Source organism: Furipterus horrens, unplaced genomic scaffold (genome assembly GCF_987537825.1).
Source record: "Furipterus horrens unplaced genomic scaffold, mFurHor1.1.pri manual_scaffold_11, whole genome shotgun sequence".
Classification (NCBI taxonomy): Eukaryota; Metazoa; Chordata; class Mammalia; order Chiroptera; family Furipteridae; genus Furipterus; species Furipterus horrens.
Window position 1 is genome coordinate 78814058 of NW_028327181.1, and position 55726 is coordinate 78869783.

General features: G+C 49.5%; 1 protein-coding gene across 1 annotated transcript; it reads right to left on the reverse strand.

Moving 5' to 3' along the window:
* Positions 1 to 40060: 40060 nt before the first annotated feature.
* CCR7 (C-C motif chemokine receptor 7) lies at positions 40061 to 52075 on the reverse strand. The gene is made up of 3 exons (XM_090292405.1): positions 51988 to 52075; positions 45367 to 45416; positions 40061 to 42480 (listed from the first exon to the last, which is right to left on the reverse strand). Exons 1-3 carry the CDS (start codon positions 51995 to 51997, stop codon positions 41401 to 41403), a joined length of 1140 nt encoding a protein of 379 aa, XP_090148531.1. The 5' UTR covers positions 51998 to 52075; the 3' UTR covers positions 40061 to 41400.
* Positions 52076 to 55726: the final 3651 nt, after the last annotated feature.

A 55726-nucleotide genomic window follows, 5' to 3' on the forward strand; every position in this document is an offset into this window, starting at 1 on the left:
TCAAAATTGACTTTCAAATTCCCATCTTTTCTCATGTCAGTCAGTTGTTCTTGCAAAGAAATTGGAATATGTTGTATTTTAATGCTTTTAGCAAATGAATTTTAATCCCATTCAAACCCTTCATTTGGAAGATTTAAAAGCAAGTTAAAAAACTCCTCTTTGTTTTCTGTGCATTTTGTTTTTTGAAGGGTAGATAGAAAAGATCTTGAGAATACACAAGATTTTGACCAACAAAATCATATAATAATGTGAACACTTCCAAACTTTATTTCTAAACCATACTATGTCTTTGAAAAAAGGTATTTCCTCAACAGCTGTTTAAACTTCACCTTTACCCTGATGAACACAGATGTCATTTTTGGAATGACATCTACTGTAGCTGTCAACAGACAGCCCTGTTTTCCCTTTATGGAATGTCAGGTGAAATCATGTCTTAGGATTCTTTGCAGAAATCTTTTTAGCTCACGTGTCCTTTTTAAAGACAGGTGAATTTAATTTGAATCAGATATTACAACCTGCCAATTCCACTGAATTTGGCGTACATAAACGGCATTACGTCACATGTTGAAAATTGAACGATAGAGTGAGGAGGCCGCCCTCAAGGCCTCTGCCTGACTGAGCGCCCACACCTCTGTCCAGACATTGATGAATGTGGGGAACAGGATCAGCCAAAAACCGTCTGGGTGCCCAGGTCAACCTGGATGTTCAGTATCGGTAGAGCTGAATTTCTTTACTTTTAGACAGAAATACATGCAAACGCATCCATTGAATTATAAAATTTCCTTTCCACGTGCCAGTGGGGCCATTCTGTGTTATCTTGGGGTATGTGCCCTTCACTTTGGAGGTCCACTCTCACTGGACCAATGGGCAGCTGAGGCTCAGTGAGGGAGGGGGTGTTGCTTAAGGGCCCATCGCAAGTGATGATAGAGCCGGACTGAAACTCAGGTCCTTGCCCTCCGGCGCCCTCTCCTGACCCTGACAGAGGCATGTGGAGGCGATGCAGGCTGGTCAGTGCAGCAGCCCTGTCCTGCTGCACAGAGTTCTGTGGTTCTAGAAACACCTGTTCTGTTGGGGCCCAGGGTGGGAACCTCAACATCTTTTCTATTCTGTGAACTCCGGAGAAGCAGGTCCACACCTAGAACAGGTGTGAACCTGCTTCTTATTAGAGCATCCTTTTCCTTTCCCATCCCTTCCTTCCTTATGACAGACAATTTGGATCACTCTGATCAGGGGTGAGTTGTGTGTTCTCTCTGGACAAAATAATTTGCCTTTGGTTTTGGGACATAGTTTGCTGATTTGTATACCTTAGAGTTAAATCTGAGAAGAACATCAGCCACCTGAATCCACAGACAGACAGGCTGGGGCTTGGCACGGCCACCCTCAGACTTCCCTGCTTGGGCTTCTCACTTTTCCTGGGGGAGGGGAGACCAGTGCCTGTACCCTACCCCTGACCAGGAGCAGCAATGGCCCAAGCTGCTGGGCCATCTGCCCAGGACCTGGCCTGGAGAAGGGGGTCTCTGGACAGCTTTGGGGGGAGGAGGGTACTGTGTGTGATCCTACATAGCCGTAGGCTCAAGGTGAGCTCGTTGGATGTGCAAGGCCTCTTGCTGAGTCCAGCAGGTAAGAGCACACTATGTGTCCTCACACCTTCCTGGCCACCCACCTGCATGCACACCCTTGTTGTCACATCCTGAGCATAGCTGTGATGTCACTGACTGCACCTGCAGCCCTTTGCACACAGCTGGCCTGGGGCCACATGGTCAAAGGGTGTGGCACCCATGGCAGTGCCCGTGCTATCTGTTTCCCAGATTCAAACCCCTTTTCCTTCTGGGCATGTAGTGAGACTACATTTCCCAGCATCCCTGTAGTTAGATGGGGCCATGGACTGAGTTCTGGACAGTGCAATGTGGCCAAAGAGGTACAAACCATGCCATGTCCTAGTCTGACCCCTGAAAAACCACCTTGGCTCACTCTCCTCTCTTGTCCAATGGCCTGACGTGAAGGACCGAGGGGAGGATGCCAAGGCCCTCCCTGCAGTGGGGTGGGTGGAGCCTGGGTCCCTGCCCATGGCCATTGCATCTGTGTGAGAAAGAAGTCTTTATATGCTAAGCCACTAAAATGTTGGAGTGGCTCAGCAGTGGCAGCCTGATTAATACAGTGGTTGACCCCAGATGAGAGGTTGCAGGGCTGGAATTCTTTAAGATTTTGTGAGGCATCATAGCGTAGGAGTTAAAAGTTTAGACTCTGGAGTTGGACTGCCAGTTGCCCCATTGATGGGGAAATTGGTTAATGGATTTGCCTGGTTTGAATATTTGATATAAATGGAATCATACAATATGTGGCCTTTTGTGACTGGCTTCTTTCACTTGGCATAGTAATTTCAAGGTTCATCCATGTTTGGTGCGTCAGTGCTTTTTAATGGTTGAGTAATATTCCATTGGATGAAGACATCACATATGTAGAGCCCTTTCTCAAGGCTCTAAAATGGATTGGGCTGGGAACTGGGGAAGTCATCTGGTGGCTCTCTTTCTGTCTCTGGGGTCTGTCACTCTAGAATACGTTGCTAGGGCTTGGAGACCCAGGGAGACAGCCAGTCTCACCACATCCCCTTGTCTTTGCAACCCAATCCTGAAATCCCACCCAGCGGTGGGAGCAGCACCCCACACAGCTGGTGTGGACCTGTCCCGGGAGGATGCTCCCATTTTGGGGTTCCCAGTTGCAAAAACACTGGAGCCCTTCTCTGTTGACAGTTCTGAGGTCACGCAGGGTGGGGAGGCTGCTGGGGGTGGGGAAACGGGTGCATGACCTTAGAACCTGGGATTGCTCACCCACTGAGCCTGGTTGGCGGTGGGAGTCCAGTCTGGCACCAGCGAGTCGGCCCTGTGCCCAGAGAGATGCTGAGACCTTCACTTGCGGAGCCTGTTTTCCAGAGAAATTTAATTCCACATTATTTGTTCTCTGCTTCACAGACGCCTCAGCTGAGGAAACCACGGGAATCTCATTTGAAGAAGAATTTGGCCTTGGGAGCCCCCTCCCCATTAGCTGGGGGGAGGGTGCCAAGATTTCAGTGGCCGCCACCACACCAGCAATCCCTAAACCACAGGAATGCAGTGGGGTCACCTGGGGACACAGGAGGGTGGCTGGACAGTGAGTGGGCAGTGAGCCCATGGGCCTGTGTCACGTGGGGGTCTGCTGTTTTGTGACAGGAACACTGAACTCGGAGCCCTCAGACCTCAGCGGGAGTCCAGACTCTGCCACTCTGGCCTGCGATCTTGGTGTTCACGTCTGTGGCTAACCATGCTCACCTGGCCACTCCGGCCCTCAGCCAGACTCAGGCAAGGAGCTGAGCTTGGCAGTGAGGGAAGCCACATATGGGGGTGGGGAGGGAGGCCAGGACTGGACTAGGTGAGTGAGGGCAGAAATTTCTAGTCTCCAGGCTCTGCAGGCTGAGCTGGAGAGGCACCCAGTGCTCACAGGTGCCTTCTAGCACCAGGGAAAGGGAACCACATAACAAGGCATCAGTCATGGTAAAGACTGTGCAGGCGCTTCACATGCTCATTGCACTTCTTCCTGCAGCTGCTTATGGTGTGGCTGCCACTATTCTCTTACAGATGAGGAAACTGAGGAAGGTAAAGGGACTCACCTGGCATAACCAGGTACCAAGGGCAGAGGCTGGGCACAGGGCAGCCACTGTGTTCTTTTCACACCATGCCACTGGTCCCTGACTTGGCCCTCAGGCTTGTTTCTTGGTGGGATTATGGTTGAAATCATAGAGTCAAGTGTTTTAGTGCTGGAATGGACTTGGTGCATGTTGCCATTTTACAAATGGGGAACTTGAGGCCCAGAGAAAGGAAGCCACTTATCCTGAGTCACGCGGGCAGACAGCAGATCTATCTCCTGATGCTCACTGGCCATTTGGTTCACATGGGTGTCCCTGAAGCCAAGGCTGTCTGTAGCGTTCAATGGGACAGAAATTCCTTGCTCTGCCAGATTTAAAACCTGTCTGTTGCCCTAATCCTGCCTCTGGCCCTGAGAGAGTGTGATGACTGAATGTACACTGTCCCTACTACTGTGACAACAACTCCAGGTCCTGCTGACACAGTTCAGGAGCATCAGACTGGTGGATACAGGGCTACTCCATGCTGTCTTCATCTTAACAGGTATGTGTCACCTGTGTTGACATGAGGCTGGGAAAGAGTCCAGGTGCCCATCTTGGCTCAGCCACTGTCCAGCATGTCACTGGTGAAGCCACCTGAGCCCATTACTTACTGAGGATTTTCTGGGAACAGTCTTTGTGCTAGGTGCTGGGGAAACAAAGATGAAATTATGTCCCTGACTTGAAGAAGTTCACAGACTAGTTGGGGAGGCAGATCTTCAGCTCAACAATGACTATTTCACGGAGTCCTTGCTCTACAGGAGGATGTGTAAGGAACAGTGGAAGTGTGGAGGAACTCAAGGTGGGCTTTCCAGAGGAGGCAGGGCTGAGCTGAGACTAGAAGGATTATTGGCCAGGTGAACAAAGCAGCAGTTATTGAGTTTCCAAAGTGAGTTCAGCAAGTACAAAGGAAACCAGGAATAACTTAGAATAGTTGGAGCATATGAGGTGGGGTGGTGGTAATGATGGCATGGGGAAAGTAAGTGGGCTAGAGGGTGATACCCCATGTGAAAGCCTTTATACCATGCAGAGGTGTGTGGACTTTATCCTCGGGGGTGGCATGCAGGATTTTGATCATAGGACTGACACAACCAGATCTGTATTTTGGAAGGTTCACCTGGGTTGCATCAGGGACAGCCTGATTGGGGTGGGGAGGGCAGCCAGGGAGCCAGTGTAGTGACCTGGCTGCGAGGGGCTGAGGCACCTGAGGTGGGCAGTGATGGAGAGGATAGAAGAGTGGCAGGACTGGTGGACTGTGATAGATGGGTTCTGAGTACTGGGGGGAAGGGAGTTGGTTTCTGGCTCACGTGATTGGCTAATTGTGGCGCCATTCAACCCAAATGTAAACTGGATTTGTAGACTTGCTGGTGGGGGTTGGATTCATATGAATTAAGCTGAGGGCCTGATGATTTGAGGTGCTCTTGGGACATCCAAAGGGAGACATGTGGGTATGCTTGGTTGATATAAGGATTTGGAGACCCAAAGCAAAATTAGGACTGAAGTTAGAGATTTTGGGTTAATACCCGAAATCAAAAGCAGATGAGTTAAGGGACTACAGAATGCACTGGAAGTGGTGTGGGATGATTTTGGCCGAAAGGGTCCGTGCCCTGTCCATATCCCCTTGGCACTACCACCTTGCAACACTGCCAGATGACTTTCTGTGTAGCAGCAGTGTGCCATAAAATGAGTCACACAATTTTTTTGGTTTCCCAGTGCATATAAAAGCTACGTTGACACTACACTGTAGTCTATCAAGTGTGCAATAGCATTGTGTCTAAAAAATATACATACCTTAACTTAAAAATACTTAATGCTAACTGTCGTCTGAGCCAGCAAGTCATACACTTTTTGCTGGTGGAGGGTTTTGCCTTCAAGTTGTAAAAAAACCACAGTATCTGGGAAGTGCAATAACCAACGTATGCCTGTATACAACTGAAACAGTGCTTATTCTTACTCGGTGGCGGGCACTGGTACTTTCCATTCTGTTCCATCTCGCCTCATTTCATCCCATGGTGTATTTCACTTTTTAGAAAGCTGGCTGTGACTCACTAGACAGATGGTAGTCTTGAAGTTTGAGAACTGGTCTGGACACCCAGTTGGATGCCTTTAAACTCAAGAGAGTACGGGCTGGATCTACGTTTCTCACCATTGTATCCCTGGGCATAGCTGCACGGAAAAGTGCTCCATCGATATTTGTTGAATGACCATATGATAACATACAAATATGTGAATGAATGTACCCTGGCTGGTTTGGCTCAGTGGATTGAGCGTCGGCCTGCGAGCTCAGTGTCGCTGGTTCGATCTTCCAGTCAGGGCACATCAGAGAAGGAAAACTCTGATTCCAAAAAACCTCCGCTGCCTTGCGGCATACCCCTTCAGGGGGAAGGCTAAGGGAGTAAACCCCGACAGAAAATCCGGAGCCGGAGTCCCTAAGGCGGTTTGACGTTGTAGTCAACACCGGCAACTCCTGCGGCGTACCTGAAGCCAAGCTGTATTGACTCCGTCTTTCCCTTGGATCCTTCAGCTGCGAAGAGAGGGGGGGTCTGCTGCATGGGCAACAGCAGACCCTCCATATCACCCTGCCCAGGCTCTGTAGCTTCATCGCAAGATGTCGATTCAACACGGGAGGAGACAGATACCGTGTCACTCCCAAGTCGGACTGCACAGCCATTCTCGGCGGTGCAGATAGACTCTTAAGAAGCTACACCATCGTCTCTCGAGACGGACGGCTGCCGACAATGTGAATGAATGGCCTACCTCACTCAGACAGGAAAGTGTGGCTTTGATCAGATTCTTCTGGATTCTTTTGTTACTGAAAAAAGCCAGCCCACTTCCTGTGACTTTGATCTTAGCCTGCATTCTAAACTGCCCTGCCTCAGCCAACCGCTCCCCACCACTCATTTCCTGCTCTTTGGCCACCTTATCTCTCTCTCTCTAAATACTCCCCAGTTTTCTCTGTTAGGGTGAGTATGCACACCTCTGAGTTCTTCCTCAATACACATTTTGGCATAAGGTGGAGCTGACCTCTTGGGTCAAGTACTCCCCAAATCTCAGCGCCCTAGGGTACAGGGCATTCTGGGGTCAGGTATGACCCTCCGGGAGGGCTGAACATTGGTCCACATCCTGCCCATGGTCTTTGGGGGCAGGAGGGGGATGGGTATGGGGGTGGATGATGAACTAATCATGCAAGGTACAATTATAAACCATGAAATATGCTACAAAGGAAAAGTTGAGGTTGCCCTGAGATTGTGTAATGGGGAACCTGCCCCTGGAGGATCATGGAGGGCTACCCCAAGAAAGAGACAATCTGAGACCTGAAGACAATTGGAGTTAAGAGGCAAAGAAGGTAAAAGAGGAAGAGCTGACAGGTGGTGAGAGCAGCAATTGCTAAGGTCCTGAGGTAAGAAGAGCAATAGTGGTCCACTTGAGCCAAAGAAAACTAAGTGCATCTGGGGCCCAAAGAATGAGGGGCTTACAATGACCGAGGCTGGAGAGGTGGTCAGCAGCCAGCCCTTGTGGGCCAGGTTAGAGACTGTATTTATCCCAAGAGCAGTGGGAAGCAGTGTTGGAAGAATTGTGATGAGATTGTTTAGGACGCTCCTTTGGCTGTAGCATGGCTGAAGGATGGGAGTGGTGGTCCAGTGAGGAAGCTGGGACACCTCCCATTCAGGCTGTGACAGCTCTGAGAGGGAGCCCCTTTGGGTGGTGGTGGTGGAGTTGCAAGCATATGATCCTTTAAGAAATACTGTACTTCGTAGATCATTTGTTCATTCAATGCTTTTATTTATTAAAAACATATTTTTAAATATGCTTTATTGATTATGCTGTTACAGTCATCCCAATTTCTTTTCCCTTTGTTCCCCTCCGTCCAGTAACCCCCTTCCCTCCAGTTGTCTCCCTCCTTAGTCCATGCCCCTTGGTTGTGCATATAGTTCTTCTCAACGTCTTCCTGTCTACTCCACTCTCTCCTACTATGCTTCTTAATTCCTGTACCATCTCCCTCCCTTCCCCTCCTTCACCCTCCCCGCTGACCTCTCCCCAAAATGTTCCGCATACCTGTAATTCTTTTCCCACTTTCTCATTGCCTACTTAGTTTGTCTTTGTTTCGGTTCCCTAGCTTCTGTTGTTGGTTGCTGTGATGCAGTTTTCATTTTAATGTTCATAGTTTTGATCCTCTTTCTCCTAAACAAGTCCCTTTAACATTTCATATAACAGTGGTTTGGATCTGATGAACTCCTTCAGTTTTACTTTGTCCTGGAAGCACTTTCTCTGCCCTTCTATTCTGAATGACAGCTTCACTGGATAGAGTAATCATGGTTGTAGGTTTTTGTTTTTCATTACTTTGAATATTTTTTGCCAGTCCCTTCTTGCCTGCAGAGTTTCTTTTGAGAAATTAGCTGATAGTCTTATGGGGACCCCTTTGTATGTAATTCTCTTCTCTCTTGCTGCTTTTAAGATTCTCTCTTTATCCTTAATTTTTGACATTTTTATTGTAATGCGTCTTGGTGTGGTTCTCCCTGGGTCCAGTTTTCTTGGAACTCTCTGTGCTTCCTGGACCTGTTAGTCTATTTCCTTCCCCAAGTTAGGGAAGTTCTGCTTCATTATCTTTTCACATAATTTTTCAATTTCTAGTTCTTCTTCTTCACCTCTGGCAAACCTGTGATTCGGAGGTTGGCCCGCTTATAGCTGTCCCAGAGGTTTCTGAGCCTCTCCTCATTTCCCTCACTTTCTGTTTCTTCTTTCTGCACTGGTTGACTGCTTGTTCCTTTTCTATGTTCTGATTTGTTGATTTAATCCCTGGTTTTCTTTTCCTTACCACTAGTTTCGTATGTGTTTTTGTTCATTTCAGCAGGACTGGCCTTCATTCCTTCCCTGTCTTGTTTAAGATCTGCTGTTAGGTCTGTAAGCATTTGTATAACCAAAGCTCTGAACTGTGCTTCAGAAAGATTTCCTATCTGCTGCATTGTTAGATTAGATATTTGCTGTCTGGTCAGCTGTGTCATTGGGATCTCTATCATGATCTGTGCCATCCTGACAGTTTTGTGTTTACCTTTGCTTCCTGGGTGGGGCTGTCACACCCCCTACACTATAGGGGGCAGAGCCCCATGCAGTCGTCACAACCGGGCGACCCTTCTCACCACACTATGGTGTTTTGTGTTGGGGCGGGGGGTCCAAGATGGATTCCTGCTGTTCACTCTCTGCCGAGAGACTGGGCACCTCCTCCTCCTCCATCCCTACCCCCTCCAGGCCTCACAGTTCAAGGCAATGGGGGGCTGCCTTCCCCAGCGTTGGAATCGCAAGCTGATGGGTCTGGTCTGCAGCCGGGGGTGCTCCCCAGCTGCTTCTTGCTTCCCCTTAAATACGGGTGTCTGTGCTTACCGCTGTCCCACTGCCATCGCCGCTGCCGCCGCCAGCACAGCTTGACCTCTCCACCTCGGCTTCACCCCTCCTACCTGTCTGGACGAGCACCACTTCTTTATAACTTCCTACGTTGGACTTCCATTTATTTTCTGGAACTTCTGGTTATTTCTGGTTTTGCAGTAATTGTAGTCCTTCTTAGTTGTGGAGGGAGATGGAGCGTGTCAGTCTAGGCCTCCATCTTGGCCAGACGTCTCTCTGTTTTAAAAAATATTTTATTTATTTGTTTTTAGAGAGAGGGGAAGGAAGGGAGAGAGGGAGAGAAACATTGATGTGTGAGATACAACGATCTCATACGCCCCCAACTGGGGACCTGGCCCACAACCCAGGTATGTGCCCTGACCTGGAATGGAACCTGCAACCCTTCTATACACAAGCCTGCATTCAGTCCTCAGAGCCACACTAACCAGGGCTCATTCAATGCTTTTAAACAATTACTAAGGAGTCTGCTCTGCACTAATTGCCCTGGGGAGCCAGAGTCAGGCTGGGCTCTGCTTTCAGGCAGTTCACAATCTTGTCAGGAGGAAAAACTAGGGGCAGATCAGTGCAAAGTGCTCTGGGAGATTCAGAGGGCACACACCCCAAAGCACATGCCCAGAGGGAGCGTGGGCACCTGTAGTGGATGCTGTCTTGCAAATGCTGTTTGAGCTCCGTGAGAAGCAAGGGTTCTGGAAGGGGAGTTTATTCAGGTCTCCTCCCCCACCCCTCCATCATCTACAGCAGTGGTTCCCAACCTTTTTGGCACCAGGGACTGGTTTTGACGGAAGATGACAAATGCCAGGATGGTGTGTGCGTGCACCAGGAGTCACTCACCGCTGTGGATGGGAGGGGCAGGGGAGGGGAGACAGGAGGCGGACATTAGATGAGCTCTGCTGTGGACTGGTTCCTAGCAGGCCGTGGATTGGACTGGCACCTGTATGCCAGTCTTCCCTGTGCCCCCAGAGCTGGCTGTCTTCCTTTCCAAAGGCTCTTTTCCTGGGAGTAGTGCAGCCTTAGGGTGTGAGAGGGCACCTGGATCTTCTCAGTGCCTCAAGGCCAAGTGGGAGGGCAGATGTCGAGCCCCAGGGTTTCCACTTTCCTCTTCCTGCCTCTGAGTCACTTTCCTTGGAAGCGCGGTCCTCTGTGATCCTGCTTACTCAGGGAGTTTCCACCTGCACACTCAGCCCTGCCCTTCTCTGGGGAGAGAGTCCAGGAGGAGCCCTAAGCTGTCTCAGTGAGCAAGCCTTGTCCCCCCATCCTCCAGCATGGAGGGCCCGGGTTGCTCCCTTGGAGTGGGAGCTCCCTGGTGGCGGGGGTATTTCTTTGCCTCGGAACTGGGGCTTTGGCATGGCCTTGAGGAGTGCTCCCTCCCAGATGCCTTGTTGACAGTAACCTCCCAGCCACCCCCATGTTCCTCAAAAGGCTCTGAGGGACCCTCCCAATGTATGGGATGGCACATGGTGGGGCAGGTTTGTGGGGCTGTGGCTCCTGCCTCCCCATGTGTCCGGGTGCTGAGGACTGTCTGTGGTTCTAGGAGGGCCACCATCTGTGGGGAGTGTTCGCAGGCTTCAAGGTGCTTTCCCATAAAGCAGCAGGGTTGCTCTGGCTGGGAACACAGTCAGGATTTACGGGGCTGCTGGGGACACACGGAGTTCAGGCTTCTGATCTCAGGGCTGGTTTTCCCGTCCTCCCTGCGGTGCTGACCACGTGCTCCCTCCTCTGCCTCCTGCCTGGCTTCACACACCAGGCACTTGCACAGGAGGGGAAGGGCTGCCTCCTGGGACGTCAGAGGGAGAAGAGACACTCTGCTGGCCAGCCCTGGGGGCTCTGGGAAGCCCCACTGTTGCTCCAGTTCATCCAACCCAGGCTCCTGCGTTGCTGTCTGGGAAGGATTCTCTACAATGTGAGCTGTGAACTGAAACAGGCTCCAATCTGTGCTCTGGTCTTACTACCTTTGGACTTTCCCTCCCAAACTCCCTGAGATCATGGGGAGGCATGCTCGGGAGAATAAGATATCTGCTCCCTCCAGCCTTGCTCTGCCCCAGCTCTCTTTGTCTTTGGATGGAGTACAGTCGTCCCTCTATATCGCGGTTCACTTATCACGGCCTCACTGTATCGCGGGATTTTTTCAAATATTTTATTTAATTATTTATCATGGATTTTTTGCTGTATTGGAGGATTTTGTGGTACTGTATACGTATGTTGTTAAAGTTACGTAGGTTTAAGAGTGTAGAATATGTTTAAGAACATAACTAGTGTTTATAAAAGTGTGGGAAAGGTTAGTAAGGGAGTGGGAAAAGTTTATAAGTGTGTGGGAAGAGTTTAAAAAGCCTTAAAATATATATCCGTCGTCGGCAGTCGTCCATCTCGAGAGACGATGGTGTAGCTTCTTAAGAGTCTATCTGCACAGCCGAGAATGGCTGTGCAGTCCGACTCGGGAGTGACACGGTATCTGTCTCCTCCCGTGTTGAATTGACATCTTGCGATGATGCTGGAGTGTCCTCTCCAGTGGAGCTGAAGCTACAGAGCCTGGGCAGTGTGATATGGAGCGTCTGCTGTTGCCCATGCAGCAGACCCCCCCTCTCTTCGCAGCTGAAGGGTCCAAGGGAAAGACGGAGTCAATACAGCTTGGCTTCAGGTGCGCCGCAGGAGTTGCCGGTGTTGACTACAACGTCAAACCGCCTTAGGGACTCCGGCTCCGGATTTTCTGTCGGGGTTTACTCCCTTAGCCTTCCCCCTGAAGGGGTATGCCGCAAGGCAGCGGAGGTTTTTTGGAATCAGAGTTTTCCTTCTCTGAAAAATATATATAAATACTAAAATAAATGTAAGGTTCCTACTTTGTGGATTTTCACCTATCGCGGGGTGGAGGGATCTAGAATGTAATACCCGCAATAAGTGAGGGAATTCTATATCATGAAACTGTCAGACTTTAAAGAAGGCAGTTGGGTTTTAACAGCTATGCAGAGGTGGTGAATAGGAAAGGCAGTAATTGCCAACAAGCATTGAATGTGGAATCTTCTGCAACTGGTGGAACTGGGAGACAGCCCCACAGGCTCCAATGTGCCAGTAAAGCAAAAAGACCATGTGGGACCCAAAACTGTAGGAGGGGCTGTGAGAAGACCAGAGGGCATGGGCACAGCCTTTGTCTTTGAAGGTCTCAGAAGTACCCCATGTCAACTCCCTTCTAGAAGGACTGAACCAACTGGACATATCAATGAGGGGAAGAGAGAGAGGAGGTTCAGATAATGAGGGCAGTGTCCAGTGAAGGTGGCCACAAAGAGAAGCTTATGGGACCAACACCAAGGGAACCTGGGAGCAGTGAAGGTGAGAAAACAACCCCACTCCCCACCTGGAAACCCTCTCCTACATCCCAGCTTAAACACACTCAATGGAAAAAGATTGCAAGCAAATCTCATACAAAGGTATTCCTAAGCAAAAGGTAGGATGCCAGGCTCTTTCTTCAAGTAGAAGTTTGTCAATAAGTGTAGACTAATGAAACAGATAAGTCAAAGCTAATCCAGTTGAAGGGAGTGGGCAGTGAGAAAAGAGATAAGCACCCCAACAGTTCAGCCCCTCCATCCTCCTGCACCTGCCTCCCCCGCCATTCTATACAGTGTGCTATGTTCTTACTTCCTCCTGGGCAGTGAGGGAAGGTCGTCCTGGTTTTGGTTGGTGGCCTGGTAGGAAGAATTCCCTGATGGACTTCTGCCAGTCTGCTGTCATTGCCTGGATCCCTCCATTCACTGAGTTCCCTTTCTTTTAAAAAATATGTTGTTAATTTATTTTTAGGGAGGAGTATGGGAGAGAGAAAGAGAGGGAGAGAAACATTGAATGGCTGCCTCTCAAATACACCCTGACCAGGGACCAAAACCACAACCCAGGCATGTGCCCTGACCAGGAATCGAACCGGTGACCTTTCACTTTGTGGTACAACGACCAACCAATTGAGTTACATGGTCAGGGTGACTGCCCTTTCTTGCCAAATCCCAAGCAAAGAGCCAGCAGGACAAGTTCTGCTGGGTCTACTCCAAGGAGCCCAGGTCCATAATTGCTTGGTGGCCCTAGGAAGAAAAGAGAGAAATGACAAAGCCCTGTATGAGGTGTCATTTTTGGGTGGCTTGGGGGACATGGAAATGAGATATAGCACTGTTTCCTCCTCTCAAGAAGCCTGGGCTGGCTGTCGGGGAGTCAGAAGGTCCAGGTGGAAATTGGCCCTGACTTCTCTAGGGTGGTGCCACTTCTCTGGGCCTCAGTTTTCTCCCTTGGAAAGCGGGATAACACTTTCTGCCCCACCAGCCTTAAAGTCAGAACCTTCGTGTTCTGTGACCTGAGTAAATGACACTGTCAATCTGGCCCCTAGGAGTCCTCTGGCCCACTCTGACCCTTGCTGGGGGTCCCTGGGTGTCTTCCTCACTGTTGGGGGCATTTTCATATCTTTTCTGAGCCTCTTCAGAGTGAGTGGCTCCCCATGGAATGTCCTTCCACACTGTGAGCTGTAGGAAGTGGGCCAAGGCTGAGAGGAACTCCCTGTGGTCGCCTCACCTATGTCCCTGACACCTACAGACACAACAATAATGTCCTGAGATATTGAAGAATTCACCACACCCTGAAAATGTTTTCCACAGAGCATTCCCTCAAAGCCCTGAGTCACCCAGCTCCTTCACTCTGGGCAACCTGCTAACTGGTTATATATAATCAATGATCATATCTCTCCATGACAGAAGTCAGAGTCATGGGTTCAAGTCCCTCTTTTATCACAGATAGCATGTCCTTGGTCATGTGTTACTTGCTAAACTCTGTTTTGTTGTCTATGGAATAAGGATAATAGCATCAAACTTATCAAGCGGCTCTGAGGCTTAAGTGAGAATATGTGTATGAAAGAATGGGAATTATTTGTGTGTGAGAGTTCCTCCCCAGTTGTTCCCTCCTCCCTACCTTTTGGAGCAAATTCAGGCTTGGCTCACTCAGTTTCCCTGCCTCCCTCAGCCTCTAAGGAAGGTGCTGATTGTCAGAATAATCCTTAGGCGAATGGGATGCAGAGTTGGGAGGAAAGAGAAGCAAAGGGATCAGGGACGAGACTAAAAGAGGAGGGAGGTGTGAAAGCGGCTGCCACATGTGAGCAAGGGTAGTGGGTGAGAGAAAGGAGATTTAAGGAACATCACTGTAACCCACGAATCCTTTTCTTAGGGTTGAGAAACTCAGGTAAATGGAGTTGTTTTGAAACGATTATTTATTGGTCGCCATCTTTGATGATGACACAGCTTTGAGACTGGACCACTGGGTGATGACCTTGTCAGTGATACAAAGGTCAGATACTTAGCACACAGTAGGGACACAGTGGGCACCATGACTGGTGCTGAGTCTGCTCAGTTATGGATGGTATTTTGTGCCTCTCTCCCACAGCAGACTTGGCTGTGACCACATCAGCCTGATAGCTATGGGAGGGCTGGGACTATACTTTGTCTCCCGTTAGACTGGGGGCTCCTTGAGGACAGACACTTTGCATTCTTTATTAGACCAGTGACTCCCAGTGTGGGTGGTGTTCTTCCACCCCAGTCCCCAGGACAGGGTCCTGCTCACAGATTGTGTCGTAGCTCTATTTTACCCAACTAATGGCCTGACTCTGCCTGGGTGGGAGGTGAAGGGGGAGGGAGGAAGAGGGGAGAGCTCAGTGCCCAAGATGTTTTCTTCTGCCATGTGCTGCCCAAGAAGGCAAAGAGAAGAGTAACAGAGAAAGCATCCTGCCCCAGCCCAGCCCCTGAGCTAAACATTCATTCTTAAGAATGAAGAATCTTCTCCCCACCTAGTGGGTTCCCATAAATCCAGGTGAGCTCTGTCTGATCCTCCTGACTCTGTCTCTTGGGGTGGGGCAGAGGCCCAGCCAAACCAAGTTTCTGTCTCGTGGAGTTGAACGTGTTTACTTGCATTTAGTAAAGGTTGGGGGGCGGAGATCATTATGACAACAGCTCAGAAAGTCCTGCAAGGAAAGAAGAAGGTGTTTGTATTGTGGGCAAGTTAGAATCTGTCTGTTTGGGTCATGGCTTGGTTTTTGTATCTCAGCCTGGCAGTTAGTTCAGGCTCTCCATAATCCAATTTAGTTTGTTGCAATTTAATTAGATTCCATCATTTCTTGAGTGCCTACTATGTACCGGCTACCATACTGGGTGCCAGAGGGCAACTAAGAAACAAGATCAGGATGCTGCCTTTAAGTAATTCTTCTCCGCCAGAGGGACCAAGGTGTGCACAACTCTCTGTTACAGAGAGATTGGAGCTACCACAGAGGGGAAAGCAGGTGCTGGGGAGACACAGAAGACAGAACAATGGGAAGGCCTGATTTCAACTTGAAGGCTGAGCAGGCACTCACGGAATGGCAAAGGGGTGAGGTGGAAATAGCATGAGCAAAGTGGGGCATGATGAGTAAGTAGTTCAGTATGAACCAGGGAGGAGGAATAGTAATTAGCATTTACTGAGCACCCATGGACCAGCAAGTTCTGTGCTAGGTGTTATGCCTGCGTATTATCTCATTTAATCCTCCCAGGACTCTAAGGGGATAGGTACTGGTAAAGGAACTAACACTTGGAGAGAACAGATGGATCTGAACCAGGGTCTGAATCAGGTTTGTCTGACTCCAAATTCCATGCTCTTTTTTACTAGGCCAGTTTTTCCTGAACATAGTCTATGAAAGTTTTAGGATTCTGAGAAGGTACTTTAGGGACATGTCTGATTTTAGCTTCGTATTTAAAATATATTTTAATCAACACACACTCAAATGTGTTATGTAACAAAAAATGTTTTCCTTCCATCTCTGTGCATATTTTTGAATTTCTTGTAAGTGTGTCATTGATTAAAAAGCACAGCCTGCTCAGGTCTGTCCATGTAAAATTGTGAAATTGCACACACTCCCATGCCTACCAGCCTCTATTACAAGGCAGGTGGGGTTTCCAGTCCATTATGGCTGACTCAATGCACATGGGCTTATCTCTTTTTTTTTCTCCAGAAATGTCTTAGGGATAAATAATAAACATATAAATCTTTCCAAAGAAAAGAGTTGAGGAAAGGGCGTCTGTGGACAAGAGAAATCTTAAGTTCCTGGAGGTGTGGCTTTGGAAGGAGTGGTGACCGAGGAAGCAGGACAGACGAAGATGCACCATGGGATGCATGTGGAAGGGTCTGCAGCCACGGAGGGAGCTGGTCTGCTCACAGAAGCTTGGGACTTGGATATGTTGGGTGCACTGGAAGGTGGGAAGGGAATATGTGGCTGAAAAAGGGGGCTTAGTTGAAAGTCTATAAATGGAATAATCAAGTTTTCTGACCCTTGTATACAGAATCCTCAGATATGACCCTTGATTTCCCCTTCCCCCTAAAATGGAGAGTCTTTAAAGAAATTAAACTGTCTAAGCAAGACAAGGAAATCTGGGTTTTAAGGTGGTATCCTGGAATATAAACCACATTACGGGCTGACATTCAGAAGTCCCAAAGCATAAAGAGCAGCTCACTCTGAAACAAACAAAGCCTGCCATTCATCTCTTATCTATGTACACAAAGCTTCCAGGAAATTTCTACTGCTTTATTCTTAACTATGAATGGGTAACCATAAGGGAGAAGTTATTTAAGGAAACCTGAAATATAAAATAGAAAGAATTAACTGAAAATAAGACCTCTGAGGAAACAGAAACAATTTATAGGTGAAAAGAGAACTTAAGAGAATTCAAGAAGACACCGTATCTATAAAACATGAGTAGTGCAATGAAAAAAGAAACAATTAGAGAGCAGAAAAGTCTCTAGACATAAAAATATAACTACAATTCAGTGGAAATGTTGAAAGTTAAAGCAATCCTTCAAAAATAAAGCAAAAAAAGGGAAAGAAACAGAATTTTATTAGAAAGAAAAGGTAAAAGACAAAAAATAAAACTCTGCAGGAGGTCCATGTTTGATTAATAAGCATTTTAGGGAAAAGAGAGAAACAGGGGAGAGAATTTCCAAATAAAAAATTGAACAGAACTTCCCAGACCAAGAAGACTCAAGTCTTCAGACTAACAGAGCTCATCAAGCCCCCAACATAAAGAAAACACAAAATTGTGAAATTTCAGAATACCCAGGAAAATGAGAAGACATCTCTTCAATGTTTCCAGAGAGAGAAAAAAGTCACCTATAACTGGAAAAAACCAGATTTCTCACCAACAGTGTTGGACTCAAAAAGACAATGGAAAAACGTCTTCAAAATTCTGATGGGAATTGACTTTTAACTTAGAATTCAATACCCAGCTAAACTGTCTATAAGGATCAGGCCAGACCAAAGACATTTGTAGATACATAAAGACTAAGAAAGTTTACTTCTCACACTGTTTCTTGGGAAGTTATTTGAAGATGTGCTGCATAAAACAAGGAAGAAACCAGGAAAGAGGAAAACGTGGGATTTTTTCAGCTTGGTATGCAGTTTTATTAATCAATTCGTGTATTTAGTATGTGTTTTTTCTTTGTTAGGTTTAGATTTCAGGGAAATGAAGTAAGTTTTCTACCTTTTTATTATCTGAAAGTGTTTGCACATAGAATAATCTCTTTCCTCAATGTTCACCAAAAAGGGGGGAAAAAACAAATCAAACAAACCAACTCATTTAGATTTTTTAAAAAAACAAAACAATTACTTGACAATATTTTCTGTGTTTTCTTTCATCATTGTTTTGTCACCTTTGTGGCAGGCCATTCTGCTATCCAACATTCATTCTTAGTCTTCCTTGATTTGAAATAATTCAATTTGCCAAATTCGAAATTAAATTTCATAGGCCCTCTTGCAGAGTCTGGGCAAGCGACACAGGTCTGGCCAATGAGAAAACACACGTGTACTAAATAGTTTCCAGAAAAGAGACGTAGCTGTCTCTTTGCCCTTCTCCCTTCCTCCTGCCCAGAATGTAGATAGGATGCCTAGAAGTGGAGAAAAAATTCCTTTGAGCATGAGGACAATAGCTACTTGCTAAAGATGGTGCAGCAGAAACACAGAAGGAGCTTTGGTCCTGAAAAGCATTACAGAGCTTCAAATCAACCCAGAACTGCTTCCCTCTGCATTTCCTGTTGCATAAGAAAAATATCTCCCTTACTAGTGTTAATTTACCAGTTATTCTGTTTTCTGCTTTTCTCCCCCCCCCACCCCCACCCCAGCAAATTCACCTTCAATTGACACAACCTTTAACCTCAGAGCTGCTGCCTGGACCACAGAGGCTTTTAGAGTCCATGCAAAGGTATTGAGTAAATTAAAGGCTGTCATTAAGCTCTAGAAGTCCTCTCCCCATTCTTATATCCTCTTAAAAGCACTGGGAAGAAACACATGGATTTTCTTGGCATCCCCTTCCTGGTTCCTCACTGTGAGTGGAGGAGAGACCTCTTGGGGTGTTAGGAAAAGGTATCAAATGTGCGTTGCTCAGCCCGTTCCTGGCTGTCTCTCTGGGACTGACCTAACCACAAGCAGCGAGCATGTGCTCCTCTGCTCCTGCCTCCTTTAGGCAACGAGCACCAGGGCAGGCCCGGCCCCTGCTTTGGAGGACTTCAATAGTCCAGCTGCTCTGCTGTGTTGTGAGTGGGTGGGTAAGGTCAAATCAAGGGAGAAGGAAAAGGAAGCCCGTTTGGGCCTTGGGTCTAAGCCACATCCTCCCATCCATCTGGACCAGTAAATAAAGCTGACATTTTAATCCCTTCTTGTCTCCTGTGACTATTTCTCAATTGGATCAGAACTTGCAGAAGCCAGAGGTGTGATTAACTAGCACCCGCAAACCCCAACATCTGCTGAATACTTAGCCTTAATGGGAAAAGCCACAGTTAGATGAAAACAGCGATTTAAAATTTGATAATTATTAGACAGTACTTCTCTATACCTAACTGATTATATAAAATGTGTATCAGGTTATTTTTTTTCTAGATAAGAGCCTGGATTGAGAGTTATAATGTAACAGAACCCACGGGCTGCTCTGATTGAAACACAACCCACGGGCTGTTCAGTTATTAGAGGCCTGATTGCCCACTGCCAGAAGCATAACTCTCAATATCAGAGTTTGGTGAAAAGAAAAAGAATTGTTTATTTAATGGTTATATAGATGTAGATTATTTGCAGATATCTGTCATTAAGTCTTATTTTCTTTAAAACACCCACAAACAAATAGTTCTGCCTCCCTCTACCAAACCAGGCTGGTTTTAGAAAAGTCAGAGATACAGTTTCCTACTTCCCAGACACAGTTTAGCTTTACCAGCAGCTCCCAATCATTCGAGCCTGACTGGGGAGGTTTCGCCTGTGTCGCAGTGCCCTCCGGCTCTTCATGCAGAACCACGTGGAGTTCTCAGCCTCCTTGTAAACCGCATGGAGTTCTCCCTTTGCTTTCCAAGCCACATGGTGTTCTCTCCCTAAAATGTCTGCCGCTTATTTTTAAATCCCTGACTGCGTCTTGTGACGCAGTGGGCCTGGTAACCAGTTCTGACCATTCACAGAACCTTGTGCAGGCTCTGTGTGCTCTCTCTGCACCATTGCATGGTTAAAACCCCTCCCATCTTCTTGGGGCCTTGGAAGAACCAAAGCTATTTGTGGAACAGAGATGCTAGCCACTAGCCACAGGCATGTGAAGGCATCTTAAAAGCTGTTTCCTTTCCCCATCCCCCAAACCACAGGTTCTGGGGATTTTTGGAGAGACCCCCCACTCTGTAACAATAAGGCTCTTCTAGACTTCACTACTACTAACTTGCTCTGTGGTTTGACTTTTCAGGACTTCAATTTTATCAGTTATAAAATGAGTGGGTTAGATTAGATGATTAATAGGGGCTATCCCAAGCTTTGATGTTCCTTTTTAAAAACAATTGTTTATTGATTTTAGAGAGAAGAAGAGAGAGAGAGAGAGAGGAAGAGAGAATCATTGATTTGTTGTTCCACTTACTTATGCATTCATTGGTTGATTCTTGTATGTGCCCTGACTGGGGATCAAACCGGCAACCTTGGCATAGTGGGACAGTGCTCTAACCAGCTGAGCTATCTGGCCAGGGCTGATATTCTATCAACCATTCAACACACCTTTACTGTATACCTAGTACTGGTTAAGTGCTGTGCTGGAGGCTGGTTATATAATGTTGTACAAAACAAATATGACTCCACCATCTTGGAATTCAGAGTCTAGTGGGAGAGACAGCCATCAAATAAACACACAAACAAGCCTCTAATTACATTTCACTCTTCCATTCAATAAAAGTTTAATAAATGAGCGATTGGGTTGTGTATAGCATTCCTACTAGTTCTCACTTACCCACAATGAGGGAAAGCTTTGCTGGTTGGTTGGTCCAACAGCCACGCATGGTGGTGCCACTGTGCGCTCAGAGAGACATCACAAAGAAACTGCCAAAGGGCTGGCCTTTCAGACTGAATACAGGTTAAACATTTTTTAAAGTTACAAATTAATAACGTGCTTGCTGTGAAAATTCAAGGAGTAGAGAGAAAAATAAATTTAAAAGAAAATATCTTTCCTTTTCTTCCTCCAAGCTCACTTGGAAATAGAAACAATGGTTAGATGCCTGTTGTTTTAACAAGCTGCACACTTAATTGTAGGCTCTAGGAGGGCAGAGATGGGACCTGCCTGATTCACTGCTGCATTCCCGGTGGGAGCTCAGTAAATATTTATTGGCTCAATAGATAAATAAGTAATAATCACACATAAAAGCTCATATGTATGTTCTTTTAAGATCATAAAGGAGATCATGTTTTTTCTTGTACCTTGCTTTTTTTAACTTAAAAGTCCATCATGGACATCCTTCCATGTATCCATGTCTAATTCATCCATTCTGTTTGTTATGGGTTGAATTGTGTCCCTCCAAAAGATATGTTGAAGTCCTAATCCTTGGTACCTGTAAATGTGACCTTATTTGGAAATAGGAACTTCGCAGATGTAATTGAATTCAGTTGAGGTCATACTTGATTGGGGTGGGCCCTCATTCAATGTAACTGGTGTCGTTATAAGAAGACAGGAGACAGAGGCACAGGAAGAATGCCACGTGAGGAAAGAGGCAGAAATTGGTACTACAAGCCAAGGAACACCAAGGATTGATGGCCACCACCGGAAGCTAGGAAAGGCAAGGAAGGATTCCTACCAGAGTCTCAGAGGGAGCCTGGCCCCGGCTGACCTTCTAGACTCCAGAATTTTGGATAATGAATTTCTGTTGCTTTAAGCCACCCAGTCTGTGGCATTTGTTACAGCTGCCCTACGAAACAAATATACTCCTCTTAAAGGATATTCAGGTTGCTTCCAATGTTGACATACTATAATAATAATGACTGAGCAGTATGGCTGGGGCCTGCTTGGACAGGTGGGCCTAGGATTTATTTTTTTTCCTCCAGAAGCCCTTGGAATAACCATGGACCCCAGGCTTGATGCCTCAGCCTCAGCTCCTACCTTGGCAGGGTTGCCAGATAAAACACAAGACTCCCGTGTCATATCTGGGACATACCTATCCTTTGTTGCTTATTTGAATTCAAATTTAACTGAGTACGTAACTGCATTTTTATGTGCTGAATATGGCAACTCTAACTCTCCAGCTTCCTGACTGTAATCCCAAACAGTGGGGTTGTGGGCAGCCCACACCGTATCTGAAGGAGACCAAAGAGGTGGTTTTCAGCAGCAGCTCTGGAGGATCTCTCCTAGTCCTGGATCCTTGATCATCGCCCTGATTGTTACCAGTGCAACCTAGACGTCCTATGGTGTCCCCAGGACCAAGGTGAACCTCTCTCCTGCCCACATCAGAAGCAGCATGCTCTTTCATTCCACCCCACCTTTAAACTGGCTGTTCACGTCCGTCTCCCTCCAGCCTGTCCTGTCCCTGCCCCTCTCACCTTCGCTGGGCTTGGACAAGACAGCTTGGACCTGGCCCTTAGGGAACCAACTAATTGGTTCCAGGTGTGCCGAGTGAGACGGGAGAAGGAAGAGTGCCACGAGAGCCTGTGACAGCTGTGGGCAGGGTCTCCCAGACTTGCACGATTGTTGAAATGCTATTTCTGGTCAGAATCAGCAATCTCCAGGGAGGCTCAGGAAGGCCTCTGCAAGGAGGCGATTTCCACGCTGAGGCTGAAAGCTCAGAGGAGTTAACTTGACAGGTGAGGTTTTGGGGGCTGGTTAAGATAAAAAAGCCATGAGCCCTGGCCGGCATGGCTCAGTTGGTTGGGTGTCATCCTGCAAACCAAAGGGTCACCTGTTTGATCCCAGGTCAGGGCACGTGTCTGGGTTGTGGACCTGGTTTCTTGGTCTAGACACGGGCAAGAGGCAACCAGTCAATATTTCTCTCCCTCTCTTTCTCCCTACCTTCCCTTCTCTCTAAATAAATAAATAAAATCTTAAAAAAAGAAAAGAAAAAAAGCAATGAAATTGTCCTTGAAGCAGAGACCATCTGAGCCTTTTCAAAGGGTTGCCTCCCTTCCCTGACAGGTGGCCTCTGGAAGTGCCCACAGGGCCCCATTGTCACACAGCTCCCACCCCCAGGTCTGGCACTCAGTCACCTGACAGGGGCTTTCTGCTAAGTCCGGAAGGAGTCAGATGCCATGATGCCATGGACGGTAACACCATGGAGGAAAGGGCGGGGCACTGTGGCTTGTGAGAAAGAGGTGTGGGCGTTCACCAACAGATTTAGCAAATCTCCCTGTTAGACAAGTGATGCTCGAAAATACTGTTTTTGTGATTGAGAAGATGCTGCAAGTGTTCACGTGTGCGGTAGGCATGCCACATGTCCTAGGTAGTCTCCTCCTTCTGCGTGGACTTGCTGCTAATGAATAAAAGATGGCAAGAGTGAGAGAATGTCACTCTTGAGACTGGGTTACAAAACGCTGTGACTTGCATGTTGCTTGCGCTCTGTGTGACTCTTGTCTCTTACTTGCTCTGGTGAAGCGAGCTGCCAGCTGGGGGCTGTCCTGTGTGGAGGCCCGTGTGCCAGTGAACTGAGCACGGCCTCAGGCCAGCAGGCAGCATGGAGATCAAGGCCGTCAGTCCAACAGCCCTCGAGGACCTGAATACTGCCAACAACCACGCCAGTGAGCATGGAAGTGTGTCCTTCCCCAGTGGAGCCTTGAAATGACTAGTCCTCAACAAAACCTTGATTTCAGCCTGAGAGATCCTGAAATACAGAACTCAGCTAAGCGGCACCTGGAGTCATGGCCTTCAGAAACTGGGAGATAATAAAGGTTGTTTTAAGACCCTTGAGCTTTAGGGTAACTTGCAGCCATAGGCAACAAATACAAAATATAATTTGGAAAAGGTCAGTCATATTTATCATTATCTTAACATATATATATTCACAGAAGTTGAAATCCTGGTGTGCATGCTAATTTTGAAGTCTTTTTATTGCTTGTCAGTATGCGGAAGATACTGTACATGAGGGTCCATGGTCTGTGTGCATGTCCGTCAGGGTCCCCTCAGAAATCAGAAACCACACCTGTTATGCTCACAGAATTTAATATGAAGAAGCAATCCCTTAATTGTAGCACAGTACAGTGTGAAAGGTGGAAATCACTGATAACCAATAATCAAAATCACTCTCAGAAAACCCTGTAGATCATTAGAAACTGAGGCCTTAGAAACTCAAAAGCAAAGAACTATTTGGTTTGATATTGCTGTTATTATTGCATTTAAGCTTCTCTTCCATTTCTTTGGGAGCAATAGAGGTTAAGAATCTATTTTGAACATGAACATTCTCTCTCTGATAAACACGATTGGTTGAATCAGCTGGTCAGGTGGGGGTGTGAAGGCGACACATTGTATAGCAAGAGGATTTCCTTCGTTCCCATCCCGGCCGTTCAGCTGTGGATTTCCAGGACTGACTGTCCATTGTGTTGCTGTCCCCATTTACTAAGCCACTTCCCTCGTCTGGTTCCCAGTTTCTGACCTTTGAAGAAAGACTTCGGTGCATGCATTTACGCAGATAACAGTTGGTTTCCGTTTGAATTATTTCCTTGGAATAAGTTCCCAGGAATGAAATTATTGGGTCAAAAGAAGGGGAACAGCTTTATGGGTGTTGCTGGGAATAGCCTTATTGTTTTCAAAGGAGCGATGCCAACTCAGTATCAACAATTTAAAGTGTCTGAGGGGGTAACTTCAGGGCAACAAGTTATTGACTCTGAGGAAATCAGCTTCCAGGTCCTTCAAAAATGACCCAAAAGGGCTTGGAGATGAGAGACCTGGGTCCAGTATGGAGCCCTGGGCTGAGAAGCAGGAGGTCTGAAGGTCCAATGCCAAGGGAACAGAGTGAGCAGTTAACAGCATCAGCCATGGACAACTGGTCCTGAGTTCCAGTTCTGACTTTGTTACTTAATCTTTCTGAGACATTTGTTTTGTCATCTATAAAACAGGAACTCTAATAACACGGAGACTGGCCGAAGTGCGATGAAGATTAAATTAGTTATTACGTGGTAAGGGACTAGATCAGCACATGGGACAGCACATGGCAAACACTGAGTAAGTATTAAGAATGGCCATTTACCACCATTTCTATTATTTAGTGCCTGGACCTCAGCTTCCATCTCTCAGTCCTGTTTCTCCAGTGGCTGATCCTCTCCTCCTCTGTGTTTCTGCACAACACCCCACCCAGGCACCTCAGTTTTCCCCATGGATTTCCTGGTCTCTCTGAGGCCAGAATAGGTAACAGTCTTGGCCTTGAGATATTGAGTCGGATGGTCTGTGGATGCCCCCTTGTGGACAACCAGCTTTCTTTTGTTCTTCCCCAGCTGAAGGGGAAAACCAGCCTGGCACCTAGGAGGGGCCAGGAGTGTGTGTTGCAGTAGGGAGGCCTCTGCTTCTGCAGATAAAACAGGAAATAGCATGTCGTGGTATCTTCCTCCCTGGCTGGCAAGGGGATAGGTCTATATGTCTCTGTACACTTGCACACATACATGGATGGGAGCTGCATGTGCTGGTTTGCATGTGTGTGCGTGTGAGTCTATGCTTGATGCCACTTTTCTTGTCACAGGGGCTCCATGGGGTTCTACTGAGACTACATGTTTTGAGAAATGAAAGCACTGTGTTACACGAGGCCATTATCATGTATAGTAGCATGTAAAATAATCATGCTATACTCAGTTTATGCATTCATTCATTTGAATATTCAGCTCCACAAATATTTATGAGAGGCTACTACGTGCCCTGTCTCCTGAGGTCTGGGGAGGCAAGAATGACGAAGACAGAATATGACCCTGCCCTTCCCCAGTCCAGTGGGTGAGAGAGACAAGTGAGTAAACCATTGCGGTACAGGGGAGTGGTGGAGATGCCAAGGGAGGCTGCCTGGAGGAGGTGATGCCTGAGCTGAGCCATGAAACTGCGGGTGCTCTAGCCTCTCCCAGCCTTGAGGCAGAGGGGTTGTTGCAAAGAGCACTGGTGGGGGTTAGAACAATAAATCTTGCCCCCAACTCATGAGCAAGTTCCTTTCTTTGGGTTTGTTTTCTCCTCAGTTAAGCAGGGGTGAGGGGGTGTCCATGATACTTACAGTTTCCATTGACTTTGATGTTTTCTTATCTTTTCTTTCCTCAGCCTGAGGAATTCTTTTTCCTTCTACTGTTCTGTCATACTCCACTCCCTTCCCTGAAGAAATGAAAACCAGGTGGAGTAATGGAAAGCAAAAAAACATTCATATATGTATGCAGGACACGTGCATGCCCGTGCGTGCACACAGGCACGCACACAGATGTTCCTCCGTCCACACCCCCTGCCCTGTTGGAAACCCCCAGCTGCCTCCGGGTCTCAAGTGACCTAACAAGGGAGGGATGGAATGCAGGTGACGTCTCAACAGACCAAGATCGTTCCATACTTGGCTACTTGTGCAGCTCACTCAGCTTCCCAGAACCTGCTTCCAGATCAGCCAAGTACCCACCTGGCAGGGCTTCTGTGATGATCAGAACTGACATATACAAAGTGCTCCCCACTCTCTGTAGCACTTAGTGGGCTTTCAGAAAATGGGAGCTAAACAGCAATTGCATTTAAAAATATCTAGCGTGGGTCAGACAATTGTCTCTGTGGGGGAGAAGGTTTTGACTAGAACACTTTGACCTTCCTGGTGACAATACAATAATTTAGGGGAGGATATCAGCCATGTACCAAATTCACTGTCATTGGCTCTGCACTCTTGTTCCAGTCAGAATGCAGCTTATTAACTGGGTAACTTTGGCCAAGTTATTTAACCTTTCTAAGCCTCAGTTTCTCATCTACAAAACGGGGACTTGGCAGTAGCTTATTCATACAAGTGCTGTGAGGATTACCTGAGATAAGGAATGTAAAAGCGTATAAGAAGTGCCCAGTAAATTGGTTGCTCCTTGTATTGGTCAGGATAGGCTAGCTGGTGTAACAAACAGGCCCAAGAATGAACAATGGCTGAGAGATGGTAAAAGGTTGTCTTTTGTTCCTGTAATAGTCTTAGGGAATGCCAGTGAGTCTCATTCAGAGACCAGGTTGCTGACAGCAGTGCCGTCTTCAACATGTGGCTTCCAAGATCATTTTAGAATGTCATGTGTGGCCTTTCTGCACCGGGGTCCAGGGCAGGTGGTGGTCACAGAGATAAGGGAGGGAGAGAAGGGGGAAGGAGGAGGTGAGGTAAGAGAAAGAGAAGTGTGAGGAGGAAAGTCTTAGGTTCACGGAGGAGAGATTAGAAGCAACAGGGGAAGGGGAAGGGTAGGAGTCTTTGACTGACCCCATCCCCATCCTTCCTCCAGGGCCCCACAGGTCCCCCGGTTGTCATCCGGCAGCTTTGTTTCCTGGAGGTCTGCCCACTCAGGGCCCAGCCTTCCACACCCCTCGTGCAGCGAGAGGCTTAATCTCCTCTTTCTACTTTGTTTTCCTTCCAGGAAGGAAGTGGCTCCAGATGCTGTGGGTGGGACATTCCTTGGCTGTGCTCACTGTTCCCAGATATCTCATGATTCCTGGTGACAGATCTGGCACCTCGAACCAGCCTCAGAAAGGGGCAGAGCCTTGCCTAAGAATACCCGGTACCCCCGGAAATCTGAGTCTGGCTTTGAGCTACCCTAGCCCTCTAGGTGCAAGACCTGTCTCCAGGGAGATACTGTGACAATTCAGTTCTCCCCAGGCCTGCTAGGCACCTGCTGTGCCCTGGGACTGGCCCCAGCACTCTGCACTCAGGGGCTGGCTGTCGCCTGGGGGAATGAGATATGTTAGGGAACTATAAACCCTGTGAAGCAGGCATGCTGGCATGTTGCTTGGAGGGTGTGGCACTTGTAATGGGTCACAAGGGAGACATAGGAATCTGACAGGTGGTGATGACTAGGAGGGGACTTCGAGGGAAATGAAGAGCTCGTGCAAAGGTGGAGAGGAAGGGAAATGCAGGCCTCATGGGGGGAACACGGACCAGTCCAGTTTAGCTGAAATGAAAGGAGTGGTGGGAAGTCATGGGGCTGGGTGGGTGGGTGGGAGTAGATGGAAGAGGGTTTGTACTGGGCAGGCAGTGGGGGGCCTTGCAAGGCTTTTGAGCAGAGGAGGAGTAATAAGGTAAACAGTGGTCTGGTTTTTACGTGGGACACAGTGGCCCAGCTGCCCTCGCCCAGTAGTGAGATCCTCCAGCCTTCGGAAGTCAGGTCCTGAGTGGCACCGACCACATTCCAGGGGCCAAGAAGACTTGGGAGGAGGAGACCCTGCTTCTGGTCTCAAGAGTCAAGTCAGGCTCACTCTGAAAGGACTGTGGTCCTGGAGGGAGAACCCGAGAGGCCTGGGCTTGCCTCTCAGCTTCAGCACCCACCAGCTATGGGACTTGGTAAGCCCCACTGGGCCTCAGTTTCCTCAAAGTGACATGGGATAACCACACCTACTGCTCACGGTAAAATGCTCTCTCATCACTGTGTTCAGTGAACATTAGTTTCCTAAATATTGGGATCAGCATGAGCGGAAGGAGGGGCAGAGGGTCAGATATCTGCTGACAGTTCAGCCGGAGAGGCCGCCCCTGTCCTTTTTCTCCTGCACTGGTTCGGGGCTCCTTTAACTGCCTTCCTGCTTACCTGGTAAGAGAGAGAGCAGGGAACAGCCTTCAGGATGGAGGATCATTTTGTCAGATTTTGTCCAAAGTCCATGATGAGTGACATGTTTGAATCGCCCACCTCCTTCTGCTGGTCTGGGAGTGACAGCAAAGGGACTCATGGCCTCCCCTCTCTAGACCTGGCAGGGAGTGGGAGAAGTGGACAGATCTTGGTTCTAATCCTAGCTCTGCCACTTACCAGCTAGTGACCTTGTGCACATTAGTGACCTCTTCCAGCCTCAGTTTCCTTAACTGTAAAATGGGAATAATAATAGTACCAACTCCCGGGGCCATGGTGAGAACACAATGAGCTGATGGTTACAGAGTTTGTGCGAGACCTGCACATATGAGGAGTCTCTTAAATGTCGGTTTCCTTCCTTCCTTCCTTCCTCCTCCCCTACCTACTGATATGGAGAATATGATGGCTGCCTTGAAAGCAGAGTTCCGAGTGGGAGACCACGGGTAGCGGGAGGCAGCTCCCCTCTCCATGGAACCCCTCTGGAATCCCAGGCCAGGAGATGAGAAAACCAGAAATTGGTGATTTCATCCTCAGGCACAGGCCTCTGGAGCCGAGGCTGCTCCTGCATTCCCTACCCCGGGAGCTAGTGAGGCCGGGACAGCAGGAGTGATTGGCCGGCCTCAGCAGGGTGGGAGGGGAGGAAACTAGCTGGACCCCTGCTTTCCCCTTCCTGAGGCCAGCTTCTCCTATCAGAAACATAACTGTCCAGATGTCCCATCCCACACTCTGCCAACAAATTGAAAAAGAACCAGTAACTAATTCACACTAGGATGTTAATAGCAATAAATGAATCATTGATATTCACACCCTAGGGGTGTTGATAGCTTTTAATGGCTTTCCGGTTCAGCCAAAGTGCCTTCTTAACAAACACAGCTCTCTTCCCTGAAGCTGTCTGGGGCTCAGCTGGAGTGCCGATTGCCCAAAGGGAGTGGAGGCCTAGCCCGGTTTTTGGCTGTGCTCTGGGGCTGAGGAGCCACCTGAGGGACTCTGGAACAAGACTAACGTAGGGGACACAACCTAAGGTGCAGGGGCAGGTAGACCTGGAGCCCCGGGTCACCTTTGTGACCATCAGCTGCTACAGGGTGGGTCAGAGAGAGCAGGCTGGAAGATGAGACCTTGCCTGTGTGGCCCGCTGCCCACCGCTGCCCCTTGCTGAAAGAAGGGCAAAGTCTGGAAGGTGGAGAGGAGGTGGAGTGAGAGGCAGGCTAGGTCCTGGAGCTTCTCCATGCCCAGGAGGGGCTGCTGCAGCCTGCCCATCTTCAGCTGAGACCCTTTAAGGTTATGCCTGGGGGAGGAAGGTAGTGGTCTCTGGTGGTCTGGCTGCACACTCTCTTGGGCATGGCTGAGCAGCTCTTTAGGTAGAACATGCTCCTAGGAGGTCTAGGAGGCCTAGGTCTGGCCTGAGGAGTCAACTAGGGATCTTATCAAAATGCAGATTCTGATTCCGCAGGTCAGGGGCCAGAACATCTGCACTTGTTACACGCTCCCCTGTGCAAGGTACACTGCTGGTTCAGAACCATGCTTGAGTAGCATGGGTGGATGCGTGGAGTTGGGGGCTAGGCACTCTTCAGGCCTCAGGCATGTCCCTAAGGAGCTGGCCTGCGACCTCTGCTGTCCCTTCTGGCTCTGACCTTGTGCACCTCTAAGACCACACATAGGTGGGTAGTCTCTGTGCTGAGCTCATCCACATAGCCACTCCTCTGGGTGCTGTCCCAGGCAGGCAGAGGAAGGTAGCTGCCCTTTGGCAGTGATTAATAAAAAGAAAGTTTCCCATCATTGGGGACTTAACCAAGAACTTAGACCTCATCACTTCTAAGCAGCAGAATCAGGCTGCAAGATATATTTGGAAACTTGGGTTTGGAGGAAGTGCAGGGATGAGCGACCTTTTTTTATTTGGCAAACATTTCCACCCAGGACTCTCGGGTGATTTGTGGGGTTGGGGGTCTTATTAATCCCATCGTAGGGGCCCAACACGGTGCCAGAGCTGAGGGATCTTAGGCCCCCCTTGTTTGAGCTTATTGCCCAGGCGGGAAAGCAGACAGCTCACAGAGACTCCATCAAGTCAGAGGCAGTCCCACCAGCGTGGGAGCTGTGCCCATGCAGGATGGCTCTGGAGCTCGGGCACCCACCGTGGGTTAACACTGAGCTGTGCACCCCAAGAAGCTCCTGGCACAGAAGGTTCACCCTCTCCCTCCCTCTCAGGGCTGGGTTCCTGTCAGGGAAACAGAGAAAGTTTCCATTGTAGGTTTGCATGTGTGTGTGTGTGTGTGAGTGTGTGTGTGTGCGCGCGCGCACGTGCGTGGGTACCGGCTGCATGCCCTCAGTTAGAAGTGCCCTATTATCTTTTCCTTTTTGCAGAAAATCAGGTCAGTGGTTTGACTGTTGTTGCTAACCGCACAGTGCTGTGGGGAGGCGACCCGAGTGGCCGTGGCCTCCAACCGCTGATGGCTGAGGGCAGGAGGGTGAGGGCTGGGTACGCTGCCTCCAGGCCTCCCCCGTCTGGCTCCCAGGCCTCCGAGTCCCCAGAAAGCAGCGGCCATGGCTGCCAATCTGGGGAGAGCATGTCTCTGGCCACATCCTGTTTCCCTTTCAGCGTTCCTCTCTCTCCCTTTCCTCGGCCTCGGCCGCCTGCCCGGGGTCTGAAGCCTCCCGGGTGGACGCTGTTGAGTAATCGGGAAATGGGGCCTGAGGAAAGGCAGTCGCCCTGTCTTGCGGCTGGGGGCTCTGCTGGGCAGAGAGCTCTGGGGTTAAACCAAGGTCGAGTGGAACTCTCCGCACAGGTATTAATAACAACAACAACAAGGGCTCCCGCTGCTGAGCACTTTCACACCAGTTTCCCCACTTTGCCCACAGCGCCCTTGGAAGGGGAGAGAGTGGGCGTTATTGTTATTCCCCGTGCGGCCGCCTTCAGAGAGTGAGGTCAAGGACCTACTTCAAAGGCACCCAAACTCCAGTCCTAGCCTCACACTCCGCTTCTGGGGCCCTGTGACCCCGGGTACTGAAGAGGAAACTTTCCCTGTTGCCTTGTAGGGGGTAGGAGGCAGCGGCGCAGTCACATGGGCCAGCAATCCGAGCAGCTTAGCTGGGTCCTTTGGCTCAGTCTCTTGCAGGCTGCAGCCACCTCTGGGCTTGGTGGGGGAAGACTGCCTCCCCAGGCTCTGAGCTTGAGTGGGATGGGGGCAGACAGCGGAGCATCTTCTGGAAAGAGCAGCCCCTCCATCTTCTTATCCCATCTTTTAAGTTAACCAGTCACCTCCCTTCCCCCCACAGGCCCGAGCCCTTCCCCACTCAGCTTTTGCTTCCCCGACTGTTTCTCAGAGGCTCAGACAATAGAGGCTGATGTTCCAACTGCCGAGAGCACAGCCTCCCCGCCCCCTGCAGCCAGAAATCATCTCCTGCAGATCGCTGGGGCCCAGGCTGCCAAACTCAGACCTTTTTCCTGCCTCCCACTTCTTACTGGAAATGAGCCCCTGTCAGTTCCCCACTTCTCTCCTCCCCACCCCCACGCCTCCCTGCCTCCCTCAGGGCGGTTCAAGGACTCCTCTCTGGCTCCAGTCCTCTGCTGGGCCCCCGTATGCAGTGCGGAGGCAGGCGGGGACTGGTGCCCGCAGCCTCTGGAGTCCCTTTTGGGAGGGGAGCCTTGTGACCTCCCCGGGTCAGCTCAGCTGCCCTGCGCCGCCAGCCCCAGAGGAGCAGCCCACCCCAAGGTTACCGTACTGGATGCTGACGTGGCACAGGCTGTGCTGGAAGTTGCAGAGTGCCTTGGAGGGAAAAACAAAGTGAGGTTTCAGTTCCCATGGAAACGACATTTATTTGCAGAGGAGCCCACATCAGAGCCTGGACCACGCACCTGGGGAGGGTGTGGACATTGGAGGACAAGGTCATCTGTTTAAGGTCTGGGACTCTTCCAGGTCTGCATATCTGAAAGGGGCCCCTTACTTTTAGTCTTGACTCACAGCTCTTCCCACAGAGGGGCCCAGCTGCCTGGGCTTGTCTCTGTAATACAGGAGTTTTGGGGTGCATTTTAAACTTATGAGTCAAGAACGTGGGAAGACCCCAAGTTCACCATTCGTACGTTTATTCCGCAAGTGTGTTCTGACTTATTCTGTGCCAGGCACTGGGCTAAGCCAGCCAATCAAGAGTTGGTCTGTACCTGATAAGTTTGGTGGCTAAAGCCTCTCTTCCTGGAAGGAGCTGTGGTTAGAATAGGTGCAGCGAGGACCCGTTGGGGACCGCATGACACAAGGGTAGCAATGCCTCTCCCCTTGCTCTACAGCCAAAGCAAGTGTCTTTTGTTCTCAAGTGTCATTACATCCCCTGGGGAAAAATTACCCCTAAACAGTCAAACTGGGTCCCTCTGGGGCGGGTGGGTTACAGCAGCTATTGTGGTGCTTGTTCTTGTTGACTAGGTTGGGGGTCTTACTGTCTAGTCACCACCAAGGTGGGGCCCTTGTTCTATGTTAATTTTTCAGTTGCATATCATTTTATTTCACATCACTTTTCTGCTACAAAGAGCTCCCGCACCCACCATCGCAGTTAAAGCTGTTGGAATCATGCCCATTTTCAGATGGGAAAACTGAGTCAGGGGAGGGGAGGGCACTGGTCATGGTTCCACAGATGGTCAGTAGTAAAGTTGGTATGTCAGCCAGGTGTCAGATTCCTCGCTTCACCCCCTTCTCCCAGTCAAGACGCACCTGATGACCAGACCTCCCGCCCTGGCAGGCCTCCAACCCACCTGGGGAAAGGGAACCAGCTGTGCTCTGGGGAGATGGGGCGGGTGGGGAAGGGCTGCTCTGTATCAGGTCTCACAGGGGCTGCCTATGAGGAATACCATTTCCTCCTTCAGTGCTTCGCTTTCCTTCTCAGTAAAATAAGGAAATGTGTGTGGATCTGATCCATCTATGTCCTCGTAAGAATTCCAGAAATCAAGGTTCTTTTTTTTTAATGTAAAGATTTTACTTATTTATTTTTAGAGAGAGGGTTAGGAAGGGGAAAGAGAGGGAAACATCAATGTGTGGTTGCCTCTGGCACGCCCCCAGCTGGCGACTTGGCCTGCAACCCAGGCATGTGCCCTGACTGGGAATTGAACCGGCGATCCTTTGGTTCACAGGCTGGTGCTCAATCCACTGAGCCACACCAGCCAGGGCTGAAATCAAGGTTCTTGTTTGTGGCCCCTTAGTGGCCATTCCCCTCTCCATGTGGGTGACTGTAATGGGGACAGGGCAGGGGGCACAGTAGACACCCCTTAGACCTGATTTGTTTCCTGATTAGCTCCTTAGTGTCTGGTAGCCTGTAACAGATTGTTGGGCCCCCCGGGAAGTGCAGAGTCTGGAAGAGTTTTAAATAGGGAAGGTTAGGATTGGGGGAGAAAAGTCGAGGAGGAAGAAAAGTTTCCAGGCCTTGGGGTGCTGCTTGGCTTGAGGGGGGTGCAGTGGATCAAAAGGGGGGCTTGAAGAGGTGGTGGGTGAGAGACTGTGTCCACCCTCATGTGCTATCGGGCTGGGAAGGGAGGGGAGGAGAAGAGAAGTAAACATGTCTGAACATCTGCTGTTAATGAGGGGTTTGGAATTTCTGAACCAAGGATCAGATTGCAAGGCCTGACAAGGAGACACGAAGTCTGAGAATCCCGCATCCATGCACACCTCACTCCCCTGCAGTGCGCACATGGTTGTCCCCATTCTGCAGAGGAGGAGGCAGAGGCTGGGGAGTTAAGTGGTTGCCTAAGGCCACGTAGGGAATAAGAAGCAGACGTGGAGCTCTAGTGACTACACCAAGGGAGGGGAGGGAAGAGGCTGTACGTTCAGGGGTGGGGGTGGGACAGGGCCATTTAGTCTCACTTTTTGGGGTCCAACTCTTAAGGGACCACTGCTCACCTGGAGACCCTGTTCTGCCCTTCTCGTTCTTTCTTGCTGTTCTCCCTCTACGCCCCTGTCCTGCCCAGCTCCCCATCTGTCCCTCCATTTCCCACACTCTCCCTTTCTTCTGCTCCTGGCTGCTGGTCACAGGCCCGAGAGATAAGCCAGCTGTAGCTGCTGGGGATGTTATGGGGTAGAGGAAGAGAATCTTTCCCACCATGCCCCTCCCCCAGGGCTTTGCTCTGTTGTCCCCCCAATTTTAAGTCAGCTGAACTGTGCCAGTGGGCTGCAGGTGTGCTACAGCAGTCTGAGTGTTACTTGTTAATGTCTGTGACCCTCTGGGTCATGTGTGTGTGCTACGCCGAGTGGGCATGAGGGGTGAGGGGACTGTGCCATATGTGTGGAGGTGTGTGCACGTATTTATACTTTTGTATACATGAGCAGTGCATGCTTTCTTGTCTATAAATGCTTAAGGGGTTCTTAAACATATTGTGAATGTATGTACTTACGAATGTAGTCACATACCAGCAGGACCGGCTGCAGAACTTGCACGGCTCAATGCAAAATGAAAATGCTGGGCCTCTTGCTCAAAAATTATTAAGAATGTCAAGGCAGACACAGCCAAGCATTAAATCCAATGTGGGCCCTTCTGAGTGCAGAACCATATGTGACTGCACAGGTCTCAGGCCCGCGAAGCCAGTTGTCTGTATGAGTGAGTGCATTAGTTGCATATATGTGTGTGCTTTTGAGCATGCAGTCTGAACTCTTTTCTCACAACCCCCAGGCCAGGCCCCTCAGCAGCTGCCTGCCAGTGCCTATCAAAGAAAAGGTGTGCCGTGTGCTTTATTTTTGGTGCCTTTGCTGCCTGCTCCCATAGTGCCCTGGGAAACTTCTGTTTTACTGCCTTTGTTGGAAGAGTGACAAACACCTCCATCTGCTGTCAAGATGGCCCACCCGAAACCACAGCTGGGGGTGGGGCAGCTTCCTCAGCCCCTCACCCACTCATCCTGCAACTCTTCCAGGCATCAACCCAGAGCTGTGCCAGGCTGACCCCACCCAGACAAGGTACCTGCTGTGCACATCAAAGCTGAGGGGGAAGACAGAAACCGTTTGGTCCAGTTTCCTCATTTTACAGCTAAGGAGATGGAGACGCAGAGAGAGAAAGTGACCCACCCGTGTGGCCAGGAAGTCTGTGGTAGAGCTAGGACACCTGCCTCCCAGAGCAGGATTGGCCTATGGAGGGGCCTGGGTGAGAGGCAGGGCCTGGAGGGGAGAAGGGGAGACCAAGCTCTCAGCAAAGACCTGGTTGCTGCCTGGCTGACAGGTGGGGGCTATATCTTTGTTATTTAATTCTCCCTTTTCTCAGGTGAGAGCTCTGCATCCAGTTGATTTTGAAAAATACTGGCTGGCACATTTGGAGAATGTTGGTATAACGCCTGCCACAAAGTAAGGGCTCCACATACCTATCTGGTAATGAATAAACAGCTATTTAGTTAGCCTGTGGAGTGGAATACTAAGAGCATGAGCTTTTGAGGCCAGCTAGAACTAGTTGAAATCACTTGGTCGCTTTATCATGTTTTAGCTGTGTGACTTTGGCAAAGTTACTTAACCTCTCTGAACCTCAGATTCCTCATTGGTAAAATGGGACTTTGGTAGGGTTGTTGTGAGGGTTAAATAAAATATAATGTGAAGTACATGATAAAATGCTAATAGGGCTGTAGTTATTTTTGCTAGCTATGTAACCTCAGGTAAGTCACATAAACCTCAGTTTCCGCCTCTGTTGTCCCTGGTACATCATAGGCACTTAGTAAATGTGAGCCCAGCCCTGGTCCTAGGCTAGGCCCCCTCCACTTCCTCATGGGCTCTTCCACCCAAGGCTCTGTGATTTCTACAATCCATTCTGTGATACCCTCCATGTGCCACTGTCACCCAGACTCTGACTCTCCCAGCATCAACACTCACAGGCTCTTGGCAGTCCATGGTCTCCCCAGGATTGGGGGTTAGGGAACATGGGATGGGGTGGGGTTGCTGTAAGGAGGCTGGGGGCAGGGCAGGTATAGTTCTGGACAAAAATCCAAGTTTTGCCTTTGACCAAGGATTGAAGGATTCCAGGTGGGTCTAGGCCTACAGGTCTTGTTCTGAAGAGGAAGAGGAAGGCAGACTAGTGTCTCCATGAACCACCTAGGCTCAGAGCTTCCCACCGTTCTACCTGCTCTACTTTCCTTGAACTCTGAGAGGTTGCCCCTAGTACCCCTCGGTAGCTGGGGTCCCTGAAATGGGGGTGTGAGGATAAGGCAGGTGATGGAAAGAGACGTTAGTGCAGGCAAGATGGCAGTGTCCAGGGAGTCAGCTGTGATGGCAGAAGCCCAAGCTCCTGGGCAGGAGACAGAGCTGGTGCGCAGGTGACTGGTTCCTGACACCTGGTTTGACCATGGGCCTCTAACCATGCCACAGAAACACACTCCAACCCCTACTCTGGCCTGGGAAGAATGCACTTGGTCTTTGCATGTGATCGTGTTTCTGCTTTAGTCACTTGAGGGCGGTTGCATAAACCATACAAGATAAATGTGTGTGTGTTTCCAGACCTCTTTTTAAACATTGGAAAAAGGTTTGGGGGCATTTCATTGGCAGCATCTGTTGAACTTCAACAACATCAGCTATTTATTTGGAACAAATGTAAACTGTTCTGGCCTAAGTGAGCTCTGACACAGGCATGGGAAGACGCAAGTCGCATTTCCTCATCTGCCCTCCTGTCCGTGGGCACCGAGGTCTGAACTCTGCATGTATTGCACCATCAGGGAATGGAGCTGGGCAGGGCCTGGCAGAGCCCGGCCCCGCCCTTCACCCTGTCCGTGTGGGAGATGTTTATTTACATAGAGATGAGACCTCGGGGAGGCCAAACTTTGTAGTGGTCACTGTGACACATAGAACAACCCAGCAAGTGAATTCCCTGGGGTTAGTGAACAATAGACAAAAATAAGGTTACATTTGTCCTCAAAATAAATGTGGGAGGGAAGCAATTGACAGCAGCAGGGAAGTCTGAACCCGGCCACGTGTGCACACAGAGAGGAGCCTGTGGGAAAATTCACATCCCCTCTTCTCTGATTTCAGATATGATCAGTGGAGTTGTTTTAGTCTAGGGCTGCTTTGGCCCCTGAGCAAGGGGCTGTGGAGCCTTTTCTGCAGCGGATCCCTGATCTGTGTCTCTTTCTGGGCCTGACACAAGACAACGCAGGGGTAGGGGATCAGGGTAATGGTTAATAGGCTGCTACTCCCTGCTGCACCTTTGGGACATCTACTCCCACGGAGTGGGGTCTGGGAGGGCTGACATGGTTGATCTTTTGAATTGAAGGAGAGGCCTCGCCCCCTTTTTCCCCGTGTGGTTTTTCTAGGAGCTCAGACCAGGAAAACTGGGTCATTTCTAACTCCTTTCTGCCAAAGAAGGCCATGGGCCCACTATCTCTGAGACTAATACAGCCCCTTCCTCCTCACCTGGGATTGGGAGCCCATGGAAGCTATGTGTGTGTGTGTGTAGGTGGGGGCATCTTTCTACCCACTGAGAATACTCTCTAAGTCCAGCCCCAGCCTCGTAGTTCCTAGAAGCCAGTCCTGCCTCAGCTTCCCCTGCCTTCTGCTCCCCACTCAGATTTGCTTCCCTCCCCCCATCTCTTTTGCCTTAACTCCCTGCTATCACTCTTATAGGTCTGTTTCTCCTCCCTCCAGCTGTTCACTCTCAACACAGAAATGCACTGAGAACCTAACTCCCAGAGATGATCCTTTCTTTAAAATATCAGTTGTCTAATTTCCTCTGGGCCCACTGCCATATTTCTATTGCACTTCATTCTCCCAGACAAATGGCGTGGATGAGAACTATATAAGAGGGAGAGGGCATGGTCTCCTTAGGGACCTGGCCACAGCAGAAGAGGGTTGGTTCCTGCCAGAGAAGAACGGGAGGTGTATGCCGGATGGGTGTATAGGGGTGAACCAGTGAATGCAGGGGGTCTGGGGGAAGATGTCTGCATGGGATTTTGGATCCTGGATTCAAGTTCTAGTGTTGCCAAGAGCTCCTGGGAGACCTCAGGTAAGTCATTTCCCAGTCAGCCTCACTGGCTCACCAGTCAGTTGGTGGGAAGGACAGACTAATCTCAAAGGTGCCCTCCAGCTTGACTTATAAAGTGTATGGGGATGGAAACGGGGCTGAGGAATTGAATGTGGTTTCCTTGTGGTTAGCAACACTTTTGTTTTAAGCTACCATGTATTAAATATCACAATGATTATCAACGACACTTTTATAAAAATTGCTAAGCATTTTACATGTATGACTTCTTTTACCCCTCAGCACAACCTAGGAGGTAGGTACTGAGCTTATCCTGTTACAGAGATGAGGAAACTGAGGCACAGAGAGATTAAGTAGCTAGCCCAAGTAGTCCAGCGGTGATTCAAACCAGGCTGTCTGGCTGCAGGGTCCATGCTCCTCACCATCACACTCAACATTCCAGGCGCTGGACTAAATGTTTGCCAAATCCTCTCCATTTTGCAGTTAAGAAATCTGAGACTCAGAGCAGTTGAGCAACAGCTGAAGGTCACACAGCTGGGAAGCAGGAGAGATGAGATTGAAAGTTGGCTGGGCTCCAGAACCTCTGTTCTTCTCTCTCCATGCCCTTCCACCTCCTGCAGGCCTGCCAGATCCTCTGGTCCCCAAAGCAAATTTATCCAATATCCCTACATTGTAATGTCTCTTTAAGCAAGTCAGTTCCTCCCTCTGGGCCTCAGCTTCCCAATCTAGAGAATGATTGGGTGTTGGACCAATCATTTGAGGTCCCTAGCAGCTCTGGAAGTCCATGCTTTGTGAAGTGTGGTGCTTCTGGCTGAAATGACAGATTTGTGGCCTGGGGTTGTAGTCAGGGACAAGGGGCTGGTGAGGGAAAGAAGGGGAAAGCTGCAGGAGATGTGGAAGGGCTGTGGGGGCCATGAACTTGGGATGGTGTGGCAGTGTATGAGCAGAAAGAGAGAGATAGCCTGGAGGGGCCTCCCCCATGGAGCCATTTCTTCTTCCCAGGGGTTCCCCAAAGCTCAGGGGAGGCATATGAGAGTGTTGGGCAAGGGAAGAGGGCCAGACCAACAACCAGCAAGGTCAGAACTCTTGAGATACAGCAGTTCGGGGAATTAACATTGCTGGGGGCTTTGTAATCTTTGTAAATACTTGGAGATGTCCAGTTATTTTAGAAAAAAGTGTTTGGAGCTGAGGGGCCATAGTTGTGCGGTTGGTCTGGCTTCCTGTTCATGACCACTCTGTTCATGACCCTTCAGGAATGGAGGGTCGTTTCCCACCTGTAACCTCATTAGGATGTGCACACCAGGGGGCTCACACACACCCACAGTGGGCACACCCTCCTCGGGGCCCCACAGGCACACTGGGAGCACCCCTCATGCTGTGCTTGCTTGAATGCACACAGTTGCAGCTGCATTTTTAAAATTGAATACTGTCGTTGTGCTGGATCGCTGCTCCATGCACCTGTGTCCCCGCCAGGCTCCTTCTTCCCTGGGCACGGGTTCCTGGCTTGGAGACTGGCTGACAGATCGTCCCAGTGTGGTGTAATGTGCTTATGAGATAGAAAATGGGCTTCATTACCGGGCAGGTCTCATTTTCCACAAGGCTCTTTTCACTTTAGAAAATTGATGGAATCACCTTTTGCGTATCTCAGCCCCACCCTTATTCTCAGCTCCCTGAGATATTATTCCAGGGCTGGGTCCTTCAAATCCCTCTTCATATGTCATAGGTTGGACTAACCTTCTGTCTGGCTTGAAGAAATCAGAGTTTGGGGCAGACATCAGGATACTCATTGACATAGATCCTGGGCCTGTGTGGGACAGTGGCTGTCCCTGATCCCTGCCCCTCTGTGACGAGTATCCACATCATGGAAGGTCACTGCTGCAACTGAGGCCACTAGGGAGGGTTAGGGGTGGCTTGGCTCTCAAGCATCCAGCAAAAGATACAGCCTCTCATATGAGTCCCATCCCAAGCCCCCTTAATCCAGCATGCTGTGGTCTCTGAGCCCAGGGAGAGGACCCCCTTCTAAAAACCAGTGTTGGGACTGACAAAGGGTCCCTGAGGGGACTGACAAAGGGTCAGGGCTGTAGTTCCAGATTGATCTGGTACAGATGAGCAGAACGGTGAGAGCTCCCAGACATAGAGGTTATAGGGACCACTCGGTTCTTTAGAAAGCTCTTGTTCCTGGGTCACTGCTAACCACAAAAACTTCAGTCCTGTCCCACAAGCCTTGGAAAGCAATTAGCAAGATGGACACACTGCACGTACTTCCCGTTCTTCTACCTTTCAGCCTCTGGGGCCTGTGTCCTTGGGTGGGCCCAGCGCATAGCTCAGTAGACCTCCTGGCTTTGAGTATTTCTGAGAAATGAAGATCGGGAGGGGAAGAGGGAAGTGGGGGTGGTCAGGTGGGGCGTGGGGTTTAAAACAAGAACACACTCATTTGCCATTTACCAAAAAAATTTTTTCCTTTCTTTTAAAGCTGTTGTTTCCTCAAGGGAAAACTTTTATTTGTGTATGAGTAAAATGTGCTCTCTTAATGAATTGAAAACAGAACAGGATGACATTATTTTGTCCCTGTGACAAAGAACAAAGAAGAAGCACATTGGCCTTCGGCAGCCAGGGTTGTCACCCACACCCTGGCCCCTAGCCTTGCTCTCTGCCCTCTCCTCCTAGCAGAGTTGAGACACGAGAAGGTCTGGCCACGCGTCATGCCTGCCCCAGAGCCTTGGCTGGGAACACAGCTTTGGCCTGCTGCAGGCAGCTAGCCTGGCCTGCAGGAGACACCACACCTCTCCCTGCGGAGATCCTGGATGGCAACAGCCCAAGGAGAGGCGAGAGGGAAGCGTGCTTTTAGGGAGGCTTTGAGGCTGCCATTTCTTGCTGGCTTGGATGATAGTGGAAAAAGAGAGATGAAGGGAGGAATTCAGAGAGTTAGTTGACCCATTGGCGTCTCCTTTTCCCTGTCAAGCCAAGAAGTCTTGCCACCACCTCTGGTCTTGGAGACACAGTCTTGTTTTCTGGAAGACCTTGCCTCAGCCCTTGAAGATTCATTCCGAGGGCTCCCCAGGCCCTTGTACCACCCTAGCTCTCACCAACGCCTATCCCTTCGCTTCAGGAGGTGTGAACTTTCTCGACTTTCACTTGGTTTTTGGTTTGGGAGACAACAGCTTTGGTATTGGAGCATTGCTGGATCTGGTAGCTTATCAGCCATGTCTCTGCAAACTTGGTTGAGGTAGCTAGGGTTGGGCTGTATCTGCCTTCTGTGCATGAGTTTTCACCATGACGTACACCTTAAGGGCCAGAACTTCCTTTTCCTTAGCAGCTTTTCGGTCCTGAGTGATGTCATCTGCTCCCTGTCCCTGACCCAGGGGCCCTGGGAGAGGTCCCTCAAGTCCAGGCAGAGAAGCCTCTATGGGGAGAAGGTGGTGGTGGTCTCGGCCTCCACGCTCATGGAGGAGCGCCGGGTGTGCCGGCAGGAAGACCACTGCCGGAGCTGCTGCTGGCTGAGGCAGCCCAAGTCCTTGAAGAGCTTAAAGAGGTCATTGCGAAACTTGACGCCGATGAAGGCATACAAGAAAGGGTTGACACAGCAGCGGACGCAGGCCAGGCTGTAGGTGATGTCGTAGGCAATGTTGAGTTGCTTGCTGCGCTCACAGCTGTTGCTGGTGGTGATATTGAAGGTGGCCACTGTCTGGGCCAGGACAACCCCATTGTAGGGCAGCTGGAAAGCTATGAAGACCACCACCACAGCGATGATCACCTTGATAGCCTTGTTGCGTTCGAAGTTGCGCGCCTGGAGTAGGGTGCGGATGATGACAAGGTAGCAGAAGCTCATGGCCACTAGGGGGATCAGAAAGCCCACCACCATCTGGGCCACCTGGACGGTGATCAAGGTCTCCACGTGCTCGGTGATGAGAGAGCACCGGAAGGATTGCTCGCTGCTGCTCCTCTGAATGCCGCTGTACAGCAGCTCTGGGGTGGAGAGCACCGTGGCCAGCATCCAGATGCCCACACAGGAGAGCTTGCTGATGAACAGGACACGGGCCCGGTGGCGGTGGGCTGAGACAGCCTGGACAATGGCCACATAGCGGTCGATGCTGATGCAGAGAAGCAGGAGCATGCCGCTAAAGAAGCTTATCTTATAGATGCCAAAGATGAGCTTGCAAATGTGGACACCAAAGGCCCAGGACTTGGCTGCGCTGTACGCCCAGAAGGGAAGGGTCAGGAGGAAGAGGATGTCCGCCACAGCCAGGTTGAGCAGGTAGGTATCAGTCATGGTCTTGAGCCTCTTGAAATAGATGTAGGTCAGCACAACCAGCCCATTGCCCAGCAGACCCACGAAGCAAATGACGGAGTACATGACCGGGAGGAACCAGGCCTTAAAGTTCCGCACATCCTTCTTGAAGCACACAGACTCGTACAGCGTGTAGTCCACGGTGGTGTTTTCTCCGAGGTAATCGTCCGTGACCTCATCTTGGCACAGGCACACCTGTGGGGAAGGAAACAGGGGAACACAATCCAGCTTAGCTAAGTGGGTCAAAATCTTGCTGCCCTGGGACTGCCCAAAACAGTGATTTCAAACTGTGGTCCCCAGCGTCAGCATCATCATCACCATCACCTGCCCATTCTTGGGCCCCACCTGAGACCTACGGCCCCAGAATCTCAGGGAGCGGGACCCAGCAATCTGTTTTTCTAAACTTTCCAGGTGGTTCTTTGGTTTGAAATCAGTGCTTCTCACATTCTGACATGTGTATGAGTTACTCGGGGATCTTGTTAAAGCGCATGTCCTGCTTTAATAGGCTGGGGTAGGGGCCTGAGATCCTGCCTTTCCAGTAAGTAGCCAGTGTCGGACTGCCAACTCTGACAGACTTGACCTTCCATGTGCTGACAGTGGACTGGACATAGTCAGGCTTTGGGGCCAAATGAGCCTCGAGACAGTGAACCACACTCCATCTCTCTGAGCCTCAGTTGTTTCCTCTGGGACATGGAGATGAATACTATCTCCTTCCCACGGTCTCTGTGAGATACCTAACCCAGGTCTGGGCACTGATTCGTCTCCATGGAGGTTTTATTTCCTGGGAACCTGTGACTTTCTTCTTGAGCCCCCTTCAGAACCTGGCAGAAAGAGCTTTCCAGGCGGGAGCCTACGAAATACCTCAGCTTTTGAGGGAACATCCACCTTGGAGTTAAGGTTGAGGAGGGTCTGGAGTGGGAAGAGAGGAAGGCGAAAGCTCTGTTAAGAGACTGTGTAGCCTTGTTTGGGAACAAGCTGCTATGGTTATGAGTGACAGCGACTTGAAGACTTTTATGGACCCCTGGGGGCTGGTATGCAGTGTCTGGGGCACAGCAGGAGCTCGGGCTGCACATGGCCAGGTCCCTGAACTCCACAGCTATTGCAATGGTGAATTTTGGGCTGCAGGGCCACCACCTCCTCAGCTGTGACCCAGTCCCCTTAGGAGCCCCTGGAAGAAAGCACAGCTTTATCTACCACCGTCTCTTCTCCCCCTGCCTCTCTCTTCCTTTCAGTCTCTCCAGGCAGATCCCAATCAGCAGGGCTCAGCTGTGAAGGGTTTTTTTTGTTTCTGTTTTTGTTTTTTGCCTGTCTGCAGAGTAGGGTGAAGGTTTAATCGGCCTGCTGTGATTCTATCAATGAAGGAGGGCTCCCGAGCCTGCTCATGCCTCTGTGCACAGCGACACACAGTGATGGCGGAGCCCGGGCAGGGCTGGGAGCTGGGCCGGAGGCTGGTGGTCCCTCCACCGGGAATGGGGCTCTGGGCAGCTCTATGTGAAGGATTCTCATACAATTGCAGAGCTGGAGGGACTTTAAAGATGGGGAAAGGGAGGCAGGCACTCGGAAAAGCAGCGATGTGGCTTGCTCCAGGTTCCAGAGCCCAGTCTCCCAACTTCCGGGGACCCTGTCTACTTTCTTACTTTCAATTCTGGACCCATCGCTGTCCTGCTTGGGGGACAGGATGAGGAAAGAATGGCCGGGAGCCTTTTCTTTGGGTATTGTTGTCTCAGAAAGTCAGCAGTAATTCCTTTTCCCTCATCTGGACGGGATTGCAGCCTGCGAGTCCATAGTAAGGCCCAAGGCCTTAGGTCTGGAGCTCCTGAACATAAGGGGGTTCTGGGCCTTCCTGGAGGGCTGTATACCCAGCCTCTGTGAAGTGTGCTCCCCACCACCCTTGCCTTCTTTTTCCCTCTTTGCTAGCCTCTCCCTCCGTGAGCTGCCAGGCTTGATGCCTCTGCAGCCCACAGCCCCACCACATCCTGCCCTATCTAAGCTGCCTCCATCCACTCAAGAGAATGAGCCCCAGCTGGCCCTCATCCCCTCCCCCACCTCCCAGCCTCCTCTGGTAGTAATACAGCCCCTCTAGAGTCCTGGAAACAAGGAAGAGAGGGGGGAGGGAGTGGTGATGGGGAAAGGGGCCAGGCTGTGGGCTGCAGCCCAAGCTCCGGGGGGCCTCTGGAATGGGGTTTTGGGAACAGTGCCCAGCTTGGGGCCCGCCTCTGGCCAGAGCTCCTGGAAAGCTGCCCCTCTGGCCTCCAGACCTGGGGAAGAGCCAAATCTGAAGCGCTGCCTCTCCAGCTCTTGTCTCAACTGCCCCCTTCCCCTCCAAGACAGCTCTCACCCCTAACAAATAGGGGAGAGTTGACTCCCCGAGTTGCAGTTTCTTCTAGCTCTGGCACTTTGATGGGGGCAGATTTTCTGTCGCCATCTCTGGGACTGAGAAGCAAAGCCTTGGAAATAGACGGCCTTTTCTCCTGCAGAGTTCAGGCCCCTATAAAGAATGTGCACCGATTCATGCCCTTCCGTCCCCACGGTCCTGGGCCCCATCCTCCCCCCGCAGTGGAGTTCAGATGGGTCTCTATTTCACCAAAGGGAACTGGGCTTCTAGGGGAGCCTTGGGCTGGAGGTTGAGGAGGGAGGCAGCCTTGGGGTGATAGGATAGTAACCAGGCCACCACAGCAAAGGTTCTTCTCTCAGCTCACTAAACCATGTGAAGTTTTACATGCACAGGTGTGTGCACATACGTGCAAAACTCAGTAACCCGACAGCTTTAGGTTTTTGCAGCTCCTCTCTCTCTTAAGAGCTCAGCTGGAGTCTGCACTTCTGTCTCTTGGGGAGATTGGAAGGAGTGGGGAAGGTGGTGGTAACTTATCTCCCTCCTGTTTTAATTTAAATGGAGTAAATGCTCTCTAGGGTCACTCAGCAGATGGAGCAGGGCTACCATCAGCTTAATGAATGGCGAGGGGGTTAGTGTCTGGGTCTCTTTCCTTCCAGCAAATGCCCAGCTGCTCCACCAGAACCCTGGACTTGCGAGAGGCGGGTTTGGGGATAGGGGATTGTGTATGGTGGGGGGACAGACCTCACCTGGAAAATGACAAGGAGAGCCACCACCAGCAGGCTTTTCATTGGCTTCCCTGCAGGAGACAAAGTGAGAAAGTTATTGCTGGTCAGAGACAGCTCTTTGTTATTAAAGAGTCACTGAGACAGAGGTGCTGGTGGCCCTTTCAGCACAAGCCCCGGGCACTGCATTTGCTGGAAGGTCAGAACCAGATTGTGCCTTTAAGCATCTGCCTGGCTGCCTGGCCTCGCTGCCCTCATCCCCTCTTCCTCCTCCACTTTGAGGTCCCAGAAAGGAGCAGGTCAGAGCGCAGGGCAGTCTCCCCATTGCTTGGCTCTTCAGGGACGCTTCTGGAGTTGGAAAGTCCATGCTGGCCCAGACCAACCCTCAAGGTTGAGCCTCAGCTGATTTTGACTCTGGATTCTGAATGGCCTCCTTCCCCTCTAGGTTATGCAGGAAGCAAGGCCCTGAGGTGGTGGTGGTGGAGGTGTGTGCATGTGTGCATGTATGTGCATGTGTATGTCCCTTGCACAGCCACTGAGGAGCATTTATCCTGTGACCAGGTGACTGGGCAGCCATATATGAAGCCCTCAGTGTCTCCTGAGGAAGGTCGGCTGATATCACAGGGCTGGGTAGAGGAATGTTACTTAATGGCCTTTCGGGAATGGATGGGAGAGGGTTTCAGGGAGCCACAGGGCTCCCCAGTACCCCTTCATTCAACTGACGTTCATCCAGCACTGACTGGTGGTTCACCTGGCCCACCTCAGCCTGCCTTCGAGGCAGGGCCCTCTTCCCCTTTACCCAGAAGAGAGGAGGTGCGCCGGAATTGTGTGCTGATGAATAAATGAAAGGATGAATGCCCTGCTTGCCTTTCAAGGGAGGAAGCACCAGGGTGGCCGGAGGCGACACTGTTCTGTGTGGCAGTGTGGCAGGACGGAGGCTCTTCCCTGACGTAACTACTTTAAAACATTTTTTTTCTTGACTGACGTGTGTGCATATGTTTTCTCTTCTTTAAGTTGTTTCTAATTCAGAGCCTTGGAATATGGGTGGAAGGGGAACATGAGGTCACGTTCAAGAGCATGGGTCAGAGACTGGGTACACGTGGAAATCAGAAGGCTCTCCTTGGGCTGAAGAGTGGGCTGAGACCCCAGGCTAGCACGAGGCCTGATGTATTGTGGACGTAGGACAGGCACTGGCTGCGCAGCTCTGCTCTGTGACAGAGCTGAGGGATGGACCTGGAACTGATTTCCTCCGAGGGCTGAGCAGGGAGGACAGGTCACAAGTAATTTATGTTGAAGTCTGATGGCACCTAACAGCCTGAGAGCACTGGGAGGGAAGGGACTGTGCCTTCTTCACCTCTGTAGCCCCCTTTCCATTACTTGACCCTCAGGTCAGGTCAGGTCTGGCCCACAGGAGAGTCTGTGATGCCATCAATGAAGGCCAAGCCACGATCACCAGACCTGAAGCTCCTCTAGGCTCAGGAGAGACAGGAAAGTGGTTGGGACCCTGCTTTAAACAGCTTCTGGAGCTGCCCTCCTCCCATTCCAGAAAGCACAGGCTCCTGCTTCCCAAGAGGAAGCCCCGCATTCCCAATGTCTGTGTACTTGACCACAGCACCACCTGCTGAAATTCTACTGCATGACACCCAAATTACAATACATTTCCCCACAAAGGATTGCCTAAATGGCGATTCTGGGCTTGGGGGGTCCCTGAAGGAAGGAAGCAAGTTATACTGCACGTTATTGCTAGAGAGGTCTTCCTAAAGCATAACCTGGATGCAAGCCCCCACTGCATCCTCCTCCTAAATCCTTAGGACCTCTGTACCCAACCCTAGGGAGGAAGCCCCTGCTGCTTAATTAGCAAGGCAATCAAGCCCTCTGCTGTCTCCTTGGACCTGCCTACTTAGCTGTGTCTTTTACTTATGGGGACAGGCACTGACTGTCCCCAGCTTGTACCTGAGTATTTGCAGCCCTGGGAAGAAATGGATTCTTGTGCAACATCATAGCTCCTCTCTCTCATCCCCCCTACCTTGCTCCCCTGAGCACGTGTCCACCCCTTTGCTCTAACAGCACTCTCTTCAGTGTCCAACGAGTGCACAGCCCATCCTCCACTGACTCATCTTGATGTGAAGCACTCGAGGTTTCTTTAAACACGAGTCTGTCAGTTACTCTAGAGAAAGCCTGCTTTGACTGCCAGTGAGAACCGACAAACCTCAAAGTTTTGATAAGTCACAATGGGTGAAATATGTGGAGCAAGAACTATGTTTCTATGTTACTCTGTTAACCCCTTCTCTTGGGCCCTGTCCCATTCTTTTTTTTTTCTATCACTATCTAGGGTAGGGTGTGGGAGCTGGTGTGTGTGTGTAGGTGACTTCTCATTCCTGGTGTGTTGGAGGTAACAAATGAGCAAGGATATGGCAGGACCAGAATAGGCCATTTTCAAGAAAGGTAACCAAATGGGAACTTAGGGGAACTCTGGTGTGTGGCACAGGGGCCTGGTTGGCAGCCATGAGTCAGATCGTTTTTTTCTGTTACAAAGTCATAAAGCAACTATCTTTGGGCAGCACCTTGGGTAGAACAAGTGAAGTTGGGAATCTCAGGGGTTGAGGAGTGGTTTACTTATGTGTTGGGTATTTTCTGAGTTCTCGAGTTTCTAGTAATGATCATAATGAAAAGAAAATTCCCTAGAACCCCAAACTGAGGCCCCAGCAAGAGACACTTCATTTTTGTCTGGGAGGAGATTGCTGGCTAGTAGCTCCCCTAAGCCCTGGACTTCCACCCCAACATTTTCCAGGCTCTCAGGCTACCCAGAGAATCATGGTTGCCCATCAGCTGGCCCTAAAAGCCGCTCCAAACTTTTTCTTCTTTGAAATTCCTTACCTGCCAATACAACTTTTCTCTTTTTTGGTCAATAGGCAGGGAGGGAGGAAGCAGAGAAGTGATAGGAATCTGAAGAGTAGGGGCGAGGCCTGGGGACTCTCTTTCAGACAATAGGCAGGGATGGAGGAGAGCTGGTTGAATCTTGCAATCACTATGGTATCAACTGCTTTATCCAGTGATATAATTCATATTTATTGGGCTCTCACTGTACCAAATTGTTTCCATGTGTGATCATTTCATCCTCACAAAAGCCCCAGGAGGTAGGTACTGCTACTATTCCCATTTAGCAATGAGGAAACTGAAGCACAGTGGGATTAGTAACTTTCCCAGAGTCACAACTGGCTAGCAATGGAGATGGGCTTTGAACCTGTCCGACCCCAGAAATGGTACTCTTAACCACTCTTCTGTGCTGCTTCTTAGTCTTTATGTATCTCTCTTTTATAACATCCTGTGAGCTATCCTTTGTTATTCTCATGCTATATTTCAGAAAATAGAGGCTTAGAGAGGTTAAGCCACTTGCCTCTGGTCACACAGCTGCTCAGAGATGGATGTGAGATTTGAATGGAACTCTCACCAATTCATATCCCTACATTTCCCAAGGGCCTGCTGTGTATGGGGACCTCCGTCCACAGAGGAAATAAAGGAAATCCTCCTTCCCACATGTCACACTGGTCACCCAGTTCTGTTGCTTCTCTCCCTCAACATGTCAGGGCTAGCCCCACCTCTGCCCTGACATAAGGCTTTGCTGCCCTCTTGCTGCTGAACTCCTTCTGAAACACAAATCTCATCCATTAACTCAACTAATTGAAAGAAGAAAATCTTCCCTGGCTCCCCATCACTTTCAGGATAAAGCCCAAACTCGTTAGCAATGCCATACAAATGCCCTGTTTGTCCCTTCTGCCTCCTTTCCTCCCTTCTTTGGCATGGCCAGAGCCGACCATCTGAGAGCCTGTAGGCTGAGCCCCCAGGATACTCTGTTTGGCTGCATGGAAGTTACAAAAAATTAGGCTTGGCTGCCTTTAAGTGGGGCTTGCACCCTCTGACTCACTCTGCTCCCCTCTCCTTACTCCATCTTATGCCCATTCCCACATTGACCTTGTTGGCCTCTGATGGCAATCGAGTCTGATATCACTGTCCCATCTTGGGCCTCTTGCTCTGTCACTGGTTTGCTAACTCCTACACACCCTTCAAAATCCAACTTAAATGCTCCCCTGACTCCTGTTCACTCTTCCTTTCTTTGAGCTTCGTAAGCATTTTGCCCATTACCCCATCAGCACTGCATCTCACTCTGTTGCACTGGCATGGTGACATACGTGTCTTTCTCCCTACCAGACTGGTCATGGCTGAATTCCTCAATCAATGATAGTTGATGGAAATAAAGTACCAAGCCTAGTCCCCTAGGCTACAGCATTTCCCTCCTCCCCAGCCAACCTCCCAGAAGGCCAGGAGGGACTGGCCCTGAATTCCTTCAGCATCCCCGTCTGCTGCCACATCTGGCCAAGCTGTGAGAGAGGACTCTCTGGCAGGCTTATTGATTTTTTCTCTGTTTTGGAGAATTCTAACTGAGGTCTTAGGCCACATTTCTTATATTCTTTTTTTTCAGTCCTCACCAGAGGATATTTTCATTGATTTTAGAGAAAGAGGACGGAAGGGGGTAGAGAGAGAGAGAGACGCATCGATGTGAGAAACATGGACTCGTTGCTTCTGTACGTGCCTCATCTGGGATTGAACCTGCACCCTAGGTACATGCCCTGACCAGGAATCAAATCCACAACCATTTGGAGTTCAGGATGTTGCTCCAATGAACTGAGCCACCTGGCCAGGGCTAGGCCACATTTCTTGAAGGCGGGGAAGGTACCTCCGGGTTGCTCATTTAAATTGTGAAAAAGGCCAGCTCAGCCAGGGTTTGGCATTTTCATTTTGTGTAACAGAAACTCAGCCCCCTCAGCCACCGTTGGGCAGTTGAAGAACCTACCCTACCAACGGTCCACAGTCTGTTCTGAGCAAAAGCTTCTCAGTGGCTCCCCGCCCACCCTACCCCCCCGTGTTTCAGGCTTGGCTGTTGGGCCTCAGCCGTTGGCGCTCTCTCAAGTTGAGCAAAGCATCAAGGACATCCCTTTCTCCTGGCCCAGAGGTCGCCCTCCTCCCTCCCATCAAAGTGTATGGGTCTGGCACTCCCAAACCTAGGTCTGGAGGAGGACCCTCGGCGGTGTGCTAGAGCTGGCTTTCCCAGGCTCGTAGCCCGTGCTACAATCTCTCTCTGATTTGCATTCAGTCATTGCACGGCTTGACATTGGCTGGAAGCTTGAAATCAGCCACGTGGGAGAATTTACACTATGGAAATTCACAAGCACTACCAATGAGGGCCATCGCCCACCCTGGGGAGCCTGTTTTCCAGCATTTGCCAGCCCACCTCTGGGACGCTGCTGGGCTCCCTTCACAGAGGTCAGACAGAGAGCCAGGAGCGGGGTGTGCAGTGGATGACGGCTGCGTCCTGGGACTGTGGTCAGTGGGGACAGAAGGCAGGGGAGTGGGATAGACGGTAGGCTGCAGGGAGGAGAGGAAGTTGCAAGTGGTTTTAAAACACTAAAACCAAAACTTGGAGTTCTTGACATCATTTGTTCATTCCACAAACATTTTCTGCTCACACCCCCAAAGCACCCGGGATTCAGAGATGCAAGATCATGGCCCGCCTTTCAGGAGCTCAGTGAGTTTGTGGGGAGGCCTCATGAGCCCTGTCATGGCCATTTACTGGGTCCGCGCAGGTTTCTGGGCGGGCAGCAAAGGCAGAGATGACGGCAAAGGCTGTGGTGCGCTGGGGAGGTTTGTGCGGACAGCAGAGGGTGCAGCAAGGAACCTTCACTTTTAAAGCCAACCCCTTGTGGCTTTGAGGCCACTGCGGTGCTTGCTTGCTAGTGAGAATGAGCCATCCAGGAATCTGGCCTTTGTAACCTCCCCAGGGTCTGACTCCACAGCTGAGATTTATAAATAAGGTATGTGGAGCTCACTGAACCCCTCCGAACCCTTCAGGGCTTCCCTTGTACTCTCACTAGTTAAGACCAAGGTTAGATGGGAGGATGGGCTTTTTAAAGGGGAGAGTCAACTGCCTGGGTAGAAAAAGTGAATAAGTGAGGTGGAGGCTGTGCTGGAGGCCCGGGCTGTGCCTTCTCCTAGCTGAATGCCCTTGACGTTCCATTGTATGTTGTGCACCCAGGCTTTCACCTGCAACAGGCCAGGGGCGGGTGGGTGGGTGGGGGCATTGCGGCAGAGACAGCCACCCAGCTTGCGTTTGCATGGCATAGTATGATTTGCACAGTGCAGTCACCTTGAATTTGCTTCTTCTCCTAACCCCAAGAGATTCTAATCCCTCATCAGCAGGGGAGAAAGGTGGGAATCGGAGAGGGAGCGGAGGGTCCAGAGCCCTCCAAGAATTGCACCCTGATGAAACAGGTCTAGAGAGTCTCTAGTCACCCCAAGCTGTGGTGAGACTGGGTCCCAGTCACGACCAGTCCCAGCCCTGCCACCTTCTGCAGTCCCACTGCTCTGGAAAAACATGAGCTCAACCCCTTTGTCTGTGCTGGTACCGGTAGTTACCCCCTCCCCCGGGTCAGGAAGGTGCACCCCCTGTGTCTGGGAGGACAGAGCGGCATGCTGACTCCCACCAAAGTAGAACGGGACTTCTTCGGTAGGTTTTTCCATGCCTCCCACCACCATCCCACAAGTTCATTCTGGGTGTCAGAGTGACCCCGGTGCTGTTGTTCTACTCACCCAAGTCCATGGCACTCTCAGGGCGGCTGAAACCACACAGGAAGGCTGTGCCGGGGCTCCTGCTCCCCTGTCTGGGAGGAAGTGGTATGTGCCCCTTTTAAGTTGTTGAGAAGAGCCACCCTTTTCCCAGCCCCTTCCACCCTAAGTGACAGGGTGCCGGCCCACTCACTGGTCATAGGACTGTGAATCATCGGGTCATTTACATTCAATTCCCCCCACCCCCTGCTGTAGTCCCACAGAGCAAACACAAGGGCCCAGCCAAGATTAGGGGAATGGGGGCTATTTACCGATTCAACAAATATTCAGAGCCTGAATTCCACGTGTAGGGGAGTCAGAGACCTAGTGAGAGCTGTGAGTGCTGTGTCCCCATCCTCGCCTTGTCTGGCTCAGTGTCACATGGCACTGCATTTCCCTCTGGCTTCTGGGTAGGCTTGGCCAATGAGAGGCACTGACATGATGGAGAGTAGAAGAGAATGGATATGCCCAAATGTATCCTTTCTTCTTGTCTTTTCCTTTTTCTATAAGATTGTAATTTATTTAATTTTAGAGAGAGGGGAAGAGAGGGAGAAAGAGGGAAAGAGAAACATCGGTGTGACAGAGAGACATTGATTTGTTGTTGACTCTCCCTTCGTTTGCCTCTCACACGCCCCCAGCTGGGGACCTGGCCCACAGCGAAGGCGTGTACCCTGCCCTGGAACGGAACCGGTGACCTTTTGGTCTGCAGGCTGGTGCTCAATCAGAGGCCACACCAGCCAGGGCCTTGTTCCCCCTTTTCTTATTTTCCTTTCCTTTCCTTTCCTTTCCTTTCCTTTCCTTTCCTTTCCTTTCCTTTCCTTTCCTTTCCTTTCCTTTCCTTTCCTTTCCTTTCCTTTCCTTTCCTTTCCTTTCCTTTCCCTTCCCTTCCCTTCCCTTCCCTTCCCTTCCCTTCCCGTTCTGTTCCGTTCCTTTCCTTTCCTTTCCTTTCCTTTCCTTTCCTTTCCTTTCCTTTCCTTTCCTTTCCTTTCCGTTCCTTTCCTTTCCTTTCCTTTCCGTTCCTTTCCTTTCCTTTCCTTTCCTTTCCTTTCCTTTCCTTTCCTTTCCGTTCCGTTCCTTTCCTTTCCTTTCCTTTCCGTTCCGTTCCTTTCCTTTCCTTTCCTTTCCGTTCCTTTCCATTTCTTTTCTTTTCTTTCCTTTTTTTCTCTTCACTCTTCTCTCCTCTATTTCCTCTCTTCCTTTTTTTATTATAGGTTTCTGAGATATAATTCACGTGTAAAGTGAGCCCTTTTCAAATGTACCGTCAGTGGTTTTTGTATATTCACAGTTGTGCAACCATCCCCACAATCAATTTTAGAGTATCTGTGTCACCTCCCCCTATAAAACCTCTCACACTCATTAGCAATGACACCCCCTTGTCTCCCCTCCACCTCTGCCCCCAGCCCCTGGTAACCACAAATCTACTTTCTGTCTCTATGGAGTTGCTTATTCCGGACATTTCACACAAATAAAATGATACAACACATGTCCTTTGTGTTTGGCTTCTTTCACGTAGCGTACTGTTTTCACGGTTCAACTGCGTTATAACGGCTATTTTCTCATTTGCTTTTATGACCCAGTAATATTCCATTGTATGGATATACCACATTTTGTTTACTCATCATCATTTGAATATTTGGGTTGTTTCTACTTTTTGGTAAAATAAATAATGCTGCTACAAATAATGTGAGTTTTGTGTGAACATGCACTCTTACTTCTCTTAGGTATTGTATGTGCCTTCAAGTGGAATTGCTGGGTCATAGGGTAACTGTGTGTTTAATGTTAAAGACTTTTTTTGGTTGTATTTTTAAAGTAATTTCCATGTTTCTGTTACTTGAAAAGAATTTTTATTCTTTATGTTTTTATATTTCTTTGCTTAATAATTTCTATACTGTAACTGAAAATAAACAGCAATCATGTATTTTATTATATAAATATAACAGATGCAGATTTGCAGTTTTTTTTATTTTTATTTTTGTATTTCAGCACATACTAGCAATGAATGTATCTCTTGGATACCCGCATCCTACACTGTAATTTTTTGGTCACGACCTCCACAGCGTTAACAATTTGAGGTGACGTCAAACTGTTTTTCAAAGTGTCTTCACCATTTTATATTTTCATCAGTAATGTGTGAAGGTTCCATATTCTCCACAAAATTTGTTATTGTCTTAATTTTTTATTCTAGCCCTCCTGGTGGGTATCTCATTGTGGTTTTGATTTGCATTATCCTAATGATTAACTACATTGAACACCTTTTCATGTGCTTCTTGGCATTTGTATATTTTGTTTGGAGAAATGTCTATTTAAATCCTTTACCCATTTTAAAATTGGGTGATTGTTATTGGTTTTTCTTATGGGAAAGGGCAAGGGAAATGCATGGACAAAAGGCTTTATTGGGGATCTCAAGAGAAGGAACGGGTGAAGCAGGGGGAACAGGCTGACTAGGTTTGGGATTGGCCGGTTTGAACAACTTCAGCAGGCTTTGCGGTGCAGGGGCTGCCCCTAGTTGTCTGATGCCTGACCCTGGGATAACGAGGGCAGAGAAATATTGTCTCTGGCAGTGTAAAAGCCAGATAGATGGAGGAGCTGGTTCAGAGTGTAGGCTCTGTGTAGGTTGGTTTGCATATCAAATGCATGCATGAGGGCAAACAATTTACTACCTCTAAGAATTAGTTAGGCCCCAAGAAGTCAAACTAAAACATAATTAATTCAGAGCTGTCCTCCACAATGTGGTATGTGCATTGAACCAATAATTGATATGCTATGCCCCAATGGCTAGAATTTAAGAGTTCAGGAACCAGAGAATGGCTGTTCTCAAACCACTCCCAGTAACCCTAGTGAAATTTATTCTGCACCAGACCTGGGACCCTATTCCCAGAGTCTGGGGAAGTATTTCCACTACAAAATGCTTTACTAAATGTTCCACAGAATCTGCATCTATAAATGTTATCTATCACTTACTGTTTCTTATGCTAGTGGAATGGAAGGCAAAGGAAGGAGTTACCATACTGATGGGGGCAATTATCACTGATTATTTTGAGGAAACTGGGTTGCTGATATGGAGAGTAGGTAGGGGGAATGAGACTGGAACTTGAGGTGACTGCATCTTTTGGTACGTCAATGTGCGGTGATATGGTGAACAGGTGCTTGCATTGTATATATTTTTCCATCATGAGGATTTCTTTCCTCAGCCAGCACCAGATGGGTAACCCCCACCTTGGTTCTAGATCCTGCTCTAGTTTCTGGGCTCTGGTAAATGCCACCTTCTCCCTGTGTCCCTTCAGCTCTAGTGATGATGGCAACTTCCTGCTGTTACTAATCTCTGGGTGACCTTACCAGCCCTTGTTTGACTTCTTAGCTCTTCCATAACCTGTATAACTGGCTCCTTTCATTGAATTATTTCTGTTTAAAATACCTAGAGGGGTCCTGTTTACTTCAACCCTGACTGATACAAGGTGATTCCTGTCTCTAAGGAGTTTAAGGTATAGAAGAAGTCAAGGTTATATTACAGCCTTGTTGTCTACAGTTATGACGAAGACCAAGTATGACTTAAGGCTATACCTAAAACAAGGGAAGAAAGTCCAAGATAGCTTAGGGATGGAAGAGAGACGGACTACGCTCAGTTGGGGTGTAGTGCAGTGAGCTTAGCTCTTTACCAGCTCCCTATATGATCATGGATAAATTGCCTCTCTTCTCTGGGTCTCAGTTTTTAGGAATGTCAGTA

Bases quoted from the DNA above. Each gene is read 5' to 3' on its own strand.
- CCR7 (XM_090292405.1), bottom strand. The intron at 42,481-45,366 runs GTGAGGTCTGTC...CCTTCCCCACAG, and splicing joins CTCTCCTTGTCATTTTCCAG to GTGTGCCTGTGCCAAGATGA.